The sequence below is a fragment of the Heterocephalus glaber genome, unplaced genomic scaffold (assembly GCF_053883595.1).
Source record: "Heterocephalus glaber isolate CG9 unplaced genomic scaffold, H.glaber_assembly_v1.0 deba00001805, whole genome shotgun sequence".
Lineage (NCBI taxonomy): Eukaryota > Metazoa > Chordata > Mammalia > Rodentia > Bathyergidae > Heterocephalus > Heterocephalus glaber.
This window is the reverse complement of record NW_028258480.1, coordinates 945,708-1,017,796: the sequence shown is the minus strand read 5'-3', so window position 1 is coordinate 1,017,796 and position 72,089 is coordinate 945,708. Positions and strand designations below refer to the sequence as shown.

Here is a 72,089-nt window from a genome sequence, read left to right as displayed (position 1 = left end):
TGTGGTTGAATTTTATTTAATAGAACTTCATATTTGAAAATAAAGATACCCAGTCTTTTCATGAATACTGTGTTATCATTTAGCAATGATGGCCAGAATGCATGTGAATCAAACACCAGCCTGTGCTAAATTAAAGAGTTTTTTCAGGGCTTCTTTCACATCCTTATTCCTCAGACTGTAGATCATGGGGTTCAACATGGGGAACAGTACTGTATAAAAGGTGGAAACCATTTTGTCCCTCTCAAGGGAGTAGCTGGAACTGGGGCGAGAGTAGACATAGAGGATGGAGCCATAGTACAGGGCGACGGAGATGAGGTGGGAGGAGCACGTGGAGAAGGCCTTGCGGCGGCTCTGGGTGGAGCGGATCCTCAAGATGGCGGCAATGATGAAGAGGTAGGAGGCCAGGATGAGCAGGGTGGGAGTGATGATGTTGGAGGCCAATAGGAAGTATAAAACTGATTGGTAGTGGTCTGTCACATCACATGCCAACTTCACCAGGGGTGGGACATCACAGAAAAAGTCATCAATGATGTTGTCTCCACAGAAATCCAGTGTGAATGTGTTGCTGGTTAATATTATTGCATTGATGAACCCCCCAGTATAGGAGTACACAACCAGACAGATGCACAGTCTCCTTGACATGGCCTGAGCATAAAGCAGGGGGCAGGAGATGGCCACGTAGCGGTCATAGGCCATGGTGGCCAGCAAGTAGCACTCAGTGTAGGCCAATCCAGCAGAGAAGAAGAACTGGGCCACACAGCCCTCAAAGGAGATGCTTTTGTCTTCAGAGATGCAGGTCACTAGGATCTTTGGGGTGTAGACAGAAGAATACCAAAGATCCAGGAAAGACAGATTTCCAATGAAGAAGTACATGGGTGTGTGCAGCCGGGCATCATTGCAGATCAGCATGATGAGGATGTTGTTTCCTAGCAAGGTTGCCGAGTACACTCCAAGGAAGAAGATGAACAGCACCTGCTGCATCACTGGGTCTGTTGTGAAGCCCAACAGGATGAACTCTGTCACCGTGTGATTGCCCCTCTCCATGGCTCACAGAGTCCTCCTTGGGATAGAATGGAGAAGAGTTTAATTGCTTCATCCAGAATCAGTCAGGGCATGCTCTGCGTGAGGCCCTGAGATGTGGGTGAGGCTAAAAGGGAATCCTGCATGCCGTGGGCAGGGTGTGGAACTTTCCTGTGCTTCAATGTGTTCATTACAATGCCACCCACCTACTATCAGGCCAGTTTGAATGCCTCTGGGAGTTTTGTCTCTTATTTCAAGGTGTTTATCTGCCCCGAGTGCTGTTTTAGACTCTTGATTTTGTGTGTGTGTGTATGTGTGTTTGTAGAATACATTGATTTTATACTCAATTTTAAAGATCTCTTTCAGAGCCCAAATATCTTTCAAGACTTCTACCTAGAAGGATATTTTCTTTTCCCTGCATTCAACTGTCCTGTGGATACACAGTACTTCCACCCTCCCCTCCTGTAATCATGCAGCCAGTGGGGTCCTGACTTTTATGACAATTCAATATCCAAACACAGTGGAATGATGTTCTACAAGGCTGTTCACATGGGATAAGGGTCTCTGCTCTGAAGCTTTACATTCACTTCATGGATACAGACAAATTCTTCCAGAAATGATGTGAAAAAATAGAAAATGATTTTAGAATACCATGAAGTGGTCAAATTACCTGTAGTGATATTACTTCTATTTACATTTTCCACTGAGGAGAGAAGAGCTTACTAGGATGCAAACTCCATGGTTAGCTATTTTTTTTCATTTTTGCATGTTACATTACCAATTTATAGAACAGTGCATAGCATAGAACAGATAACCATTAATAATTACTGATGAGGGAATGAGTGATTCAGAAGGGAAATGAACTGGTAGGACTGATGTTCTGAGTGGCTTCAAATGGCATCATTTTACCCCCAAACCGTCAAGAATTTTGTTCAATAGCCTACATACATTTCCTGGCCTTACAAGGTTGCTTTTGTTCTTTACATAGTCCTATAGGAAAAACAAAAACAAGAAACTAGTCCACAAAATAATCAGCTCCACCAAATATTTGTTTTCCCAAATGAAATATGTCCCCAAAGAAAGTGTTTACAGTTTGTAAAAGACTGTCATTGTGTAGTGATGGATCGGGACAGAGAGCAGTATGCCTTACAAATCAGAGCTGCCTGTGTAGTCCAGATAAAGCTAAAAAGCTTTTGTCTTTTAGACAATTAATGTGTCAAAAATGTAAAACCTCCATTGCTCCCAGTGTAACATAAGAATGACATATCTCCCTAGTGTTGTTGTGAAAGAGTCAACTCTACTAAAGATTAAGCACAGTGACTGGCTGGTTATTAACACTGGAGTAACAAATGGCTCTCAGGTTTTGTTTTCTACATAAAATCAGCTGAGCAGAGTTTCTAGTTTAGCAGGTTGTAGGTGATCCCTAGAACTTGTTTTCATAAAAGCAACACGTGTTTGCAATTCAGCCTTGCCTGAAGATCACAATGAGAAAGACTCTCATGAATATCCATTCTATTACTATTAATATTACTTCTTACAGGGTTAAAATGTTGTAAAGACTCAGGAGTTAGCACATGTAAAAGACCTCCATAACATAAATTTCAAAAGATGAGCTGCAAATGGATCTATGTTTCAGTCCTGATGTTGACAATTTCTATAGTTGTGACCCTGGGGCACTTATTTAAATCCCTCTGATCTTGTTTTTCTTATCTATTTAATGAGATAGCAGTAACTTCCTTTTGTATTTGTAGGGAAACTTAAAGGAGATGTTACACTTAACATACTTCCTACAGTGCCATATAAAAATCTGTCCTGTGCAAATACTCATGTTACTCAGTAATAAAGCAATGGGGTTGCTTTCATGGAATTTCTGCTTAATGCCAGCCCATTGAGCCCTTGACTTTCTTTCATTACTTTATCAACATCATCTTTCCTTCCCAGCCGTCACCATCTTTGTGTGACACCTGTCCTGGAGCCCGTGGTGCCTCTCTGTCCCTTTTATTCTGTCCTGGTCCCGTTCAAGAGTTTTGCTCTTAGGTCTATCATTTTAGCCAGTTGATTAACTTTATTGGGTTGCAGTCCTTTCGAGATTCTTATAAAAGCGATGAAAGTTTTCATCCTTAAAAATGCTTTTTTCTCAGCCTGGATCACACACACATGAAGAGACAGGGTGTGCCTTTCTTTGGTGTTTGCCTTGATATTCACTATGTCCATTGGGAACAACACCAAGACTTCTATTTGTTAACCAGAATGAGAAAATCAAGACATCTGGCGGTATATGTTAACCAGTTAACATCCTCACCTTCCTAACATGTATAAGCTAAAAAGGAATTTTCCACAGAAAGTATGAAGATGACTTTTTCTCTTTAGAAATAAGATTCATTGTCAGAGGTCTTCTAAGAAACTACCTATGCCCCACACTTTCTTAAAGAATGGCAAACTGAAGGAATTTCACACTTTTCTTGATATCTATTGTCCCTTATACTAATAATATCTGCTTTTCATTTTCCTCCCAGAAGTATACTTGAGATATTACCAAAGGGTTTTTCTCCAGTTAATGGGTCCTGGTTGTTGTTTGTTTGTTTTGAAATGTAGATTATTTTCTCCTTGTGTTTTTTTCTGTGCTAATTCTTTCTTTTTGTCACGAATAGTGTGAAATTGTCCTGTATGTGAACACTCAGTATTTTCAGAAATTAAAATAAGAAGATGATAAAGATATTTCAAAAAAGGCTCCCCTTTTTAAAGCATTTATCACATGTTAGTATGTAAAAGGCTATAGGACTGATTGTGAGGAACAAATCGATTTTCTGTCTTCAGCATCTGAATGAAGCAACTTACCTAATATTTCCAGCAAGAACATCTTCTCCTCAGAATTCAAATCTGCTTGGCTGAGACTCTTTTGTATCAGTTTCTGGATTCCCAGGGTTATAGACTGCTAAAACCTCTTGGGATTTCATAGTTTGGGGAGGCACTAACAGGACAATTAAATAAAATTGTGTGTTCACAAATCAAGTGCTGTTAAATAAGACGGAGAAAAGAATTTGGAGACTATTTCCCTGTTGAAAAAAATAATCCATCATAAATTACATTTTCATTCTCTCGTGTAGAAGCTAAATTAAAGGATGTATACAGAAATATATATATGTGTACACACACGCACATATATATATATACATATGCTAACAGTCTTCACATGTATATATCTGGGTATTGGAGCACATGTCTGTCCATACTGATATTTCTACAACATGTTGGTATCATTTGTGTCTCTGAATGCATTCTATAGCCTTCAGACCTCCTCTTTGTTCTTCAGCCATCTTGACTGCATCAGTGGGCTCCTTTGCTCTCTGTCCACTTCCTGAGTGTGTCCAGTGTTTGGAGGAGAGTGAGGACAGCTTCCTTGCAGTGATGGCCAGTGTGGTTGCATCTCTGCACTTAGTCCAGACTCCTACCAGGTCAACCTCTTTCCAATTCTCCCCCAGTGCCCATGGCTGCTCCCACTTTTTGTGCCTTCAGAGAAGAGGTGATAACAGAAGTTATTAGTCCTGGGATTATTATACAATTCTTGTGAATTCACTACACCACACACATTACTTTGTAATAGTCTGTTTACTTAGTCCTACTTGTTGAGGGAGGTAGGCAGTCATATGGTACCTTCCAAGTTCATGACTGCTGATGAAGGTCCTGGAGGGGGTTTAAGGAGATAAGCCAGACTAACACAACCACTTTTCATGAGCTAGGCCAGTATCATTTACCTACCATTAAAGCCCAGAATCTAATTCAGTAGTTTTGTAGCAAGACCTACGAGTCTTCCTTTTGAACATGATGTTTATGAATCTTGCTTTTGATCCAAAATATGAGTAGCATGGTTTTTGATCATAATTTAGAGTTTTCATTTTATTCTGATTATAATAGAACCCAGGCATATTTTCATTCTTGCTGTAGACTCAAATACAGTAATACTTTGGTTCACTAGTGGTTCTGTTTGCAAACAATTAGGTTTGGAAACAAAAGAATTTGGCAAAATTTTGCTTCCATTTGCAAACTCAGCATCTGGTGACCAATACAACCATGGACATCTGCCCTATAGGAACACAAACACAGCCACCTTTCCCAAAATTATAAACAAATTCAGTTTGTAAACCGAGGTGCCAATGTATTAAGGCCCTGCCAGGTAATTAAAGAAGCAAGAGGAATATCTGAACCCTATGTGGGTGCACCTGTGTTGATCTCTTTGGTTTCATCCTTACTTTTTATTCCCCTTACCATCTTTATAGTTAACCACCCTTAAAGCCAAATCCCTATGTCTGGCAGACTCCCGCAAATACATTTTAGAGATAGCCTATAACTCTTTCAAGTTTATTTCTCAAAAGGAAATCCTGGATTCTTGGATTTCTTCATGTGAGGGAGTGATATTTAGTATTCTTTTTTTTTGAACTATATTTTAATTTTTTTCCATTAGGTTTATTGGTACATTTTAGGTATAAAATACAGTTACATTCATCATTGGGATCTTGTACCTTTACATCATATATCTTGGTTCTTATTTTTCCCCCATTCCCCTGCCCTCCCTTCACCCCCTCCACCCTTCCCTATTTCCAAAGACTTTGTTTCCATTTTTTTCCTTTTCTCATATTTTTTCTTTTCCCTTCTTTCCTTTCCCCTACCCTGCCTACTTCCCCTACTCTTTTAGACCTTTTCTTCCTATTACACAATATCAATTATGCATTTTGATACTTATTTACACTTTTAGTTTTTCACACCAGAGAAACTATTCGGTATTTACACATGTCCTATTAATTTCATTTAAGAGTATGGCCTCAGTGTGCATCCACTTAGCTGTAAATGTCTCTAGTTTCTCATTCTTTATGGCTGAGTAGTACTCCATTTTATTAAAAAAACACATCTTTATCCAGTCTCCAGACCCGAGGATTAGTGGAATAGATTAGAAGATGCAGAAACAACTCCAGACATACTCAGCTACCTCATCTTTGACAAAGGAGCCAACCATCCTCATTGGAGGAAAGATAGCCTCTAATAAATGATGTTGGAAAAACTGGACTTCAACTTGCCAAAGATTAAAACTAGACCTCTATCTTTCACCATTCACTAAACTAAAATCCAAGTGGATTAAAGATCTAAATATTAAAACAGAAACACTAAACTTGCTGGAAGATAAGTTAGATAGAACTCTTGAAGACATTGGCATAGGCAAGGACTTTATGAACAAATCTGCAGTAGCACAGGAACCAGCACAAAGAATCAACAACTGGGATCTCATCTTTTTTTTTTTTTTTTTTTAGGCAGGATCTTGGTACGTAGTTCAGGCTGGCCTTGAACTCACTATGTAGGCCAGGCTGATGGCCTTGAACTCATGGTGATCCTTCTGCCTGGGCCTCTGAGTGCTGGGATTACAGGCGTGCCCCACTAGGCCTGGCTATCACGAACTCTGGAGGCACGTGGAGTGAGGGCTTGAGTGCTGAGAAGATGGACATTAGCGTGAGGCGACCCCTAGTGCAGTCCTTAGAAGACTTTTGTCCAGGGAAAAGCTGGTTCCCTGGAATCCAGGGCTGGTGGGAATGAGGGACTGGCTCTGCAGATAGGGATGTTGTGGTTCTTCCTGATCTGGATGCTCGGTGTTCCTGCCCTGTGTATTACAGCCCTAGTTCTGCCCCACATTAATTCCTTTAGCTAAGCATGAAGCCTTGGTCAACATTCAGCATTGAATTGGATGTTTCCTCTTTGCAGTCCTTAGGAACAGGCCTTGGTTAGGTCCTCAGCCATGTCATTCCTCAAGGACTAGAGATGAGAAATCCCCTCTAAGTCACCATTAGGTTTATCCAAATGCTTTTTCCTGTAGGATAGTCATTGTTTTCAAAGCAAAGACCCTCTGGTTTCTATGACCATGATCATCATGGCTATAATCAATGCTGTGACCAACTGGTCTTTCAATGCCTTGCCTTCTGCCTGCACCGTGTCCCATGACACCACTCATGGTGATTAGATTTGATGCCAGCACATGCCACTACTTAGGTCCCATTCCCTGGGGTCACTTGTATCTACATATTCATATCTACATATTCTTACAATATGCAACCCCACTAATGAATCACATCAGTTTGGGGATGAGATTCTAAGGCTACTCCTGGTATAAATCACTCTATCAGTGAGTGTTGGGTCTGGGAAAGGGTGTCCCAGTCAATTTGGAAAATTTATAAAGGGACTATTTACCATGACATAAACAGAGTATGGGAATACTGCAAAGGCAGTCTTTTCCCACAGAATTTGGCTACATTTTAGGTCTAAAGGAAAGTAGAAAATGAACAGTTTAACAGCAGAGGCAAGGGAGACTACTGGGAACCCCTGAAACCTCTGTAGTGGGCCCTAGTCTCCTGCTCAGTGTATGACTCAGGCCTGAGGGGGAAAATAACCCCAAACTAAAAGAACTAAAAGAGACAGAAAGCAGGGACCAGGACCACCAATGCTGGTACAAGCGGCAAAGGCACTGGCCAGTCCCAGGCACTGATTTTTACTGGTAATCAATTGAGGTAAAGGAGAGCTACGTGCAAGGGCAGCATGAGGATATGCAATTGTGTGGTTTCTATGGAAACTAATATAGACAAAGAATTTTCAAATTAGGGACAGAATAGACAAAATATATGGTTGTAATTAGAACATTGTTTTTCTAGTTAAGAAAGTTTTAACTTTCTTAAAGTTGTGGGAATGGAATTTGGGTGCGAATTACTCTGACCTCAGCATGTAGGCTTCGGCCAGACTCATTTCTCAAAACAAGCCAATTGTGGGGTTAGCTCTTCACAGCCTGCTTTAAGGCATAATCAATATTTCAGTCTCCCAGAGGAAATTGATTCTCTGATGAGGACCATTGGATAGAAGCATCAACATTGACATTGATCCAAGGATGAATGTGGCCTTCATTGACCTCGGAGAAGAGCCTGGGTATTCGAATCCCAACCTTGGTCTCTTCTCTCCTTTCAATCTTCACCCATATTGGCGAAATTCCTTGGTACATTTCTTACAGGGTTATCTCCTGGGGCAGAGAGTAAGATGGGAAAGATGGTCATAGCCCTAGAGGAAATGAGAGTTATCAGTCCCTTCAGAAATACCTGTGCCCATGTGCTTATCGATATTCTCATGTCTACCTGTACATAAATATACATGTCTCTCTCTATACTATATGTATATTTATACAAAGATATTTATTTGGATTCAGTAAAACATTATAGAATGTGGAGAAATAGTGAGTGAATACGTCCATTGCTGGTGTGCAAATCTCTAAACCAAGCCTTTCTGTGTCTTCCTAACTGAATTTTTCCTGGCCTCAACAATGCATGATTCTGTGAATTGCCTTGTTTACCATCCCCCAAGGTGTAAAACCATGAGGAATTCTGGAAGTGAAAACCCTTGAGATCAAGTATCTGTTATAAAAGATTATGAAACTACCTGATTTGCATCTTAGGATATCAGAATAAGGTGTTCACTGTGAATTTGGTAAGTTGTCCGATTCAGATATTATCATAGAAATTTTATTTCCATAATGACTCAACAGCTGTTTACTTTTGGGTACATATAGGAGCCATAAAGCCTTGCTTTCGTAGTGCTGCTCTATCATTCAGTGCAGGTTTAGGAACTCCTGGAAATGAAAAGGAGGTTTAACTTCACCTTCTCCTGGTGGAGAACAATTTATTTTAAGGCAATGGCCAGAAAATCAACCTCTAATTGAAACAAAATGGAAAAGAGCAGCCATGAAGAACCATTTGTTTAGGAAATAAGCTTTTGTAAATATCTCCAGAGCCCTAGAGGGTGACTAGAGTGATTCTATTCTCATATTCAAAATAAATCATGAAAAGGTTAAATGCTTTTATTTATTTTTCCTTAGAAGATGGGAAGATACAGAGCATAAAAAAACCCCAAAAACCAGAATGCAACTTTCCCTTAAATAACAAGTTGCCATAGCTCTGGTCAAATTCAAACCAGAAGAGAACTCTTTCCTTGAGCAAAACTTCAGCCAGTGACGTAAAGTCACCGATGAAGCTTGAAGAGAAACACTGTGAAAATATTTGAACTGTTTTCCTTATGTGTTTGTGCTGTGGATTAAAAAATTTTCTCTTATAGAAGTCTAGAAAGTTATGGTTCTCGAGACATTGGTGATGCACCCCACAAAAATTTCATAATTATTTTGAGAGCAATAGGGTATTAGTCAGAAATACAGAAGTTAGGAGCTGAGCAGAATTATGGGCAATTTAGTCAGTACAAAGCTTGATTGGGACAAAGAATTGTAGGATTGGATAGCAGATGAAAACAGTAAAGGTAAAAAGGTGTAATTTTGGGTTTTAGTCTTTCGAATAATAGAAATAATCCCATTCCTTTGTAATTATATGTTAATAACTAATGTGATATAAAATGTTGAACACAGTATCTATTATTGGATGTCAGACATTTCTCTAATACCCTTAAATACAATGTCTGTATGAAATCTCTCCATGATCTAATAAGAAATATACTGTTAGAAATGAGAGCTACATTACATTACAGTGGAGGGAATGAATTCTGAGGAAGATTAGTAGGTTTTCAGCTGTGATCACACAGTAGAGGGTTAGAGTCAGAATCTTGCTCAGGTCTGCTGAACCCAGACCTCATACTGACCAGTCAGTGGTGCCTCAAAAATGATTGCAAAGCCCTCCAAGTAGCTTTGTGCATTCACGTACTAGTTCATCCAATCATCAGATGCCTGTGAAGGAAGACTCTGCTGTTATCCTATGAATAATGGGCAACGGTGACATGTGTCTCACTACATGGAGCCAACTTGCATTGGAGAACTTGGGCTACTTGACGGGGAGGAGCTTCGCTGGACACTGCATGCTAAGTCCCAACGTTCTGGGGATGAAGCCTGGAGCTGCAGTTTAGCAATATGTCAGATGCTGCTTGCTTTCTCTGAATTAAAGGTTGCTAATTTACTGAGTGAATTTCTTGTATTGAGCTGCCACTAAGAAGTTTAGATTACTTTTTGATACTCACAGCAGCTCTGTCTTGCAGTTACAGTTATTACTCTTGTTAAGGCCTGTGGGAAATGAACAGTGCGACTTAAGTCTTCTGAGAGTGGGTGAGCAGGAAGACAGGACTAGAATCCATGTCATCAGGGTCATCAGTTGGACGTTCCATTGGAAGAACTGTATCTGCACCACAGTCTCATTGTGGCTGCTCTGTCCCGGAAAACTTGGTTCCTGACAAATGTGCGGCATGAAAGGCAGTCTGATGTTCACATTTGCTCCCTCACAAGTATACTCTGTATTTTAATTCATATTTCTACAAGTGCCTGTTTGCAGTAGGTGGTGGTTACACCCATCGTCAGGAGTTGGTACATGCACATAACACATATGAATTATTTTTATGTCCCCTTCCCTTTCCCCCCACTTCTTGTTTCTTTCTCTTTTGCAAAAGATCAATCTTGCTATTTCCTATTTTCAGAAATACAATTTTTGTATATATTTCAGTGGCTAGACTACAGATTGTGCCTATTCCTCTTTTTTTTTTTTTTTTTTGGTTGTTGTTTGTTTAATCATTTTTGTACCTGCCCATATAAAGTGCAGGATACTGTGATTTCTAGTTATGGCAAGAAATGCAAGATAAAAAGCAATTCCTGCAGGGTTAAATGCCATCCTTAGCACAACTAATGTGTGAAATCAGTGTACATGCTGGTCTGTCCATTCATACACTCAGCAAAACTGTGCAGCCTTTGTGGCAGATATGGATTGGAGAGCTAGCACCCAGTATGACAAAGCAATCAACAAACATCCCTTCTTAAACTGGCATCCTTCTGGGTAGGACTGGAAAGGAAACTGGGCGATCAAGTTATTCCATGGTGAGGAATTTGGGTTCCGCTCCAGAGGAGAATAAAGCTGGGAGTAGGGAAGCACTTGGGGTGAGGAGAGAGGCACAACTTTGAAGAGAGTATTCAGAGTGAACCTCAGTGAGCAGAGGACTTGTGTTTGAGGAACTAACAGAATAAAATAAATTTCTAAGCAGAATGAACAGCCAGTGAAAATATTTGAATTCAGTGCTCCCAGGGCTACAGACGAAGCGAATACTGAGGTGAGTGTGCCAAATGCCGGCGGGGTCATGCAGATTTTCTGCAAAGCTCCCGGAGTGCTAGATGTGCAGAGCTGCCTCATTCTATCCTGCTGAAAACTACTTAGTTGTCTCATTTCTCCCTGGATGGTTGGTGGATCATCAACCTTTGGTACTAGAGGAGGGTGGGCTAGGGAGTCGGGCCAGGACACTTGATTATTTGTCTCTTCTCGTCAAGATGTGAGTAACTGCAAATACTACTTAAAAGTAGGAGGGTTTGGGTTGTGGGAACAGAGGCTTAGGAAGCTTTTACCTGCAGAAAGTGCAGAGGGTCACGCCACAGAGGACTCTCACAGGGAAACATCAGGTTTGGGCTGAGGCAGGAGAGGAATGGCTTAGAGACTTACTGTGCTCTGCAGGAAAGCAATGGGCAGGGTAGAGAGGACTGAACAGGTTCCGACTGGATGGCTGGGATTCTTCTTACAGCTTCCGGGCCATAGGTGTGATTTCCGGTTGTCAGATACCCAGCCTTCGGTGATGAGGGCTGGGGAAATCTGTGCTTGGTACAAGTGAGAGTTGGAGGAGGTGTTTGGGATGTGGGCTTTGGGCTGAAAGGATGCATACAAAAGGTGTTCTCTTGTTTGCAGGTGAGCTGACTTTTATATCCTGGAATGGGATAACCCTGGGAAGGGTAATTGAGGAAGAGTAAGGCCTTCGAGATGTTTAACTGGTCTAGGTTACAGGAAATTTATCAAAATGTCACAATTTAGTACAATTTTCAGGAATGTTCTGAATATGGTATAAAAATATCTTGTGCTCTTATGTAGTATCATGTCTCTCAAATACATGCTATGTCCCAGGAAAGGTTGGCAGATTTCTGATGGTCTTCAATCTGTTTCCTAATTTGTGCCTTGATAGTTTGTTTTCCTGGGTCAGAGATACCTTCCACACACAGAAGCTATCTACTCATTCTTCAAGCACAGAGGCTTTTTTTTGCCTGTGCAAATCCTCTCATCACACACACACACACACACACACACACTCACAATTGTCCTTTGTGCAGTCACCAGTTTGGCTCATGTCCAGCAAGCAGATATGACATGTAAACCCACCATAACCTCCTGCACTTACTTGTTTACAAAGATTCGGTTTTCCCTCGTACGTTACTCCTTCCTCTACATCAGAGCCCACGCCTTACTTCCTCAGTTGTCCTAGTGCCCCATAGAGCTTCCGGAAAACTGTACTGATAAACAGATATGCAGGTTGGAGGACAGATGGAGAGCACTGGTTGCAGGGCTTCTGGATCATGACTCTTTCGATGTAACTGTGTGACCTTGGACAGGGGTGCACAATCCTTTCTGTGTCTCCGAAATTACATTTGCAAAGCGGTGATAATCACATTTGCTTCCCAAGACTATTGGGAAGGTTTGATAAGAAGTCCCTTTTAGAGCACTAAATAGTATTATGCTGAGGACATAATAAATGCTCATTTTAAATTGTAAATCATTGAGAAGCTGCATTTAAACAGCATGGTACCTGGTAAATGTTCTCATTAGATAAAATCATCATGTTAATTAATATCATACCTTTCCTAGGACTTGAAAATTGGATAGTGAATTGATTCAGAGTAAAAGTACACTTTCTTGTGGCAAAATATATAGAAATAAGGATAAGTGAGATCTATCTTGCAAGGGAAGAAGCCACACCTGAATAGATAATTGAAGACTTCTGGGTGGAGGTGCCCTTGGTATAGAGGAAAACAATAAATCTTAGTATCTGTTTGTCTTGTGTTCAACTCCTACCTATACTCCTGCTTACTTTGGGCCTATAAATAGCTCTGGATCTATTCCATAGATCCAATGGGAACCACAATACATCACACAGTTGTTAGATAATTCAAAAGAAGTTATTTTATAAAGCATATGTTTTCTTTCTGTATATTAAAGAAATCATGGATATAATCATATGTGATATACCATGTAATAAATACTAATTACATATATAATGGTATCATTGATATCTTTTGATAATTCCCCTCTTTTTGAATTGAGCTAAATGAACAAAAGCTAATTACTATTTCTGTGACTTATATATTTTCTATTTCTTTAGCAAAATGATTCAAGTAGGATTCTCATTTTCTCTCCTCCAGAGTGTGATACCCAGAGCCATGGAGAGGGGCAATCACACGGTGACTGAGTTCATCCCGCTGGGCTTCACAGCAGACCCTGGGATGCAGCGGGTGCTGTTCGTGGTGTTCCTTGCTGTGTATGTTCTGACTCTCCTGAGAAACGCCACCCTCATGGTGCTGATCTGCAGTGACGTCCGGCTGCACATGCCCATGTACTTCATTGGAAATCTGTCTTTCCTGGATCTCTGCCTGTCCTCGGTCTACACCCCGAAGATCCTAGTGACCTGCGTCTCCGAAGACAAAAGCATCTCCTTTGCAGGCTGTGTGGCCCAGTTCTTCTTCTCCGCTGGGTTAGACTATACTGAGTGCTACCTGTTGGCCACCATGGCCTATGACCGTTACGTGGCCATCTCAAAGCCCCTGCTGTATGCCCAGGCCGTGCCCAGGAAGCTGTGCGTGTTCTTTGTGGCAGGTTCCTATGTCGCGGCTTTATTAACTCCTGCATCATCACCAAGGACACCTTTGCCTTGACTTTCTGTGGCGACAGTACCCTAGATGACTTTTTCTGTGATAGTCCACCGCTGGTGAAGATAGCCTGTGGCAAGAAGAGGAGCTCCCAGGCCGTGCTGTTCTTCCTCCTGGCCTCCAACGTCATCGCCCCCATCGGACTCATCCTGGCCTCCTACCTCTTCATCATCGCCACCATCCTGAGGACCCGCTCCACCCAGCGCCGCCGCAAGGCCTTCTCCACGTGCTCCTCCCACCTCATCTCCGTCACTCTGTACTATGGCTCCAGCCTCTACATCTATGCTCGCCCTCGATCCAGCTATTCTTTGGACAGGGACAAAATCGTTTCTCCATTTTACACTGTGGTGTTCCCCATGTTGAATCCTCTGATCTACAGTCTGAGGAATAAGGATGTGAAAGAAGCTTTGAACAAACTATTTAAGTAGGTCAAAACCATCTAATTCCAAGACATAGCAAAGGCAAATTGCTGCCCTTAGCCTACATCATGATCAAGGATACTTATAACATAAATTTTGGTGTTTCTGCCTTGGCAAATGAGAGTTCAAGGAACCTATGGTAGGAAAATTACAGTAGTCCAGAAGATAAAATTTGAATGTAAAATATATGCATCTGGATTGATTTCCATGTTATTCTAGATTTAAAACAAAGAAATACTTATCTGTACTCATTCCTTTGGAAAAATGTCTAGTCAATTCATTGATTGAATATTTATTTATTGATTGAATTATTTGGGATATTTTTGAGTTCTGCATATATTTCAGATATATTTCTCTGTCTGGAGGAGCTGGCAAATATTTCTCCCAATTCATAGACTCTTTTGTCTCTGTGCTTTCCTTTGCAGTGCAAACCATTTTAATTGGATGAAGTCTCATTGTTTCTTGTTTTTATTTCCTGAGGTTTTTGATTCCTGTTCAGGAAGTCTTTGCCTGTAATTATACTTTTGCATGTTTCCTCTGATTTCTTCTAGTACTTTCAAAGTTTCAAGCAGCAGCAACCACAATCATAAAGCCCCAAATACTTTTCTTTTTTTCATGGTGTGACTAATATGTCCACTTGCATTGATAAAAGGTTTGATTGACTGATTTATTATTTCCTAAAATTAAGAGAAAGTAACCAAATTAGAAATATTTTCCAATGATTCATAACTAGGTGACATTCATCATTTTCTGTTTTTCAACAGAACCTCTTGATCATGTTCATATGTATGTCCCTTACCAGAAACATGAGCACAGGTACAGCCAATCAAGTTCCAGTGCTCTGCAGAGTAGGGAGACTCTAACTCTGATGCCCAGTCTCTCACTGCATTCTCTTTAACCTTAACTATCTCCTTTCAATATAATCTCATCAGGGTTGGTCTTCAAGAAATTAATGGGGGGAATGATTTAGCAACTTAGTTCACAGCAAATTTCTACCTCAAAATCTTTATGATGAGTGACAATAACTTATCCCCTAAAATCCATATAGTGCCTGGCTTAGGATGCGTATGTTTTTTCTTCCTTTTTCTCCATTACAATTCATTACTAGTAATTTTATTCTTAGGAAATAAGTCTCAGCCTGATCATTACATTTTGGACCTGCTTGAGTTTCCCCAAAATGACCTAGACCTTGAAGCGTTCCTGTGGAAGTGTAACATAGAGGGGGAGTTTGACAATGGTGGTCTGCAGTCCAGGGCTCCATCCTAGAACTGAAATGTTGGAGGTGAGGTTGATGAGCCAAGGCCAGGTGCAGAGGTCAACATGAGAGCTCCATAGAGTGACCACAAGGAGCAGTGCATACTGTGCTGTCCTCCTGACCCATAGAACCTTTTGCCACACACCTCAAGTCTCAAGCATATGAATACTGGTCAAGGACTGGCTCTGATTTGATATGCACCCAGGACACATTTTAGTGTAGTGAACAGAGCTTCTCCCAGCTCCAACAGCCCGAGCTCTACAAGCACACACACGGTCCTTTCTGTGCCCAAGGTAAACAGCGTGTGGGAGGGGAATAGTGAGGGCATCACAGGGTCATTGTGAGGATTCACTGAGATGACACTTGTCAAACTCTTCGTGGAGTTTGTGTCTCATGTAAAACACTCAGAAAAAGTTATTTGGATAAATAAAGGAAAAAGTTGCAAGTTCATTTTTGGCAGCAGGTCAGTCACCTTGGTTAAAATGTTCACATTGTCCAAACTTACGACATTAGCTAATGTGGCACCTTCTCCTGAGTTCCAACAAGTAAGCGAGCTATATCATGAATGTGCACAAACTCTGTATGATGAATGTTATCATTATGTATATATAAAATGTACTAATAAATGTTTTGCTAAAAAACAAAACAAAGCAAAAATAACTTGAGTAGAAAGGTAAGAGGTGAGAGCAGGTATGTTTGCTGCATAATCTGTCTCATAGACATTCATGATGTGCAAAGTTTACCTATAAAACCATTTTCAGGCTGTGTTAACTTGAGGAGTTTTTTCAGAGCTTCCTTCTCATCTCTGTTCCTCAGATTGTAGATCATTGGATTCAATATGGGGAACAGAGGAAGGTCTGCAGACTCCATACCAAGGTCGCGAGTTGCGCGGAACACACCGAATCAGCCCGCGCACCGGCAGCAATCCACTGGACTCCCCCCACCGGGTCCTCTGGCCTCTTCTCTGTACAGCCACCTGGTACCACACTACAAAGACACAGAGGACACCAGACCACCAGACCACTGTACTGGGTAAGTTGGAGTCATCTTCACCTCCCATCAGGACCGGGACTATCTTTAGGGGAAGGGCAGCTGGAACCTGCAATACAGTCCTGCAGAGTTCAACCCTACAGGAGGACAGGGAGCTCAACTTCGGACTTGCAGCCAGAAATCTGCCTGAATCTCATGAGTCTGCAACTAGCTTGCTGAGACTCATTGACTTATATCTGCACACTGCTACCCACCTTGTCTATTGTGACAGCAGAGACATACCCGGAAAGACACCTTTCATCTTCATTGATATTTTTTATTCCCAAAATTAGTATTATTAGTTTTCTCTTTTCATTTCTTTTACTCCTCTTATCTTTAATTTTTTCTTACCCTTTGCAAATATTTGTTTTTCTCTTCTTTTTTTCTTTTCTTCTGTTCTTTCTTTTCTCTTTCCTTTCTCTCTCTCTTACACTCACTCTCTTGCTCTCCCACATTGTTCATCTTCCCTTTTTGTCCCTGTTTTGGTCCTCATTTGGAATTCTTCTTTATTTTCCTAGTATTCTCTTTTTCCTTCTCACCTGTGTTCTCTGACCACACTGCTAACCTTCCCCTCTCCTTCTTCCCATCTGTCCCTCCCTCCCCAACCCCTTCTAACTCCCCATCCCAAAGGGTAAAGTTGTTATATTGAGGAGTTTATTCACTATATGTTGGGTTGGTCCTCAATCTTGATTTAATTCACACAGCCAAAGGTGATAGATTAATAACTACCACAAAATGTCATTTTCAAAGATGAACTTGATGCAATGGTGTTGCTGATTGTATCACTTGGGGTAAGGGGTTGTTATTGATCTAGTCAATGAACCTTCCTAGTATAAGGAAAATGAGATAGCCTTAGAGTCATTAGAGACTCAAAATTTAAAGACCACCTATATCTGGAAGACATCTCTGAGAAACAATCATTCCATAAGCATTCTAATTACAAGCAACAAAGATACCTACAATAAGTAATTTCAAACTAACAACCCAGGAGTTAAACCAAGGACAGTACCAAAAACAAAAATGAGAAGACATTTAAGCAAGGTACAAACTCAGATTTCCACCCCACCAAGGGTAAATCCTGGGGGAAATGAGACGGAAAAGTCCAATAACCAAGCATGTGGATACCCTGAACTGATAGCACAGGAAGTAACAAAACAGATGAGTAAGGCTCTAGAAAAATTCAAAGCAGAAATAATCTCCCAGATATCTACAGAGATGGTGAGCAGAGGATTAGAGGATCTAGAACAGAAACAGATAAAAAAATAGATGAGCTCAGAAACATGCTGGAAGCCATGAATACCCAGCATAAGAAAGAAATGGAAACCATGATCACCCAACATAAGAAAGAAATGGAGGGCCAGGGATTTAGCTCAGTGGTTCTGCCACCTGCCTTGCAAGTGAAAAGTCCTGAGTTCAATCCCCAGGACCAAAAAAAAAAAAAAAAAAAAAGAGAGAAAGAAATGGAATCCATGAAACAGATTCAAACAGATATTCAGGAGATCAAAAACTCCCCTGAAAGTATCCACAGCAGATTAAGGGAATCTGAAGATAGAATATCAGATATAGAAGACAGGATCATGGTTAGAGACCATGAAAATAGAGATTTCTTAAAAATAGTAAGGGATTATGAGAAATCAATCCAACAACTGCTAGATGATGCAAAGAAGAATAACATAAGACTGATAGGAGTCCATGAAAAAATAGGAGAAAGCACAGTTGACATAAAAAACTGTTCACAGAAGTAATAGTGGAAAACTTCCCAGACACAGGTAGAGAATTGGACATACAAATAAGTGAGGCATATAGAACTCCAACTAGCCATGATCAAAAAAAAAATCTACATCTAGACATATAATAGGCAAGATCCCAGAAACCCAACAGAAAAACAAATTCCTACAAGCAGTTAGAGAAAAGAAACAAATCACCTACAAAGGAAAGCCCATCAGAATCATGGCAGACTTCTCAACACAAACCCTCCAATCAAGGAGAGCCTGGAGTGAAGTATTTCAAGCCCTAAAGGAAAATAACTTCCAACCTAGACTGTTATATCCTGCAAAACCATCTTTCAAAATTGATGGGGAGATTACATACTTCCACGACAACGAACACCTGAGAGATTTCATGAACACCAAACCAGCACTACAAGCAATTCTAAACAATATCCTAGAAAAAAGCAATGAAGGTTACAACTCCATAAGGCTCAACAGAGGGAAGCCAACAGGCAAGGTAAGACACTAAAGGGAAAGGGGGAAAAAAAAGAAATAAAAGAGCCAACAAAAGTAAAGCATCATGACAAGGATAAATCAGCATCTATCAATTATAACTCTCAATGTTAATGGCCTCAATTCACCAATCAAAAGAAATAGACTGGCAGAACAGATTAAAAAGGAAAATGCAACAACATGCTGTATACAAGAAACACACCTAACTCAAAAGGAAATTCATAGACTAAAAGTAAAAGGAGGGAAAATGGCTCTCCACGCCACAGGAACCCAGAAGAAAGCAGGGGTAGCAATCTTATTTGCCAACAAAGTAGTTTTCAAACCAAAACTAATTAAGAGAGACAAAGATGGTCAGTACAACCTTGTGAAGGGAACAATCCAAGAGGAATAGATGACAATCCTAAATATATACACACCAAACATGAATGCCCCCAACTATACAAAATAGACATGAAAAACCAAATAAACACTAACACAATCAGAGTGGGGGACCTCAATACCCCACTATCACAAATAGACAGATCATCTAGAGAAAACATTAACAAGGAAATTCTAGACCTGAACCAAGCTATGGAACAAATGGACTTAATAGATATTTACAGAGTATTCCACCCCACAAAATCGGAATACACATTCTTTTCAGCTGCACACGGGTCACTCTCCAGAATAGACCACATACTAGCTCATAGGACATGTCTAAGTAAATGTAAAAGAATTGAAGTTGGGCCGGGGATTTAGCTCAGTAGTTTTGCTGCCTGCTGCTCAAGTGCAAGGACCCAAGTTCGATCCCCGGTATCAAAAAAAAAAAAAAAAGAAAAAAAGAATTGAAGATACCCCCTGTATATTATCAGACCATAGTGCAATAAAATTGGAGATCAAAAACATAAGAAACCGCAAAACCCCAACAAACACATGGAAACTGAATAACACCCTCTTGAACAACCAATGGGTCACAGAAGTAATTAAAGAAGAAATTAAACAGTTTTTACAAGTAAATGATAATGCCAGTACAACATACAGGAATCTATGGGACACAATGAAAGCAGTTCTACATGGGAAATTCATAGCAGTGAATGCCCATATTAGGAAAACAGAGATAACTCAGATAAATAACCTAATGCAGAACCTCAAGCTCCTATAAAAAGAAGAGCATAATGAATCCAAAGCTCATACAAGAGAGGAAATTATAAAGATTAGGGCAGAAATCAATGCAATGGAGACTAAGAGAATAATACAAAAAATCAATGAATCAAGGAGTTGGTTTTTTGAAAGAATCTCAGTGATTGGGGCTGGGGATTTAGTTCAGTGGTTCCGCCGCCTGCCTTGCAAGCAGAAGCATCCAAGTTCAATCCCCGGTACCAAAAAAAAAAGGATGTTGTTCCCTCAGCCAGGGACGGGAGGAGCTGGAGCTGGAGCAGGTCAGCACCGCCTCCTCCTCCTGCATGCCCGCTCCCCAACCCGCTCTCCGTCTGCACTGCAGCCAGGAGAAATGGCCCGAAGCTTTCGGGGCTCCTCCATGTGGCCACGAGATAATGATGCTTGAACTGAGTTATTAAGGGTTCTGAAGTCAAAGCTCCTAAAATTAATAATGGCAGGAAAATCATCACTTTTAAAAGTAATTCTCCTTGGAGATGGTGGAGTTGGGAAGAGTTCTCTTATGAACAGATATGTAACTAATAAGTTTGTTGCCCAGCTCTTCCATACAATAGGTGTGGAATTTTTAAATAAAGATCTGGAGGTGGATGGACATTTTGTCACCATGCAGTTTTGGGACATGGCTGGTCAAGAGCGATTCCGAAGCCTGAGGACGCCTTTTTAGAGTTTCTGACTGTTGCCTGCTTACTTTTAGTGTCGATGATTCACAGAGTTTCCAAAACTTGAGAAACTGGAAGAAAGAATTCATATATTATGCAGATATGAAAGAGCCCAAAAGTTTTCCTTTTGTGATTTTGGGCAACAAGGTCAACATAAGCGAAAGGCAGGTGTCTACAGAAGAAGCCCAAGCTTGGTTCAGGGACAACGGCGACCATCCTTACTTTGAGACAAGTGCAAAAGATGCCACCAATGTTGCAGCAGCCTTTGAGGAAGCAGTTCGAAGAGTTCTCGCTACCGAGGATAGGTCTGATCACTTGATTCAGACAGACACCGTCAATCTTCACCGAAAGCCCAAGCCTAACTTATCCTGCTTTTGATTGTTAGATGGTTGGTGCATTCTAACCAACTCACACATACATACATGGTAAACACGAGGGTGGAGAAGAGAATTAGGGTTTGCAGCAGTGTATCATATCTAATAATATTAATGTATGTCGCTGCTTCATTTGTTGGTGGGAGAAGGGACACATTGATTTACTTTGTAATGACACCTTGCCTTTCTAAATTGTAATGGTTGTCTAATGTTTTTTTAAATATGTAAGTTAGAGCTAATAAATGGCCAAGACTTTAATTATAATTAAAATAAAAACGACTTCTAAAAAAAATCAATAAACCTTTAGCCAACCTTATCAAAAAAAGGAAAGAAAAGGCACAAATACATGCAATTAAGAATGAAAAAGGTGAAGTCACAACAGATCCAAGAGAAATCCAGAGGATCATCAATACCTACTTTGAGAACCTCTACTCCAATAAAATGGAAAACACAGAAGAAATGGGCAGATTCCTAGATACATACAAATTGCTGAAGTTAAATGAAGAAGATATAGAAATTCTAAACAAGCCAATTACAATGGGTGAATTTACCAACAAGAAAAGCCCAGGTCCAGATGGCTTCACTGCTGAATTCTGTAAGACATTTAAAGAAGAACTAACACCATTACTCTTTAAACTCATCAAGGAATTTGAAAGGGAAGCAATACTTCCAAATTCATTCCTGGAAGCAAGTGTTACTTTGATTCCAAAACCAGGGAAAGTCCCAACCCCAAAAGAGAACTGCAGGCCAATCTCCTTAATGAACATAGATGCAAAAATCCTCAACAAGATACTGGCAAACAGAATACAGAAGGTCATCAAGAAGATCATACACCCTGACCAAGTCGGATTTATCCCAGGGATGCAAGGATGGTTCAACATTTGTAAATCAATAAATGTAATACACCATATTAACAGAGTCAAGGACGAAAACCATATGATCATCTCAATAGATGCAGAAAAAGCATTAGACAAAATCCAGCACCCATTCATGATAAAAACCCTACAGAAAATTGGAATAGAAGGTCTTTATCTTTACCTAATTAAGGCTATCTATGAAAAACCAACAGTCAACATCATACTAAATAGTCAAAAACTGAAAATTTTCGTGCTAAAATCAGGAATAAGACAAGGATGCAAACTATCACCACTCCTGTTCAATATAGTTCTGGAAACATTAGCCACAGCAATTAGAAAAGAGAAAGAAATAAAAGGAATAAAGATAGGAAAAAAAAGTTAAACTCTCATTATTTGCTGACGATATGATACTTTACACAGAAGGCCCAAAAAACTTCTCCAGAAGATTTCTAGACTTAATTGACAGATTCAGTAGAGTAGCTGGATACAAGGCCAAACACACAAAAAACAGTAGCCTTGTAAACAAATAACAGACTCACTGAGAGAGAAATTAGGGAAACAATTCCTTTTACAATAGCATCCAAAACAATGAAATATCTAGAAATCAATCTAACAAAGGAAGCAAAAGAACTCTACACTGAAAACTACTGCACTCTGAAAAAAGAGATTGAAAAGGATACAAGAAAATGGAAAGACATCCCTTGCTCCTGGGTGGGAAGAACCAATATAGTGAAAATGGCCATACTTCCAAAACTACTATATAGATTCAATGCAATGCCAAGTGAAATTCCAACAATATACTTCACAGAACTAGAGAAAACAATCCAAAAATTCATTTGGAACCATAAAAGACCTAGACTAGCTAAAGCAATTCTAAGCCACAGAGACATGGCTGGGAATATCACAATCCCCAACTTGAAACTATACTACAAAGCTACTGTGATAAAATCAGCATGGTCCTGGCAAAGGAACAGACCTGAGGATCAGTGGAATAGATTAGAAAATGCAGAAACAACTCCACACATGATCAGCCACCTCATCTTTGACAAAGGAGCCAACCACCATCATTGGAGGAAAGATAGCCTATTTAATAAATGGTGTTGGAAAAACTGGATTTCAACCTGCCAAAGATTAAAACTAGACCCATGCCTATCACCATGCACTAAACTAAGATCAAAGTGGATTAAAGATCTAAATATTAAGACAGAAACACTAAACTTGCTGGAAGATAAGTTAGGTAGAACTCTTGAAGACATTGGCATAGGAAAAGACTTCATGAACAAAACCTCAGCAGCACGGGAACTAGCAGAAAGAATCAACAACTGGGATCTCATCTTATTAAAAAGCTTCTGCACTGCAAAAGAAACCACCAGCAGAGCTAACAGACAACCTACAATATGGGAAAAATATTTTAGCAGCTGTATCTCAGACAAAGGACTACTATCTAGAATACATAAAGATTTGAAAAAAATCAGACCCCCCAAATTCAAAGACCCAAATCAAAAATGGGCATCTGAAATGAACAGACATTTCTCAGACAAAGAAGTAAAAGCAGCAAACAAATGTATGAAAAAATGTTCAGCATCACTAGTTATTCGAGAGATGCAGATGAAAACAACACTGAGCTTCCACCTCACCCCAGAAAGAATGGCTGCTATCAAGAAATCAACAAATAACAAATGCTGGTGGGGTTGTGGGGAGAAAGGAACTCTTCTCCATTGTTGGTGGGAGTGCAGACTGGTGCAACCACTGTGGAAGTCAGTATGGAGATACCTCAAAGAACTAGGACTAGAGGTCCCATTTGACCCAGCTATTCCCTTGCTGGGTATCTTCCCAAAAGATTTAAAAGAATCATACCACAGCGATATATGTGCACCCATGTTCATAGCGGAACAGTTTGTAATAGCTAAAGCTTGGAAGAAGCCCAAGTGCCCATCAACTGGAAACTGGATAAAGAAAATGTGTTTTTTTTAATAAAATGGAGTACTACTCAGCCATAAAGAAAGAAAAACTAGAGTCATTTATAGCTAAATGGATGCATATTGAGGCCATACTCTTAAGTGAAATAAAGAGGACACACGTGTAAACACTGAAGTTTCTCTAGTGTGAGAAACTGATAGTGTAAACAAGGGTTAAAATGATTAAAACGAATAGTTGATAATTTGAAATAAGAAAAAAGGTCCAAAGACAAAGGAATGAAGGGAGGGAAAGGGGAAAGGAAAAGAGGGAAAGGAAAAACTATGAGAAAAGAAAAAAAATGGAAATGAAATCTATGTAAATAGGGAAGTGTGGAGGGGGCGAAGGGCGCACAGGTAATGGGGAAAAAAATAAGAACTAAGATACATCATGTACAGGCATAAGCACCCGATGATAAATGTAAATGAATTGTAAACCGAAGATGTACCAATAAAAGAACTAAAAAAAAAATATGGGGAGCAGCACAGTGCATGAGGTAGAAACCACCTTGTCCCACTCAAGGGAGTATATTGCGACAAAAGTGAATCTGACGTGAAGTTAATTGATCGGAGGCACTGAGGACAACACCCCTCTGCATGCACAGTGTAGTTGATTCCTCAGGCGCCTCCAAGGTTTATAGTCTTGAAAGACTCTGAAATGGCAGTGAATGGGAAAGAATATTGATTTTTGTTTTACTTTTTCAATGTGAAAGAAGAAAATGATTATAATGACCTAGAACTGAATACTTTCTCTTTGAATTCCCATCTGAGAAGCTCTAAGCTCCTAGGCAGTAAATAAATGAATATTGTCAAACAAGTCTTTCAAATATCTGTTTTAAATCACACTGTAGTCAAGCAAAATACATACATAACATGAGATAATCATGTTCAGATTGTGTCCAAGGCAAACTCATTACAAAATTCACAGTCGTTTCCAAGACTAAAGGCATTTTAGAGAGGGAATATCCTCGAGTATTTATTCATCAGCAAAGAAATCACTTTAAAGTAAAGTACTCTATAATTTTCTCTATTTTTGACTAATAGTGAGGAATTCTCCTTCTCTTTGTGATCTCCCAGCAGTCTCTTGGGTGCAGTAGAAAGATGGGAAGCTCTGTCCTCAGGGTTTTTGTCTTCAGCACTTGGCAGCTCTTGTTTGTGAGTGGCTGCTGGAGTGACCATGTGGAGTAAGTAACATTTTCCCCTGACTTATGATTCTTGAATTTGGCGACCCCACTAAATTGTCAGTAGCACCATCATCTCAATAGAATTCGGATTCCCTTTCCCATAACCATATATGTCAGTTTCTAAATCCCCAGAGTTTAGATTCCAGGAAACACTGAGGGCCTCATGACGTGGGAAATAACTAGCACACAATGAAATAAAACATTGTGGTCACAAATTAACAATTGATTTATAAGGTAGAAAATCTTTTTTATACGATTCCCTGGTGAATATATATGCCATCATAATTCACTTTCTCATGCTCTGTTTATTTGTGTAGGAGCTAACTTAAACTGAGGCATACGCATAGTTTACATATACTCTACGCATATATTCAGCTGTGTCTGTCTGCATATGGCAGAATATATTTCATCAATCATGATATTCTGTTGCACAGTGTATGCCTTTCATGTGTTGGAATCTTTTCTGCAGCTTTCTAACCACCACATTTCTCCAGTTTCCAAACTGAAAAAAAAAGCAGCCATAAAGCACAAATTGCAATCTTGTAAATGTCATCTCCTGTGATCTTTGAGAAAATGTCATCAAAAACCAGTCTCTTGGCCCTGATTGGAAGCACTGCAGAATTAGTATCCAAGCAAATAGTAAACTTCAGTAAATATTAATAGGAGTATTCTCCTATTAAGAATATTCACAGAAGAATGGGAAATAGTCATAAGACATAGATAGGAGAAGGACATTTGGGTAGAAAATAAAGTTGGAGATTTTTGAATCTGAAATCCAACTGAGCCACTTGTCAAAACCAAATAATTCCTCTTTTTTCCCCTTGTACTAAAGAGCAAATCCAGGGATCCACATGTGCTAGGTAAGCACACTAGCTCTGTGCTACATCCTGGCCCAAGTGCCCCCTCCAGACTGAGGAAATAAGCCTAGAATTTTCTACACCTGCTGATCTAGTTGTTCTTAATGCCCAGTTCCACAGCTCCACAGTGCTTCTGGGTTCATGGTGAAATTTCAAAAATCAACAAACCCTAAGGAGGCTGACCTACCTAACATGACCTGGTAATATTTACAGACCTCCTTCTATCTGTTTTTGGTAAGTCTCCGGGGAACGTGTGTAGGAATAGATTCTTACACATGAGTTCAGGAGAATGGAATATTAAGTCTCATATGGCCAAATTCATCCACCATTTTCTAATCACCAAGGAATGGTATTTAATATGATAGAATTCCTGGGAAAATGGCAATGATTTTCTACACTGGTTAATTCAATGTTGAACTCAAAGAGGCTAGTCCGACTCTTTGAGGTCAAAATATCAAGCCAAATTGTCAGATTAGTGAAGAAGGCTGAAGTGACTAGAAGATAGATAATGTAAAAGACTCACTCTGGATGTAATGTGCTCTGCCAGTACCTACACAGCACCCTCCCCAAGTCTCAGCTGGCCTGTCACATTGCTCAGGGACAGTCATTTTCCAAAGACACAGAGAAAAGTATTACGGGGGGGGCCAACAGCATCTTTGTAGAGATCTGCAGAGGCTCCGGCCATTGGCCAGGGCGGGTGGCCAGAAAAGTTGGAGTGCAATTAGATTCCCAGGGAAATGCAAATCACCCAGCAGCACATACCTGTGAGAGACAGGCTGGAAGCCACTATCCACATATAACTCAAAGTAAGCTTGTAAGGATGTATTTTTTTTTTTTTGTACAGAAATAGGTGGCTGCATTTAAAGCATTAGGAGGCTCCTAAGTAAATAAGTAGATGCGAAACCAACCAAGGCATTATTTTTCTTGTAAGGAGACAAGTGATTTGTACACATACAGAAATAAAATATCCTTTATAATTTTTTTCTAATCTAAATTCAATTGCAGCACTAAAAGCGAGGATTGAGGATATGATGCAGTCCCACTATATGCATATTTATTTTTGTTTTTGTTTTCTCTGCTTTTGATATCATAGCCAAAGAAAGGATTGCCAAGAACAATGTTAAAGAACTCTATCCTTCCATTTATAGCCACTTTATAGTTTCAGGTCTTACATTTATATCAATAAATCTACTTGGAGATAATTTTGCATATGGTGTGAAGGAAAGATGCAATTTTCTTCTTGTTTCATATCTACTCTATTTCCCCCTCACCATTTATTGGTTAACATGCTTCACATTGGATCTCGAGAAGATAAACATCCTGTACCACTTACACTTTGTAGGCTTTTGTTAAAATCTCTCCATTTTCCTCAGTCATCCAAGCCCCCAAACAACTATGTATATAGTTACCGATTTCATAATTTTTATTATTAATTCTACCCATGATTGAGACCATGAAGTATTTGTCTTTCTGTACCTGGATTATTTTATAGAGAATAATATCTTCCAGGCCATCCATGTTGTGAAAAACGACAAGATTTGCTTTTCTTGAGACTGAATTGTATATATACAATTATCTTTATTCATTTATCCATCAATGGAAATGGACAATTCCATATCTTAACTGTTGTGACTAATCCTACAATGAACACAGCAGGCAGGAGACTGTCGGCATCTCTGTGAAATACTGATTTCATTGACATTGGATATATAGCCAGAAATCAGACTGCTGGAACATATAGTAGTCCTGCTTTACAATTAAAAAAATTAATATAGAGACTTCGTACTGTTTTGCATAGTGGCTCTACTAATTCACATTCCCAACAGCAGTGTACAAACCTCCCTGTGTCCTGCATTCCTATCAACACTTGGTGTCATTGTTTATAGTAGCTATTTTATCAGGTGTGACATAACATCTCATTGGTTTTGATTTGCTTTTCCCCACTTATTGGTGATGTTAAGCATTGTTCATATACCTTTTGACCATTTACAGATCTTATTTTGAGGAACATCTATTTATGTTCTTTGCTCATTTTTTAATTCAAATTATTTATTGCAATTAAGATTTTTTCTATAAATTGTTTGAATGAGTTGCACATTTGTGTTTATTTTTAGATTTCCAAAACTTTTCTCATAAGGCAACTTTTTATTTTATTTTTTATTTCTATTTATTAGTATATGTTTCCAGTGCATAATGATTGCTTTGCTCTTGGAGAATTAGATATTAACATCTTATCAGATACAAGTTTTCCAAATATTTTCTCCAATTTCTTCGGTTATCTTAGTTTTGGATCATCCTAGAACAGGCTACAACGTTACTGAGATTCTGAGAAAGTTAAATGATGTGCATAGCTTTAATTTTCATTTTGTAACTCTCAAGTTGTCTGTATGTATGATATTTTAACCTATAAATAGGAATCATATACCTGATGATAAAACCATTGACAAAATTTGATGGGTTAAATGACTTGCTTTTCAATATATAGCTTATAGGTGAGAAAACAGAAATGTAAACCTAAAACCTTCAGTTTTAAAGATGTGTATCCTGCTTATTAGGAGAGAAAGAAGAGTCCTTGCAAGAGTTAGGAGTCAGGCTGGCTTTGAACTAACCTAGTTCTCCCTTCCGCCTTGTTTCTAGCTCTTGAGCATAACTCTGTAGAGCGTGTCATGAATGCACACCTTGAGACTGGAGGGACAGCTCGACACAGCCCTGGGCTCTCTAAAGACGCTCAGCATGGGATGCTCACAGGCAGTGGTGTAGGACTGAGGTGTGAATCCTGGGCACGCTGGATTTTAGAGTCTCCCATCTGCTGTTCAAGGTTCATGCAGCACAAGCCCCCCGCTCACCCTGAGCCTGTAGGTCCTGGATGCCTGAACCCTGGGCTCTGTTACCCCGTCTTGATCTTTTTTTTTTTTTTGGTACTGGGGATTGAACTCGGGTCCTTGCGCTTGCACAGCAGGTGGCGAAACCACTGAGCTAAATTTCTGGCCCCTCTTGTTGCCCCTTCTTGACTGTAAGTAATAAATACAGTCCATGGGACTTGGTGGTGTGTGTGTGCGTGTGCGTGTGTGTGTGATGTAACTCACTGAAATCATAAGAACTCTAATAACTTGTATGACAAACATAGTTTGAAAAACAAATATCCTTTTTCTTTTCTGGTTCTCATTTCTTTTCTTGCTGAGATCAAAGATCACATTTCCTTGACCATAGATGCAGGAGAGAATACATATACTGCTCAGGGTCTCTGAAGTTCCAGTAGACAAATATTTCACTTATGTAATTCAACAATCAAGGGCAAAGCATAAAAAAAACTAGAAGAAAAAAATGAAAACAAAGCTTTTGTAAATAAGAAGGAGAAAGGAAGGGAGAAGAATGAGGAAGAAAGAAGAATCAAGATATATCAGGTACAGGTAAAATTTCCCTGTGAGGAATGTGATCATTATGTATAACAGAAGTACCAATAAATTTAATTTAACAGTATCAAAGAAAAATAAACAGTTGTATAGAATAGAAAGAAATAGAGATATAGATGTAGATAAAAAAGAAGAGAAAAAGAAAAGTCAGGAGAAAGGTTTCAAAAATCTCTACATCCTTTGAGATTTACAGCAGTTGTCTTTATAGAGTGAAAGAATTATTTATAAAATCTAAGATGCAAAGACCATATATCCTTCTTCAGTTCTGTGTATGCATGAATTAAATGTAGAGGATATTACATTGAAGTGTGCCCCATTTTCTAACTTTAAGTGCTTTTTTACATATAGAACATGAGGTCTTGTCAACACACAAGTCCCTAATATTGGTAACCATGTGTTTTTGTTTGCTAAACCTGCCATAGAAATGCCACACGCTGCGTGGCTTACTGAACAGGAATTTCAAACAGGGGTTTGAAGTCACAGTCTGAGGTACAGCAGGGCTGATCACTCATGTGGCCTCTCCTGAGCTCATAGATGCCCTTGGCCCTGTTGCTTCCTTACACCATCGTTTGTATTGTATTCCTACTTAATTGGTGGCACTTTGTTTGCCTGAATGCTCTCCTCTTTTGTAAGGAAACTAACATACTTTACTTGAGTCCACCTTAGTCAACTCATTTTAACTTAGTCAGCCTTGAAAGGTTCTGCCTCTAAGCACAGTGTCATTCTGAGGAGATACACAGGAGAGCTCAGGTTGAATCTGGGGGGAATGTAACTCAGCCCATAAAAACAAGGATGGATGGGAATTTCCTAATACATAAAACAAAGCATTGTTGCCTGGAAAGTGAGAGAGAGGAGAAATAGAGGGAGAGAGAAGGGGGGAACATATGACAAATAATATGGATCAAAGGGTTCAGTTTTGAAAATTCAGTTTAGTAGAATTTCTATTATCAGATTCACTTCACTGTTATATTCTGAGTTAGATCCATCAGACCCACTTTTAACCAACCCTTCCTCATTGCATCACATCCTACTTCACACATCAACTTCTAATTCCAGATGGAGTCTAGGGCAGTCTTTGGAGACCTGTGGTGCATGCTCCTGTGCTGCTGTATGGGAGTGGTCCGAATGGGCCCTTGCAAACCTGCGTATATCAGGTCCAACAAAAGCGTGCCTGTCACCAGAGCATAGGAAGAGAGTGTTGCTTCCAGGACCTGGGCTTCCAGACCACAGGTAAGCACCTGGCACCAGGCTCTGCAGTCTAAAGTGAGAGAGGGTCTGGTGTGGCTCTGAATGGATCATTGCTATGGTAAGCACACACAGGCATGCACACAGAAACACATACAAACACGCCCTTCCGAATTAGATCTCAGATTTCATCCTATGGTGCATCTGGCATTGTCTACAATTTAAAATTCACTCAGATAGTTGCGCTAGACCACAGATGTCTGCTGACGCCATGGAAAAATCAAGAGGCCAGCTGTGTCTTGCTTTTGACTCTAATTGCTCTGCTCTGTGCTTCTCACACCTGCAGGGAATGTTTCCACTTTTTGGGACTCATTTTCACCTGCCAGAGGCCTCAGTATTTCCAGAGAACTTTGAGTGCTCCCGTGAAGAGAGCAGGGAAGGGCTGGGGTTCAGCTGCTTCTCCGTACGCCCTTTTCCCCTACAGGAAGCTTTAGTGTGGTGAGCTCTGGCATTTTTAATGCCAATTGTTTCATTTCAAAAATAATTCAGAAATATCACATACCTGTACCAACTGTCCCTGCTATATGTAATTGTCATGCACTACAAATATGTACTAATCAAAAATTCCAGCTGGATTGAGGACTAGAAAATGAATGTTTTTTCCTTCTTAGTAGTGTTATAGTATACTCTACAAGGGAAGTGAATTTTCTGGTAGATTTATGCACTGAAACGTTTGAGCTAGGCTAGTCATAGACAATACTCTTGACAAGCCACTTCAAAAAATAGGGAAAGTACCTATTCATTTATTCTAGAAATACTTATGAAGTGTCACTTAGTTGCTAGGATCTTTTCAATACATTGGGCTACAGCAGAAAACAAAATAGAAAACTCACTCAGCCCTAGCGATGTAGTATTATGGTGAGGATGGATAGAGAATTCAATAAGCAAGATTTGGAAAATGATTATAGATGTGAGGAAAACAGGAGTGTGGATGGAGGACAAAGAACTGGCATGGTCAGGGGAAGTTAACACTGCTTACAAAAATGTTATTAGGATGGCCTTTCATCAAAAAATGACATTTGAAGAAGTTGTAAAGGAGATGAGTGGATGCAACAGGCAAACATTAGGAGAATAATCTTTCAGGAGAAGGAAGAGTCAATGACTTGATACAGGGGCAGAGTTTGGCTCTTCCCAGTTCTATAAGAAAGTCAGTGGAGCTGCAAAACACTGCAAGGGATCTGAGTGTGAGGGTTGAGAACCCAGGCTAAGCCGCGAGTGCCTTCTTGGCCATTGTGCAGCATTCAATTCTTCTTTAGAATAAATTGGAAGTTCTGCAAGGTTTTAAATGTGGGAATGATCCTCTTCCCTCACCCTTCATGGTGGGAGCAGTTCACTCAGGGCTGTACAGAAACAGACTCTTCGTGGAACAAGGAGCGGGACCAGGGAGGTGTCTACTGCAATACTCTGGGCAAGTGAAGACAGTGGTGTAGACCAGACTGGGAGCAGTGCAGGTGGGGAGAAGTGGTCAGACTCAGGACAAGCATGCAAGGTAGGGGCAAAGGAATTTCCTGGATGACTGAAGAGCAGCAAGGACAGGAAGAGCATAGGTCGAGTCCCAAGTTTTGACTTGAAAAAATGAATTGGTGTGATTTTAATAATTGATGTAGCAGATGAAAAGATACATCATTTTTTCCTTTGGAAATGAAGACTGGGAATTCAGTTTTAAGTACTCAAGATTAATTAACACTTCTTGTAGAATGTTAGCACTGGGGAGCATCTTAGGCATCTTTCAGGATTAGAAGTTTTAACCTAAGAATCATACCCAGGAAATTCATGGATAGATTTGGAGACATTGTGAATGCTCTAACATTTTGTGTATTTATACATTTACACATACTTGGAGAATTGCATTGTTTTTGTCATGTCTTCAGAGAAGCATGATTCTCAAAATTTAAGAGCCATTAAGTTTTTGTGCTATAGAAATTATAGAGAACAAGTGTTTAGAGCATTTGTTCCAACTTGCAGAATTTTTTTGAAACAAGAATGAGAATGCAAATCTTGAGATGAATAGACATGTGCAGATATTTTTGGTATTTTTCATCTCTGATTTCAACCAAAGTGACAATAAATTCCCATACACGCAATGATACATGGGTATATAGGGGTTTTTAGTCTGCTGTGCCACACTTTGTACATGTGTGAATTATGTTCCTGGGAGGAGAGAGCTCTGGTAAAATCATACAGATGATGAACACCAGAGCTGTGTCCTAATTTTAACTCCTCAATTCAAGGCCAGTGAGCTGCACTTTTAGGCCTGTAACTCCTTTGTCAGCCATCAAGAAGGTATGGTGTAGTAGCAGATGTTTATTTTTCACTCATTGTCCACTGTTTGTGATTTTAGTGCCATATAAAAAAACACCTCCAAGATGAGTATAGGAAGTTTTCTGTTATGTGTTTCCCCTAGAGGTTTACAGATTGACTTCACAGATATAGATGTAGATACAGACAGAGAAAGATACACATACATACATCTTTAGCCAATTTCATGTTGATTTTTCTGAGTTATTTGAAGTAGGAGTCAAATTTCATTCTTTGCATGAGTATATCCAGTTTTCCCAAAACCATATATAGAACAGACTTTTTGCATGTGTATTCTTGGGGACATGTTGCAAATAAAATTAGTTGTGTGGGTTGATTTCTGGGCTTTCAATTTGTTTCAAAAGTATCTATGTGTAGAACATTGGTATTCATACAAAAGTCAGTACAATGCTTGACACAGAAGTTTTCATTAACTTATACAAGGAGGTTGAAATTTTAAGAGTACAGACAATACATCAAGAATTAGGCTGAATATTTCATGTGTGTCACTTTTACTCAGTCATTGGCCTCTTAGGCCAATTCATTACTAATGAATATTAGTAATCTTTAAGAGCTTTCTTTTTCTCACCTGTTGATAAGGGGCTGGCCCTTATTAAAATGTTAATACGTGAAAGCTCTAGGTTTAAAACCAAATTCTGATTCTAACTCCTATCATCTTCCAAAGTTGCAGATTGAAGTCCTCTAATACCAGATAGTAAGGAGTAAGAGTCCATACACCTGCTCATAATTGTTAGGTTGGTGACACACTATTAAATTTGTGTAATAGAAAGTATCACTGAGTTCTTTTTTCTTTGCCTCATGACAAACAGGATTTCCCCTTTGCAAACATGGACCTGGGAAATCGCACGGTCCTGACAGAGTTCATCTTGTTGGGCATCTCAGCAGACCCACACTGGCAGCTAATCATATTTGCAATATTTCTCATGCTCTATTTGGCAACCTTGTCAGGGAACTTGACTCTGGTTGTCTTAATACGGATTGACCCCCGGCTGCACACACCTATGTATTTTTTCATTGGCAGCCTGTCTTTTTTGGACTTCTGGTATACCTCTGTGTACACCCCCAAAATCCTAGCCAATTGTGTTTCACAAGATAAACGCATCTCCTTGGCAGGGTGTGGGGCTCAGTTCTTCTTCTCCTGCTTTGCTGCATATACTGAGTGCTATCTGTTAGCAGCCATGGCCTACGACCGCTACATCGCAATTGGTAGCCCATTGCTATATTCAGGTATCATGTCCACCTCTCTCTGCACAGGGCTTGTTGCTGGATGCTACATAGGAGGGCTGCTGAATGCCATGGCTCACACTGCCAACACTTTCCGGCTGAGTTTCTGTGGTCAAAACATCATTGACCACTTTGTATGTGATGTGGGGCCATTGGTCAAAATGTCCTGTACAGATACCCACGTCTATGTGAAAATCCTTTCCAGTCTGGTGGGCTTCACTGTCCTCTCCTGTCTTCTTGTCATCCTCATTTCCTATTTCAAAATCCTCCTGGCTATCCTGAGGATCCGCTCAGCTTCAGGCAGGCGCAAGGCTTTCTCCACCTGTGCTTCCCACCTGGTCTCTGTCACCCTATTCTATGGCTCCCTGCTCTTTGTGTACTCAACCCCAAGTTCCAGCTACTCCCTGGAGAGGGACAAAGTGGCTGCTCTCTTCTACACCATCATCAACCCCCTGCTCAACCCTCTCATCTACAGTTTGAGAAACAAAGATGTCAAAGAAGCCTTCAGGAAAGTGATGCAGACCATATTACCACAAGCATGAAGGTCATCTTGTATACTTTATTGTGATTTACCAAGTCCTGACTTATAGATGTTTGTATGCATTTCTGTATTTCAATTAATTTTGACAAGTTGTTTTTGTAACAACAAAATATACACCAAGCCACTCTTTCATCCTCATCATTGTTATTATTTTCTCGTGATATATACTATTTAGACTCGATGATACTGGGGATTTTAAATTCTGCAATATGTTGCTTGCCTCATTGCAGTGCTAGATTGTAACAAAACTCGTCCTCTTGGCTTTTTTGACATCTTGGAACAAGAAAGCATAGATTGAATGGTTTTCCTCATATCTGTGACGCTGATGTTTTGTGAGCAAATTTTGTTGGATAAGTAAACGATATGAAATGGGTTGATGGAGTGCTGGAAATTTCCTGAAGGTTGTGCAAATATTAGTCTTAATTAGCTGCATCCTCTAAATTTCTTTCTAAAGACCTAATTGAATGTACAGAATATATTTATGAAAATCTTGTACTTTCTACATTAACATAATGATTGACAAAGTGTTTAAGAGTTGTTCAGATTTAAAGAAATAAAATCATTTTAAATTCACCACAAATAATCCAGTTTTTAAAACCTTAGCAAAAAGTGTTCTCTCTCACAGAGTGACACATCTAATATTACTTGCTTTGAAGTCAGACCAGAAGGAAAAATAAAGTCAGGAATTCTAAAATAAACTGAAAAAATTCAACAAACAAATACCCCAATGTATTCTAGACCTGATGATTGTTTGACTTTACCAGATGAATTTATGTAGAAACAAAGAGCTCCATATTCATCATATGGAAGGTGTTAGTTGATATTATATTTGATACTCTTCATTGCATTACCGTTTAAAAATATAAATCATATTTTACAGTGGAAGAATTTATATCTCAGAGATTAAAACTTTGTCATTGAGATAAATAAAGCAGGAACGATGCTAGTTACTCATCCTTTGTGTTATTTCTGAAATACCTCATGTTTCTTCCCTCTGCCTTGGTTTTCTAATTTTCACTCTTTTTGATCAAAACCTTCTTTACATTCCTTCTTACCTCAGCAGTTAATGTTTGGCAAGAAGAATTGGGCTGGAACCTACTACTCTCTACAGTCCACATGATGTTACATTTGCTTCCTCATAATATTCATAACAGAAAGAAGAAATTGAATCAATGGTAGGGGAGAGAATCAAACAAAACGAGATCCTTAAGTATTCCCAGAAGTATTTCATATTCTTCCTTTTTGCAAAATAGATCTGGATTCTTTGTTTCAAAAACTTTATTACTACAAAGTAGAAACTGTATCATATAGTTTACATTATAGTCTGATTATTAGAACACAATAAATGAACTAATACAAAGAAACAGTCTTCCTGTTTCTAGTTAATGATAATTAATCTTTTCTTTTAAAACATATTTTTAAGACCCAGCCTGCTAAATTCTTGAATCAGTCTATTGTCCCTAGCATTGCTCAGAGAAATGCAGGCTAATATGGAGTTTAGATGAGTGCAGACCATGAGTCCTCGACCGACACCAGGGGAGGGCATTTCAATATAGAACTCAGGAGATATGGCCAACACTCAGCAGGTGTCTTGCTCACTTTGTGCATGCAAGAAGTGTTTTCTGAGCCTCAGTGTATTCATCATTCAGGAATGCTGAGTGTTGTTTGGGAGAATTTATGCTTTTTTTCCCCTTAGAAATGACTTCTTAATCCCTAGGTCCTGTCCTGGACCCTGGGATAGAGCAGTGAGGATAGAACTCACCTTTATTCAATGAATCCTTTATTCTAGAAGGGAGAGATACATAATAAAAGAAGTTCAGATATTTTCAGTTAATTCTCAAAGTTAGCAGTAAAATAAAACTAGATGATAAGACAAAGATGAGCAAGGAAATGAGTTAGTTGAATTATCTACTGTAACAAGAAAACAAATAGTGCTAGTAAGATGGACAAACCACTTTAGTAGACATTTTACAGAAGAAAGCATATTAATGACCAACAAGTATAAAAAAGTTCAACAACAGTAATCATCACTGAAATATGAATTAAAAGCAGAATGAAATATCATATTATGCACATTAGAATGACTTTGATTTAAAAAATGAAATGATCTTGGGGGAGGTGTAGAGTAAAGGGCACATATGTATACCACTGGAAAGAAAATAAATTAGTGCAGCCACATTGGAAAACAATATGGAGGACAGTTTAAAAATTAAAAATAGAATTATGATTCAGCAATTCTTCTGGTTCCATGTCTCAAGGGACTGAAACCAGCAGAAAATAATACCTGCACTCTGTGCTCCTTGTAGCTTTACACAGAATATTGAAGATACAGACTCAAACTAAGCATGCATGAGAGGGTGAATGGTTGCAGAAATATTATCCATTCATGATAGTGTACTACCAAGTTCTTAAAAACAAAAACAAAAAAATGTCATTTGTGACAAATGAGTGTCTGCTGAGGACATTATGCTGAGTAAAACAAGGAATGCACAGGAAGACAAATCCTGTGTGACCTGATATGTGGAATGTAGAACTAATAGAAGCAGGATGTAGAATAGTAATGAGCAGAGGCTGAGGTGGGTGTGGGTGGGTGGGAAAAGACCACATATCGGTGAAAGGGTGCAGAGACTATGTAGACAGGGAGAGCAAATTCTGATGCTGTAATGCACAGCACATTGCCTGTAGTAAACAATAATATGTAGTTCAAAATGGCTAAAGCACAGATTGTTTTCCATTAAGTTTATTGGTACATTTTAGGTGTACAATACAGTTACATTCATCATTGGGATCTTGTACTTTTTCATGATATATCTTGGTTCTTATTTTTTCCCCATTCCCCTGCCTTCCCTTCACCCCCTGCACCCTTCCCTGTTTATAAAGACTTTGCTTCCATGTTTTTCCTTTTCTCATATTTTTCTTTTTCCTTCTTTCCTTTCCCCTACCCCTCCCACTTCCTCTACTACTTTAGATGTTTTCTTCCTATTTCACAATATCAATTATTCTTTTATTTTTTGGTACTGGGGATCGAACTCGGGTCCTTGAGCTTGCACAGCAGGCAGCCAAACCACTGAGCTAAATCCCCGGCCCTCAATTATTCATTTTGATTCTTATTTACACTTTTTGTTTTCCACACCAGAGAAATTATTCGGTGTTTACACATGTGCGTCCTATTTATTTTTCACTTAAGAGTATGGCCTCAATGTGCATCTGCTTAGTTACAAATATCTCCAGTTTCTCATTCTTTCTGGCAGAGTAGTACTAGTGTAGGGAACAGGGGAAGGGGACGTTACCAGAACCTCTGCAGTAAGTCCTAGTCTCCTGTGAGCCATGGTAGCACATGGCGAATTACAGCAAAGGTAGACGAATGAGACTGAGAAGAAGCTGAGCTTTTGGTCTGATCAGTGCTGCTCTAGGCGGCAAAGACAAAGACCCCTAGCTTGCAGCACCTTTTATTTAGTACATCCAAAGAAACAAATGTAACAAATGAATAATGTAGATTTCAGTATCATACTGGGATGAACAAGGTGTAACAAAAGACTGGGTGGGGGCAGCGGAAATCTAAGAACAATGAGGAACTATGCAGATGAAGATTTAGTTCCTCCCAGGAACTACACAGATGAAGATTTGGTTCCTCCCAGGGCATCTCCCACAGGCGTGGTCTTGTCCTGGAGGATTACAGCATCATGGGATCATTGAGATCTCCCTTGTGACCTGAGGCCAAAATGGAAGTATGTCTTGGAGTGTTATTGCTGGCCTGTAGGCAGGAGAGCTAGGCCTACTCAAATGATTTTTCCCTAGAATTATGTAGCATTGCTCCCAACATACTAGATTTTATAAAAAAAACCCCACATCTTCTTTATCCAATCTCCAGTTGATGGGGTCTTGGGCTGTTTCCAAGCTTTAGCTCTTACAAACTGTGCTGTTATAAACATGGATGCACATATATCACTGCGGTATGATTCTTTTAATTCTTTCGGGAAGATTTTGGGAAGACCCAGTAGAGGGATAGCTGGGTCAAATGGGACTTCCAATGCTGGTTCTTTGAGGTATCTCCATATTGATTTCCACAGTGGTTGCACCAGTCTCCTCTCCCACCAACAATGAAGAAGGGTTCCTTTCTCTCCACAACCCCACCAGCATTCGATGTTGGTTGATTTCTTGATAGCAACCATTCTTTCTGGGTTGAGGTGGAATCTAAGTGCTATTTCTGTCTGCATTTGTCAAATGACCAGTGATATTGAAAATGTTTTACTTCTTTGCCTGAGTAATTTCTATTCATTTCAGATGCCATTATTGCATTGGGTCTTTAATTTTGGGGTTTCTGATAATTTTCAGTTATTTTTTTAATTAAATTATTTTATTGGTACATTTTAGGTACACAACACAATTACATTTCTCATTGGGAAATGTACCATTACATAATGCATCTTGGTTCTTATTTTTTCCCCATTCCTAGCCCTCCCTTCACCCCCTCCACCCTTTCCTATTTACAAAGACTTTATTTCCATTTTTTCCATTTCTCATCATTTTTCCTTTCCCTTCTTTCCTTTCCCCTGCACCTCCCACTATCCCTACCCCTTTGGACTTTTTCTTCCTATTTTGCATTATCGATTATTCATTCTAATCATTGGTACATTTTAGGTATACAATATAATGATATTCATCATTGGAAATTTGCACTTTTACATAATCTCTCTTGGTTCTTATTTTTCACCCTTGCCCAGCCCTCCCTTCAACCCCTCCATTCCTCCCTATTTACAAAGATTTTGTTCCTATTTTTCCATTTTCTCATTTAATCCCATTCCCTTCTATCCTTTCCTCTACCCCTCAAACTTCCTTCCCATTTGCCCCTTGTCTTCCTATTTCACATTACCTATTATACATTTTAGTCCTTATTTACACTTTCAGTTTCTCACACCAGAGAGACTATTCAGTATTTATGCATGTGTGTCCTATTTATATCTCTTAAGAGTATCACCTCAATGTGCATCCACTTAGCTATAAATGTCTCTAATTTCTCATTTTTTATGGCTGAGTAGTACTCCATTCTGTTAAAAAAATACATTTTCTTTATCCAGTCTCCAGTTGATGGGCATTTGGGCTGGTTTCATGTTTTAGCTATCACAAACTGTGCTGCTATGAACATGGGTGCACATATATCACTGTGGTATGATTCTTTTAGTTCTTTGGGGAAGATCCTCAGCAGTGGAATAGTGGGGTCAAATGGGACTTCCAGTCCTAGTTCTCTGAGGTATCTCCATACTGATTTCCACAGTGGTTGCACTGGTCTACACTCCTACCAGCAGTGGAGCAGAGTTCCTCTTTCTCCACAGCCCCACCAGCATGCGTTATTTGTTGATTTTATGATAGCAGCCATTCTTTCTGGAGTGAGGTGGAATCTCAGCACTGTTTTCATTTGCATCTCTCGAATGACCAGTGATGTTGAATATTTTTTCATGTATTTATTTGCTATTTCTACTTCTTTGTCTGAGAAATGTCTGTTCATTTCAGATGCCCATTTTCAGATTGGGTCTTTAAATTTGAGAGGTCTGATCTTTTTAAGTTCTTTATAGATTCAAGATAGTAGACCTTTGTCTGAGGAAGAGCAGGTGAAGGTTTTTTCCCACATTGTGGGTTGTCTGTTCATGCTGCTGGTGGTTTCTCTTGCTGTGAAGAAGCCTTTTAATAAGAAGAGATCCCACTTGTTGATTGTTTATGCTAGTTCACAGGAAACTGAGGTTTTGTTCATAAAATCTTTTCCTACACCAATGTCTTCAAGAGTTCTACCTAACCACTGTTCCAACTGGTTCAGAGTTTCTATTTTAATATTTAGATCTTTAATCCATTTTGATTTTAGTTTAGTGCATGGTGAGAGATATAGGTCTAATTTTAATCTTTGCCAAGTTGAAGCCCAATTTTTCCAGTACCATTTATTAAAGAGGCTATCTTTCCTCCAGTGAGGGTGTTTGGCTCCTTTATTGAAGATGAGATGGCTGAGTGTGTCTGGCTTGGTTTCTGCATCTTCTAATCTGTTCCACTGGTCCTCAAGTCTGTTTCTTTGCCAGTACCATGCTGTTTTTATCACAGTAGCTTTGTAGTAGAGTTGCAGGTTGGGGATTGTGATACCCCCTGCCATGTCTCTGTTACCTAGAATTGCTTTTGCTATTCTGGGTCTCTTCTTGATCCAAATGAGTTTTTGGATTGTTTTCTCAAGGTCCATGAAGTATGCTGCTGGGATCTCAATTGGAATTGCATTGACTCTATATAGCAGTTTTGGAAGTATGGCCATTTTCACTATATTAATCCTTCCTACCCAGGAGCAGGGGATGTCTGTCCATTTTCTGATATCATCTTCAATCTCTCTTTTCAGAGTCCTATAGTTTTCAGAGAAGAGGTCTTTGATTTCTTTTGTTAGGTTGATACCTAGGTATTTCAGTTTTTTGGATGCTATTGTGAAAGGAATTATTTGCCCTATTTCTCTCTCAGTGAGTCTGTCATTTGTGTAGAGGAAAGCTATTGATTTTTGTGTGTTGACCTTGTAACCAGCTACTTGACTGAATTTGGTTATTAAGTCTAGAAGACTTTTGGTGGAGCTCTTGGGGTCTTCTATATAGAGTATCATGTCATCTGCAAATAATGACAATTTGACTTCTTCATTTCCTATCTTTATTCCTTTCATTTCTTTCTCTTGTCTAATTGCCGTGGCTAATGTTTCCATAACTATATTGAACAAGAGTGGTGATAGTGGACATCCTTGTCTTGTTCCTGATTTTAGTGTGAAGGATTTCAGTTTTTGACCATTTAGTATGATATTGGCTGTTGGTTTTTCATAGATGGCTTTTATCAATTTGAGGTAGAGACCATCTCTTCCAATTTTTTTAGGGTTTTTATCATAAATGCATGTTGGATTTTCTCAAATGCTTTTTCTGCATCTATGGAGATAATCATATGTTTTTTGTCCTTGGCTCTATTAATATAGTGTATTACATTGATTGATTTTCATATATTGAACCATCCCTGCATCCCTGGGATCAATCCCACTTGATTTATGATCTTTTTAATGATCTGCATTCTATTTGCCAGTATCTTATTAAGGATTTTTGCATCTATGTTCATTAGTGAGATTGGCCTATAGTTCTCCTTTTCAGTTGGGTCTTTCTCTGCTTTGGGGATCAAGGTGATGCTTGCTTCCAGGAATGAATTTGGGAGTATTTCTTCCCTTTCAATTTCATTGAAGAGTTTAAACAGTAGCGACAGTAGTCCCTCTCTAAATGTCTTTTAGAATTCAGCAGTGAAGCCATCAGGGCCTGGGCTTTTCTTAGTTGATAAGTTTTTAATTACATTTTCCATTTCATTGGTTGATATTGGGTTGTTCAGAAATTTTAGGTCTTCTTTGTTCAACTTTGGTAATTCATATGTATCTAGGAATCTGTCCATTTCTTCTGTTTTGTCCATCTTATTGGCATATAGGTTCTTGAAGTAGGTATTGATGATCCTCTGGATTTCTGCTGGGTCTGTTGTCATTTCACCCTTTTCATTCCTAATTGCATGGATTTGGGCCTTTCTTTCCTTTTTCTGACAAGGTTGGCTAACGGTTTGTCAATTTTGTTGATTCTTTCAAAGAACCAACTCTTGGCTTCATTGATTTTTTTGTATCATTCTCTTAGACTCCATTGTATTGATTTCTCCTCTGATCTTTATAATTTCCTCCCTTGTATGAACTCTGGGGTTGTCCTGTTCTTCTTTTTCTAAAAGCTTGAGGTGCAGCATCAGGTTGTTTAATTGGGCTCGTTCTGTTTTCCTAATATGCGTATTCACTGCTATGAATTTCCCTCGTAAGTCTGCTTTCATTGTGTCCCATAGATTCTGATATGTTTTATTGTCATTGTCATTTAATTGACAGAACTGTGTGATTTCTTCTTTAATTTCCTCTGTGACCCATTGGTTATTCAGAAGTGTGTTGTTCAATTTCCACATGTTTATGAAATTTTTTGAGTTTCTTTTGCTATGGATCTCCAATTTCATTGCACTATGGTCTGATAATATACAGGGGATAACTTCAATTCCTTTGTACTTACTTAAACGTGCTCTGTGTGTAAGTGGTCTATTTTTGAGAATGACCCATGTGCAGCTGAGAAGAATGTGTATTCTGATTTTGTGGGGTGCAAGACTCTGTAAACATCTGTTAAGTTCATTTGTTCAAGAGCTCAATTGAGTTCTAGTATTTCATTACTTATTTTTAGTCTAGTTGATCTATCTATTTGTGACAGTGGGGTGTTGAGGTCCCCCACTACAATTGTATTAGTGCATATATGACTTTTCATGTCTGTTAGTATTTGTTTTATATAGTTGGGTTCACTAGTGTTTGGTGCATAGATATTTATGTTTGTCATCTCTTCCTCTTGGATTCTTCCCTTTACAAGGATGTAGTGTCCTTCTTCATCTCTCTTAATCAGTGTTGGTTTGAAATCTACTTGATCTGCCAAGAGGATAGCTACTCCTGCTTTTTTTGGGGTTCCCATCGCATAGAGTATTGTTTTCCACCCTTTAACTTTCAGTCTTTGAGTTTCCTTTTAAATTAAGTGTGTTTCTTGTATGCAGCATATTGTTGGATTTTGCTTCTTGACCCATTCTGCCAGTCTATTTCTTTTGATTGGTTAATTGAGACCATTAATGTTGATGGTTATAAGTGAAATGTATTGACTTGTCATTGCCATGACTTTTTCTTTTTGTTGGGTTCTCCCCCTTTCCATTTAATTTCTTGTCATGCCAGATGGGTTCATTCTGCTTTGCTTCCTGGGGTTGTGATCCTCAATGTCTGTTCCTAGGATATTGTGTAAAATTCTTTGGAGTGCTGGTTTGGTATTCACGAAGTTCCTAAGGTGCTCTTTGTCATGAAAGTATCTTATTTCTCAATCCATTTTGAAAGATAGTTTTGCAGAGTACATCAATCTGTGTTGGAGGCTGTTTTCTTTTAGGGCTTGGAATATGTCACTCCAAGCTCTTCTTGCCTTGATGGTTTGTGTTGAGAAGTCTGCTGAGATTCTGATGGGCTTTCCTTTGTATGTGATTTGTTTCTTTTCTCTAACTGCTTGGAGAACTTTGTTCTGTTGAGTTTCTGGAATCTTAACAATTATATGCCTATGTGTAGATATTTTTGATCAAGGCTATTTGGAGTCCTATATGCTTCACTTATCTGTATGTCAAACTCTTTTCCCCTCCTTGGGAAGTTTTCTGCCATTATTTCTGTGAAGAGTTTTTTTTAATGTCATCTGCGCTCTCTCCTGTTTCTTCATTGACCCAATCAGTCTTATGTTATTCTTCTTTGCATCATCTAGCAGCTGCTGAATTGACTTCTCATGTTCCCTTATAATTTTGAAGCAATTTTTCTTTTCCTGGTCACTAATTGCAATCTTATCTTCTATATCTGAAATTCTGTCCTCACATTGGCTCATTCTGCTGTGTAGACTTTCAATGGAGTTTTTCATGTCCTAGAAATCTATTTGCATCTGTTTTATGGATTCCATTTGTTTCCTATATTGGGATTCCATCATGTTCCTCAGTTCCTCTCTAGATTTGTTAATCTTGTCTTGCACTAGGAGTACAATTTCTCCTATTATCTGAGAAATTTTTTCTGATTTCATATTTTCCAGATCCCCTTTTGTTGCCAGTTCAGTGGGTCCAGGTGGTTGAGTATCAGAGTGTTCCATCTCATTTCCCTTTGGGATTGCTGTAGGTGATCTGGAAGTCTGGTTTTGAGACTTATTTATGTGTTTTCTCATTTTGACTTCGGGTGGGGCTGTTAGCACCTGCAGGGATTACCTCCTCTGAGCTGGGAGAGGTGGAACAGAGGCGGGGAGCAGAGGTAGGGATGGTGGCCCAAAAGCCCTTTCCTGTGGGCTGGGAGCAGTGGGAGGGATGGTGGCCAGGAAGCCCCTTCCTGTGGACCAGGAGCAGTGGAATGGTGGCTAAGAAGCCCCTACCTCTGGGCCAGGAGCGGAGGGACTCAGTACATTGGTCTGGTGGTCCAGTGTCCTCTGTAGTGTGGAACCAGGTGGCTGTACAGAGGAACATGAGGGGGGGTGTCCAGTGGATTGTTGCTGGGGCGCAGGCTGATTCAGTGTGTTTCAAGTGACTCGCGATCTCCGTAAGGTGTGCGCAGACCTGCCTGTCTGGAGCGGGCTGATTCGGCATGTTCTGCGCAATTCGTGATACTTGTGTTCTTTACATATTCTAAATAGTAGACATTTGCCTGAGGAATAGCTGGCAAAAATTTTCTGCCACATTGGAGGTTGTCTCTTAGCTCTGTTATTGGTTTCACTTGCAGTACAGAAGCTTTTTTTTTTTTGGTACTGGGGATTGAACTCAGGACCCTGAGCTTGCAAGGCAGGCGCCGGTACCACTGAGCTAAATCCCCAGCCCCCAGAAGCTTTTTAATAAGATGAGATCCCAGTTGTTGATTCTTTGTGCTAGTTCCCATGCTACTGGGGATTTGTTCATAAAGTCCTTTCCCATGCTAATGTCTTCGAGAGTTCTACCTAACTTAATTTCCCACAAGTTTAGTGTTTCTGTTTTAATATTTAGATCTTTAATCCACTTGGATTTTAGTTTAGTGAATGGTGAAAGATAGGGCTCTAGTTTTAATCTTTGGCAAGGTGAAATCCAGTTTTTACAACACTATTTATTAATGAGGCTATCTTACCTCCAGTGAGGATGGTTGGCTCCTTTGTCAAAGATGAGGTAGCTGAGTGTGTCTGGAGTTGTTTCTGCATCTTCTAATCTATTCCACTGATCCTCAGGTCTGTTTCTTTGCCAGTACCATGCTATTAATATTATTTTTTTTTTAATCACAGTGGCTTTGTAGTACAGTTTCAAATTGGGAATTGTGATACCCCCTGCCATGACCCTGATGCCTAGAATTGCTTTTGCAGTTCTAGGTTCTTTCTGGTTCCAGATGAAGTTTTGGATTGTTTTCTCTAGTGCTGTGAAATATGCTGTTGGGTTATCAATCATAATTGCCTTGATAAAGCACAGATTTTAAGCATTCATTCTTACTACAAAGAAATGTTAAAACACGAGTTGCTGGATGTATTAATTAGCCCAATTTAATTCATCTGTCATATACAAAATCCCACTGCACCCCATAATTATATATATAAGTATTTGTGGATTAAAATCAAAGAAAAACTAAATGGAGATACATGGGACACTGGGAGAAAAATTCCCTTTCCCTCTTCCCAGCTTGGAGTGGGCCATCGCTCAAGGGCCATGAGAAAGATGTGAGAAGCACCCTGTGCTTTAGAAGGTGATGGGAAGATCTTCTTCCATAAGGGCAGAGGCAGTGGTCACCTCAGATGCTAGGCAGGGCCCTTTGCACATTTATTATAAATCCTAGTGTAGGACTAGGTTGAGAAATAAGGATCAGATTTCAATGAAGAGGGCAAAAAATTATCTGATAAGGTCATATAAAGATTTGATGCTTCTTTCCCTTCCTTCATTGTTTACAGTCTTGAATTTCTAAAATCAAATTTGGAGTTATTTATCAGTACAGCTGGCTCTGGAGTGTCTCCAAAGGCTCATATGTTCCATGCTTGGTCCCCAGGCAGGTGTCATTGGGAGGTGTTGGAAATTCTGAGGGATCGGGTTTAGTGGGAGATATTTGTGTCCCTAGAGGTGTGGAGCCTATGGAGTCTCTCTCTCTTTCACTTCCTGTCCACAAGGTGAGGAGCCACGATTCACCATGGCCATGATGAAGCCCAAAGCAACAGGGCCAGACAAACATGGACTGAAACCTCTACAACTGTGAACCAAAGTAACCTTTCTCTCTTCATAACACAATTATCTCAAGTATTTGTCAGAGTAATAGAAACCTGAAGTGTGAGAGTTCAATGTGGTGTCAATTTGAGTGGATTAAGAAACACCTATGGGATTAGTGGAGCTCAGTTCTGGGTGTGTCCAGATGACTGACTTGGAAACCACAAACTGAAGAGGGAAGACCCGCCCTGGGGCTCCAACCAATGGACCTGTAGCCTGGATGGAACAAGAAGGAAACAAGGAAGGAGTCTGCCATCTTGTTTCTTCCTCACAGCTCTCGAGCTTAGTCTTCACTTTCGGATGTTCATCTCCAATTTCTTCAGGCTTCCAGCTCAGACTCTCCTGCTATCCACCACACACTCTTCAGTCTTCCAGTGCCAACCCTCTGGCTTTCTCACAGGGACTCGCAGCAGATGCTGTAGTGCTCTAGGCCTTTGATTTTGTACTGGTTTTCTGCTTTCACTCTACAGTAAATGCTGCTTTCTGCTTTCAATCTACATAAATTAATTTCCTCAGTCTCTGCCTTGTACATCTTTCTGAGTTGAGAGAAGATCTCACCAGTCTTATGGAAACAATCACTTTCTGGGCAGAAAAGGTGAAAAATGTGTCTAGCAGCATGATTAGATTTAAACACTTTCCACTAATCCAAATTTGCAGGGGTAGTTCTTTTTCTCTCAGGAATAATTATATGTTATTGGGCTTGCTTAGTTTAAATGCTCAGTTTTCCTTCTAGCACCTGTAGGAGCAGACTTGCATAATGCCCATGCATGAATTATTATTCTGGTCACTAATTTCTCCTGTTTATACTTCATCTACCACACATATGTTTTGATAACCTTCAAAGTTTTTATCTTATGTGATTACTGTGGCAATTTTGTAAAGTGATTTTGGTGGCTTATTTTCTGTATGAGTGACACATACAGATTTCTGTAGGTGATTTTAAGCTGAGTATTTATTCTAATCTTCATTATTGCAGGAAATATGAAGAAAGGCACAAGTGAGGGCCCATAACTTTATATTTACACACAGTGCTAAAGAGTCTCCTTAAGGAACGATCAGCCTTGGGGAAATGGGGATCTAATTGAGCAGAATGGATGCCAGGGAAAGATGCAGCCTGTTTAAGTTGCTAAGATGGCTTTTGGTTGGACTCTCCGTGGGTTTGTAATTGAGTTCTGCAAAGAAATGAATGAAATATATTGTGTAAAGCAAAAGAGTATTTCTCTGAGTCTCAGGAAAAGCCCCTGGGCCCCTCTGCACTGGGACTTACACAGAGTGCACCACCACTGAGAAATTTACAGAGCGTGGCCTCCATGCAATTAACTGGTGCTCATGCTCCTAAACAAGCTCTCAGTAAAGGAATGAGTAATGGAAAGCAAGAGATGAAGAGCCTCATAGAGCACATTAGGATTGCCAGGGACAGCACATTCAGTGATAAAACTTAGAGCAGCTCCTGGCAAGAAAGTCAGGGCTCAGGTCAGAAGCCAGTACCATGAGTGTCAGAAATGAAGACCAAGGTCTGTGTCTCCTGACTGTCCTTCAACATACGAAGGACTCTCTTATGAAAGGCGAGAGCTACTAAAACCTGACCCATGGGAGCTGGTCCACTTCTCCTTCTCTAGGTAGAAATTCAATCAGAGAAAGATTATTTTTTGTTGTTTAATCGTGACTTTATGAGAAATCTCTAGCCCCTCCCAACCTCAGACTTATATGGTAACTTCCCTCTCCCACCCTGAAGGTTGACACATTTAATGTATTTCTGATTAGAAGATATCTTGTTTGGTCCCCTAGATAACAAGACCTAAGAAGACTGAGTCTTCTCCTTGGTTTTATTCGCCCAAGTAAAAATATTTCTGCCCTATTACAGCCCTCTGCTTAGTACCTCATAACTAGGAAAGTACCAGTTGGCACCTATTTTTGCATTATGAATTAATTGATATGCAGATATATTATCATCTCCACAAGATTTTATTACAGTAAAGTATAATCCATACAATATCTTCATTTTTATCTATGTGTGCATATCAGAAACATTTTATATATATATATGGAGAGAGAGAAAGAGAGAGAGAGAGAAGTGAAAATGCTGTACATGGAAATGCAGAAAACACTTAGTGATGGAGGCTGGTGGAGAGGGAGGAGGAGATCTTGTCTACATTTCATTCCATTCCTCACTGGAACTCCACAACCAGCCATTGTGTACATGAACAAAATTATTGGATTCCCTCCTAAACAAGCCCCATAGAAATTAACTTGGCAAGGCAAGTATAAAAAAGAAAATTAACGAGTTCAAAGCCTCACAGACAACAGAAGAAAAAAGGCATCCGCACCCCATGTAGGAGGCCAGACTGGTACTTATGGTGGGGTACCCAGGGCTCTGCAGTTCTCCCAGGTCTCCAGCCTGTCAGGTGACATTGCACATCTGGAATTGCCACCTCTGTGAGTTATCTCTCTATCCATCTGGATCTCTGCACTCCGACAATCCACTGCAGCTGTGTCTCTGAAGAACCCAGACAAATATCAACACGAAGAGTTGTGCATTTCTTAGCTAACTTTTGAAGACCATGAGGCTTTTTTTAGTATACTATATATTAACATTTCTAATTTAACATGTTTAATTTCGTCATTCAACACTCCCACCAGCAGTGGAGCAGAGTTCCTCTTTCCCCACAGCCCCGCCAGCATTTGTTATTGGTTGATTTCATGATAGCAGCCATTCTTTCTGGAGTGAGGTGGAATCTCAGCATTGTTTTCATTTACATCTCTCGAATGACCAGTGATGTGGAACATTTTTTCATTTATTTATTTGCTATTTGTACTTCTTTGTCTGAGAAACGTCTGTTCATTTCAGATGCCCATTTTTGGATTGAGTCTTTAAACTTGGGAGGTCTGATCTTTTTAAGTTCTTTATAGATTTGAGATAGTAGACCTTTGTCTGAGGAAGAGCAGGTGAAGATGTTTTCCCGCATTGTGGGTTGTCTCTTCACGCTGCTGGTGGTTTCTCTTGCTGTGCAGAAGCCTTTTAATAAGAAGAGATCCCACTTGTTGATTGTTTGTGCTAGTTCACAGGCAACTGAGGTTTTGTTCATAAAATCTTTTCCTACACTGATGTCTTCAAGGGTTCTACCTAACCTCTGTTCCAACTGGTTCAGAGTTTCTATTTTAATATTTAGATCTTTAATCCATTTTGATTTTAGTTTAGTGCATGGTGAGAGATATAGGTCTAGTTTTAATCTTTGCCAAGTTGAAGCCCAATTTTTCCAGTACCATTTATTAAAGAGGCTATCTTTCCTCCAGTGAGGGTGTTTGGCTCCTTTATTGAACATGAGATGGCTGAGTGTGTCTGGTGTTGTTCCTGCATCTTCTAATCTGTTCCACTGGTCCTTAAGTCTGTTTCTTTGCCACTACCATGCTGTTTTTATCACAGTAGCTTTGTAATATAGTTGCAGGTTGGGGATTGTGATACCCCCTGCCATGTCACTGTGGAAATCAGTATGGAGATAACTCAACGAACTAGGACTGGAAGTCCCATTTGACCCTGCTATTCCACTGCTGGGGATCTTCCCCAAAGAATTAAAAGAATCATACCACAGTGATATATGTGTGCCCATGTTCATAGCAGCACAGTTTGTCGTAGCTAAAACTTGAAAATAGCCCAAATGCTAATCAACTGGAGACTGGATAAAGAAAATGTGGTTTTATTTTATAAAATGGAGTACTACTCAGCCATAAAAAATGAGAAATTAGAGACATTTATAGCTAAGTGGATGCACATTGAGGCGATACTCTTAAGTGAAATAAATAGGACCCACATGAATAAATTCCAAATAGTTTCTCTGGTGTGAGAAACTAAAAGTGTAAATAAGGACTAAAATGTATAATAGGTAATGTGAAATAGGAAGACAAGGGGCAAATGGGAAGGAAGTTTGAGGGGTAGAGGAAAGGATAGAAGGGAATGGGATTAATATGAGAAAATGGAAAAATAGGAACAAAATCTTTGTAAATAGGGAGGAATGGAGGGGTTGAAGGGAGGGCTGGGCAAGGGTGAAAAATAAGAACCAAGAGAGATTATGTAAAAGTGCAAATTTCCAATGATGAATATCATTATATTGTATACCTAAAATGTACCAATGATTAGAATGAATAATCGATAATGCAAAATAGGAAGAAAAGGCCCAAAGGGGTAGGGGTAGTGGGAGGTGCAGGGGAAAGGAAAGAAGGGAAAGGAAAAATGATGAGAAATGGATAAAATGGAAATAAAGTCTTTGTAAATAGGGAAGGGTGGAGGGGGTGAAGAGAGGGCTAGGAATGGGGAAAAAATAAGAACCAAGATGCATTATGTAAAGGTACAATTCCCAATGAGAAATGTAATTGTGTTGTGTACCTAAAATGTACCAATAAAAGAATTTAATAAAAAAAGTTTAATTTCATTACACATATTATACATGTACTAAATTATCATAACATAGCCCATAGAGACATACAAATACTGTGTCAATAATTTTAGTATATGTGCTGTTAAAACAAGCACTTATGCCTCAAGTAACAATTCAATTAAAAATAGGAATTTTTGATAGCAGCCATTCTTTCTGGGGTGAAGTGCAATCTCAGCATTGTTTTCATTTGCATCTCTTGAACAACCAGTGATGTTGAACCTTTTTTCATACTTTTATTTGCTGTTTCAACTTCTTTGTCTGAGAAGTGTCTGTTTATTTCAGATGCCCATTTTTGCATTGGGTCTTTAAATTTGGGAAGTCTGATTTTTTAAGTTTTTTATAGAAATATGGCTAGTTTTCTTCAAGTAAAAAGCTCCTGGGAGAGGTACATAGACAAAGAGGTTCATATCGGTTAGGAATAAATTGTAGCAACATATTTCTGGATGTCTCTGGGTCTTTAATGTCTCTGAGTAAAACAATACACTTGAAATGTTGAAGACACTCTGCTCTGCAGAAAGGAAAGTTATGAAAATCATAAGTTACCAGTTATGGGAAAATATTAAAAATTAATTCAAAATATTTGTAGGCAATAATTATATACATACTATTGTGTTACCAAACTGAATATTCTCCTAACAGGTTGGGTTCCTCTGTCACTTTTTGAAGTTACAGAATTTTGAGGGCTTAATCTCTGTTTCTAACATACAGTAACATAAGAATTCCATCCACATTCTTAAATTTTATATTCAATTTTTGTCTCCTGAATTACCTTGATTTTCTCATCTTAGGGCTTTGAACTGTGATGCATCAAGGTCGGAAATCCATTCTCTTGAATTATATCAATATGTAGTACAATAGAAGCTGTAGTTGAAATAGTTAACCTGATCAGAAATTGTCTTTGTTGCTTTTTAGAAGAGCATCTTGATTTATTTGAAAAGTTTATTTAGAGCTTCTTTCACATCCTTATTCCTCAGACTGTAGATCAAAGGATTCAACATGGGGAACAGCACGGTATAAAAGGTGGAAACTATTTTGTCCCTCTCAAGGGAGTAGCTGGAACTGGGGCGAGAGTAGATGTAGAGGATGGAGCCATAGTACAGGGTGACAGAGATGAGGTGGGAGGAGCATGTGGAGAAGGCCTTGCGGCGGCCCTGGGTGGAGCGGATCCTCAGGATGGCAGCGATGATGAAGAGGTAGGAGGCCAGGATGAGGGCAAGGGGGGTGATGACATTGGAGGTCAGGAGGAAGAACATCAGAGCCTGGGTGCCCTCGTTCCTGCCACAGGCCAACTTCACTAGGGGAAGCAAGTCACAAAAAAAGTCATCAATGACATTGTCATTGCAGAAGTCAAAGGAAAAGGTCTTCTTGGTGATGATGGAAGAGTTAGTAAAGCCTCCGAGATAACAGGCTGCTATCAAAAACACACATAGCTTCATGGGCATGGCCTGGGCATACAGCAGGGGCTTTGAGATGGCCATGTAGCGGTCGTAGGCCATGGTGGCCAGAAGGTAGCACTCACTGTAGTCTAACCCAGCGGAGAAGAAGAACTGGGCCACACAGCCTGCAAAGGAGATGCTTTTGTCTTCAGAGATGCAGGTCACTAGGATCTTCGGGGTGTAGACTGAGGACAGCCATAGGTCCAGGAAAGACAGATTTCCAATAAAGAAGTACATGGGTGTGTGCAGCCGGACATCATTGCAGATCAGCATGATGAGGATGTTGTTTCCTAGCAAGGTTGCAGAGTATACTCCAAGGAAGAGGACGAACAGCACCTGCTGCATCACTGGGTCTGCTGTGAAGCCTAGCAGGATGAACTCGGTCACCGTGTGATTGCCCCTCTCCATGGCTCTGGGTATCTCACTGTACAGAAGAGAAAATGTGAGATCTTTGAATCACTGTGCTGATAAAAATAGTAAAACATGCTCATGTGTTTCAGAATATTCCTGGTAATCATAAGAAGTCTTGGATCCAACAGTCTTTGTGCTCATTTAGAAAGAATTTTTATTTTGCAGCCAAATAAAGAAAAATTGCAGGGAATATTGTAATTATTTGTACTGTAGCCTCACTCAGGATGTAGGAAAGTAGTTCATATTCAACTCAATATAAGTGTTCATCAACAAAAGAGTTAATAAAAAGAGTCACTTATGGGTAAAATACAGACAATATAAGATTGTTCTACTGTCACTTTATTCTAATTCTCCTCCACTAAAAGTTCAATGTCTTCCAATGGATAAATTAAAAATAAGTGTAAGTCATTTTCTGGTTTGATCCATCTGCAACATCTGTCATAGTTCATCACTCTCTCCTGCTGGAAATACTCTTTTTGCTTGGGTTTCCGTTCACCACTCTTGCCTATTATTTCTTCTATTTCTCTGGTTACCTATTCTCTCTTATGCTAGCTTTTGAATTTTGGGATGCCTCTGGAATCCACTAGTGGACCTCTTGCCATTTCTGTCTATAATCGTTCCCGGAGATTTTAAACATCCTCTCTAGGTGAATCACTGCCAGTGTGGCTTCTCTTTTCCTGTCTACTCCATGGACTCTGGATACATAGGTCCCATGTCTATTGGATAATTCTTACACAGTATCCACTGGGCGTATCAGGAGAAAATGTATTCCCAGTTAACCTTCCTACATCTCCTTTACTTTTGGTCTTCCTTACTGCAAGAAATGGAATTTTTCCAGCTTAGAAGTGATTTAGTGTCATGCTCAGCTGTTTTCTAGCTCTCACATAGTCTCTGATTATTTAGCAACATCATGTAGACATTACCTTCAAAATCTTTCCAACCCCTGGCCATTTCTTTCCCAACTGCAATGTTTCCACCTTACACAAAGCCACGAGTTCTCCCTTTGCATCATTGCCGGAGCTTCCTAGCTGTCTCCTTGCCTTCATGCTCACCTCATTTGAGTGTCTCAACTTGGCATTCAGTCTTCCTCTTAAAATGTTCTGACCACTCCAGTGACTTCGCAACTCATTCAGGAGAAGCCAGCATCCTCATAAAGATGTCCAAGCACTCTGTGATATGCATTTAGTGTCTCCTGCTTCCAGCTCGCCCTGTCTCCCTCCACTGTCCTTTCCAGTCCAACCTTCCACCCTCCTTTCTGCTCCTCGAGTAATGAGGGCATCTTCAGTTCCTTCCCAGCTACTCCTCACTGTGTGTGGAAAGCTCCTCCCATGTATTTTCATAATTAGAAGTTTTATTGTCTCAGTCTGAACTCTTTGGAATATTACCTTTAAAGGTGTTTCTGTAACACTTCATTGTAACCTCCCTCCCTGACCCTCTTTTTCCCCTTTCCTGCATTAGTATCATGTCCTGCACTGATCCTCATGTTACATATATAAGTTAACGTCTTAATTCTTTACTAGAAAGTATTTTGGATCATCTGCTTTTGAGGAAACACATAGGTCAGTTTAATGTTTATCTCATTTTGTTTTGTCATACTGTTTTGTCATAATATCATAAAGTCATATTGGTTTTTAAATTTTAAATCAATTAATTCTAAATATGAAAAATTGCATGGCAACACTAAAATCCCTGAAAACATGAATTCATGAAAACTGAGAGGCTTTGCTGGGAAAACTTGAAATTTCTGGATTGTCTCTGAAACTGAATATCATCTGATTCTATTATGGTTTGCGTCTCATTATGATCTTCAAATTTTATCACTTACAGAAATAATAGCTAAAATTTTTGAGCAGTTCACTCTGAACCAAATACTGTGTTTAGTATTTCACTTGCAGCATTTTGTTTATCCCTCACAACACCCATCGTATATATGTTCAAATATTAATGGCAATAATTTTACCCATGACCAAACTGAGATGTAGTAAGTTTTTAAAAATTGCCCAAATACAGACTGGTGCAATCACTGTGGAAATCAGTATGGAGATACCTCAAAGAACTAGGGCTAGAGGTCCCATTTGATCCAGGTATTCCCCTGCTGGGTATCTTCCCGGGAGAATTAAAAGAATCATATCACAGCAATATATGTGCACCCATGTTTATAGTGGCACAGTTTGTAATAGCTAAAGCTTGGAAACAGCCCAAGTGTCCATAAACTGGAAACTGGATAAAGAAGATGTGGTTCTTTTATAAAATGGAGTACTAGTCAGCCATAAAGAAGGAGAAACTAGAGACATTTATAGCTAAATGTATGCATATTAAGGCCATCCTCTTAAGTGAAATAAATAGGACACACATGTGTAAATACTGAATAGTTTCTCTAGTGTGAGAAACTGAAAGTGTAAATAAGGATTAAAATGATTAAAATGAATAATTGATAATTTGAAATAGGAAGAAAAGGTCCAGAGGGGTAGGGGTGGTGGGAGGGGAAGGGGAAAGGAAAGAAGGGAAAGGAAAAATTATGAGAAAAGAAAAAAAATGGAAACAAAATCTGTGTAAATAGGGAAGGATGGAGGTGGTGAAGGACACACAGGTAATGGGGAAAAAAAATAAGAGCCAAGATACATCATGTACAGGTGCAAACACCCAATGATAAATGTAAACACATTGTATACCTAAAATGTACCAATAAAAGAATTTAAGCAAAATAATTGCACAAATAATAGGATTGCTTTCTCTGAAGATCTGACACTTAACCTTGAGTAAGCCCCTCCTTTCTTTTTGATATCATATTAGCAGTGCTAGTGGGCTCCATGGGATTCTGTCATTTAAGTTTTGATACTATAACCTTCAGGATAACCTTGAGAGATTCACAAGTCATCACAAGTGAGTGTACCTTACATAGACAGAGTCAATAAAAGGCACCACCATTGTCCAAATCAAATCCTGGCACCTCCTTGTGTCACTTGGTCTTTGGGTCAAACCTGATTATGAATCCAAAAACATTCCATGTCCCACCCAGGCCCAGAACACTTACCTGCAAGTATCACTGTCTCAAACAACAGAGGATTTCACCATGGATCCAGGTGACTTATTCCTGCTCTGAATCCCCAGTGGTTGATTCCTCAAGCACCCCCAGGGCTTATAATTTTAAAAGTCTCTGCGAAGGCAATTAATGAAAAAGTATATTGATTGTCTTTTGCTTTTTCAATGGAAAATGAGAAAATGATGATTATAATAACTCTGAACTGGGTACCTTCTCTTTAAATTCCTATCAGAGAAGCTCTAAGTTCTTAAACAATAAATAAATGGACATTGTTAAACAAGTCTTTCAATTAGGTGCTTCATATCACACTGTAATCAAATAAAATAGATACAGAATGTGAGAAAATCATGTTCAGATTGAGTCCAAGGGAAACTCATTACAAAATTCTCAGTTGTTTCCCTACACTAAGGGCACATTAGAGAGAAAATTGAGAGGGAATATTCTTGAGTATCTATTCATCAGCAAAGAAATCACTTTAGAGATAAACTTTGCATATCAAAAACGTCTATAAGATAGATTGCACAGCAAACATATCTGCTCTCACCTCTCACCCCATTACTCAATTTATTTTTCTTTTTTCAGCAAAACATTTATTAGCATATTTTATATATACATAATGATAACATTCATCATACAGAGTTTGTGCACATTCATGATATATCTCGCTTACTCATTGGAACTCACGAGAAGGTGCCACATTAGCTAATGTCATAAGTTTGGACAATGTGAACATTTTAACCAAGATGACTGACCTGCTGTCAAAAATGAACTTGCAACTTTTTCCTTTATTTATCCAAATAACTGTTACTGAGTGTTTTACATGGGACACACACTCCACGAAGAGTTTGACAAGTGTCATCTCAGTGAATCCTCACAATGACCCTGTGATGCCCTCACTATTCCCCTCCCACACACTGCTTACCTTGGGCACAGAAAGGACCATGTGTGTGCTTGTAGAGCTGGTGGAGTTGGAGCTGGGAGAAGCTAAGTTCACATCAGGTCTCTGAAGCTTATCAGAGCCTGGATATGGGTCAAGAATGTCAGTCTCCCAGGTCTCCGGAAACCACTGAGTAGGTGCAGGGGAGCTGAGCTGAGATTCCCGCCCTCAGTGTCACCCTGAGGAACTCTGCTACAGTACCTTACTTGGCCATGTGAGGCCAGTCAGGGCACAGGCCCTGCTGGGAGCCCAGTGAGCAGTGCCACATGTGCAGTAGAGCAGCGTCTGTCCTGGAGGACACTGAGGACCATCGCCACCTGGAGGACAGCATTTCTGGTCAAGGGGAAGCTCTGTGGAGGCTCAGAAGCAAAAAAGGGAACGGGGCTTATAGGGAACGTTGGAAGCTGGGGGTCCTGCATGGGGAACAGTGTTTGTGCACCCTGTGGGAAAGAGCTTGGATGAGCTCTCTGAGGAGGTTCAGGGCCAGGAGGAGAGCACTGTTGGAGTTTGTGCTAATTGTGTCATGTAAATTTTCCATGTATTGTGCTACTTTACATGCCCAGGTATTCCAAGGCTGGAGTCTGTCCTTCTCAGGGCTACTGATTTGTACACGTAGATCCCCTTGCACCTAGCCAGATACCACTTTTCACAGTCAGTCTAACAAGTCCAAAGCCAGAATCTCCAGTGTCTTACTTCAGCTAAGCCTCACCCTCACCACACCAATGTGTCCCCTGCCTGTATCACCCAGGGCCAGGGACCTGACAGGGAGAGTCACCCCTATGGCCTAGCGCCTTTGGAGAGGAATCAGCCTGCCCAACTCAACACCTGCTCCTGTTTACCTACCCTGCCAAGCCCATTCCCTCACACAGAAACCACAGAAAGACTGGGGATTTGGGCCCCTTCTCTTACTAGTCTTGCATAGTGTATTTTCTCTGGGGAACTGCGGGTAATGAAGTTCTTTTCAGGACCATTGTTTCCCTAGCTGTCACTACATTAAAATGTGTCCTGGGTGCATATCAAATCAGAGCCAATCCTTGACCAGTATTCATATGCTTGAGACTTGAGGTGTGTGGCAAAAGGTTCTGTAGGTCAGGAGGACAGCACAGCATGCACTGCTCCTTGTGGTCACTCTATGGAGCTCTCATACTGACTTCTGCACCTGGCCTTGGCTCATGGATCTCACCTCCAACACTTCAGTTCTAGGATGGAGCTCTGGACTGCAGACCACCATTGTCAAGCTCCCCCTCTATGTTACACTTCCACAGGAGCACTTCGAGGTCTAGGTCATTTTGGGGAAACTCAAGCAGGTCCAAAATGCAATGATCAGGCTGAGACTTATTTCCTAAGAATAAAATTACTAGTAATGAGTTGGAATGGAGAAAAAGGAAGAAAACATTTGCATCATAAGTAAGGCACTATATGGATTTTAGGGGATAAGTTATTGTCACTCATCATAAAGATTTTGAGGTAGACACTTGCTATGAACTAAATTGCTAAATCATGCCCGCGATTAGTTTGTTGAAGACCAACCCTGATGAGATTATATTGAAAGGAGATAGTTAAGGTTAAAGAGAATGCAGTAAGAGACTGGGCATCTGAGTCAAGAGTCTCCCTACTCTGCAGAGCACTGGAACTTGCTTGGCTGTACCTGTGCTCATGTTTCTGGTGAGGGCCATACATGTAAACATGATCAAGATGTTCTGTTGAAAAACAGAAAATGATGAATGTCACCTAGTTATGAATCATAGGGAAATATTTCTAATTTTGCTTACTTGTTCCTAATTTTAGGAAATAACAAATCAGTCAAATCTTTTATCAATGTGAGTTGACACATTTATGTATAGATCCTTTTGCAAAGAGAGATTACTCACAGAGGTGGCAATTCCAGATCTGCAATGTCATCTGACAGGCTGGAGACCTGGGAGAACCCCACAGCCCTGGGTACCCCACCATGGGTACAAAGTTTGGCCTCCTCCATGGGGTGCGGGTGCCTTTTATCTTCTGATATCTTTGAGGCTTTGAACTCATTAATTTTCTTTTTTATACTTACCTTGCCAAGTTAATTTCTATGGGGCTTGTTTAGGAGGAAATCCAACAATTTTGTTCATGTACACAATGGCAGGTTATTGAGTTCCAGTGAAGAATGGGATGAAATGTAGACCAGATCTCCTCCTCCCTCTCCACCAGCCTCCATCCCTAAGAGTTTTCTGCATTTTCATGTAGAGCACTTTCATCTCTCTCTCTTTCTCTGTCTCTCTATACATATATATGTATGAATATATGTATATATATAATATTTCTAATATGCACACATAGAAATAAAGAAGATATTGTAAGGACTATACTTTACTGTAAGAAAATCTTGTGGAGATGATAATATATTTGCATATCAATTAATTCCATAATGCAAAAATAGTTGCCAACTGGCGCTTTACTAGGCAAGAGATACTAAGCTGAGTGCTGTGATAGGGCAGAAATATTTTTACTTGGGCCAATAAAGCCAAGAAAAAGCCTCCATCTTTTTAGGTCTTGTTATCTAGGGGACCAAACAAGATATCTTCTAATCAGAAATACATTAAATGTGTCAACCTTCGGGGTGGGAGAGGGAAGTTACCATGTGAGTCTGAGGTTGGGAGAGGCTAGAGATTTCTCATAGAGTCACGATTAAACAACAAAAAGTAATCTTTCTCTGATTGAATTTCTACCTAGAGAAGAAGTGGACCAGCTCCCATGGGTCAGGTTTTAGTAGCTCTCGCCTTTCATAAGAGAGTCCTTCGTATGTTGAAGAACAATCAGGAGACACAGACCTTGGTCTTCATTTCTGACACTCATGGTAATGGCTTCTGACCTGAGCCCTGACTTTCTTGCCAGGAGCTGCTCTAAGCTTTATCATTGAATGTGCTGTCTCTGGCAATCCTAATGTGCTCCATGAGTTTCTCTGTCTCTGGCTTTCCATTACTCATTCCTTTACTGAGAGCTTGTTTAGGAGCATGAGCACCAGCTAATTGGATGGAGGCCATGCTCTGTAAATGTCTCAGTGGTGGTACACTCTGTGTAAGTCCCAGTGCAGAGGGGCCCAGGGGCTTTTCCTGAGACTCAGAGAAGTACTCTTTTGCCTTTCACAATATATTTCCTTCATTTCTTTGCAGAACTCAGGTATGAACCTGCATAAAGTCCAAGCAAAGTCCATCTTAACAACTTAAGCAGGCTGCATCTTTCCCTCACATCTGTTCTGCTCAATTAGATTCCCTTTTCTCCAAGGCTGATCATTCCCTAAGGAGACTCTTTGGCACTGTATGTAAATATGAATTTATGGACCCACACTTTGTCTTTCTTCGTATTCCTTGCAATAATGAATATTAAAATCACCTATGGAGATCTGCATGTGTCACTCATACAGAAAATAAACCACCAAGATCACTTTACAATATAGCCAGCATAATGATATTAGATAAAAACTTTGAGAGTTAGCAAAACAGCTGTGTGGTAGATGAATCATAAACAGGAGAAAGGACCCCCTGGGAATGCCAACCAGCTGCCCATGGAGCCGGATGGGCAGAGCCGTGTGGGCAGAGCTCCCAGGACTGACTGAGCCTAGCTCTGTCCTGCTGACTACCTCTACTTGAGACCAGGAGCTGGTAAGGACCCCCCAGGCAAGCCCATCAGCCACACATGGAGCCACGCAGGCACCTGCAACAACAGAGCACCCCTGCCCCCGCCCCATCTCTGGCCTCTTGGCTGTGCAGCTACCTGGTTCCACACTACAGTGGCACAGGAGGACATAAAGGCCATTGTCCTGAGCTGCAGAAGTGGACAAGAGAGAGAGGGCCTGCTTCTCTCAGGCTCCCTGATGATAACTGAAGCCCTTGGGTAAAGTGAAGAGAATCTCTGCACTAAAGGTACACCAGAGCCCTGTACTTGGTAAGTTGGAGGGATCATCACCTGCCATCAGAACCTGGACTGTCTTCAGGGGAAAGGCATCTGGAACCTGCAATAGAACCTTGCACAGTTTATCCCTGCTGGAGTACAGGGAGCTCAACTTGAGACTTACAGCCAGAAATCTCCCTGAATCTCACGGGTCTGTGACTGGCTTACTGAGACTCATTGACTTATAACTGTATACTGCTGCCCATGTTGTCTATTTTGACAGCAGAGACATACCCTGAAGGAGTCTCTTCATTTTTATCTTTTATTTGTTATTTTCAAAATTATCATTATGTTTTTTTGCTCTTATTTTAAATTTTTTTCCTTCTTTTTCTACTCTTAAAATTTTTATTTTTCTTTTTTCTTTCTTTTCTCTTTTCTTTCTCTCTCTCACTCCCTTGTTATCCTACATTGTTCTTCATTTCCCTTTGTGTCCCTTTTCTGGCCCTAATTCATATTTCTTCTTTATTTTTGTTTTATTCTTTTTTTTCCTTCTCTCACCTGTGTCCTCTGGCCTCACTGCTAACCTTCCCCTATCCTTCTACCTATCTATCCCTCCCTCCTCAACTCCTTCTAACTCCCCATCCCAAAGGGTAAAGCTGCTATATTGAAGAGTTTATTCACTATAAACATATGTGGGGTTGGTCCTTGATTTTGATTTAATTCACACAGTAAAAGGTGATAGATTAATAACTACAACAAATTGTCATTGTCTAAGAGGTACTTGATGTTATTGTGTTGCTGATTGTACCACTTGGGCTAAGGTGTTGTGATTGATGTAATCAGTTGACCTTCCTGGTATAATGAAAATGAGACAGCCTCAGAGCCATTAGAGACTCAAAGCATAAAGACCAGCCATATCTGGAGAATATATATATATACTCAGAGGGAATATATATATATCAGAGAATACATATATATTCTCTGATATATATATGATATATGATATATATCATATATTATATATATTCAGGGAATATATATATATTCCCTCTGAGAAGCAATCATTCTGTGTTTCTAAATACATCAACAAAGATACTTACAATAAGCAACTTCAAAGTATCAACCCAGGAACTAAACCAAGGACAGTACCAAAAACAAAAATGAGAAGACACTTAAGTAAGGCACAAACTGAGACTTCCACCCCACAAAAGGCAAATTCTGGGGGAAACGAGGTGGAAAAATCCCATAATCAACCACCTGCAAACTCTGAACTGAGAGCACAGGAAGTAACAAAACAGATGGATGAGGCTCTAGAAAAATTCAAAGCAGAAATAATCTCCCAGATAACTACAGAAATGGTGATCAGAATGAAAGACATGATTAGAGCCTCTAGAACAGAAACAGATAAAAAAATACATGAGATCAGAAATATGCTGGAAGTCATGAATGCCCAGCATAAGAAAGAAATGGAAACCATGATCAGCCAACCTAAGAAAGAAGTGGAATCCTTGAAACAGCTTCAAACAGATATTCAGGAGATTAAAAACTCCATTGAAAGCATGCAGAGCATATTAAGGGAATCTGAAGATAGAATATCAGATGTAGAAGACAGGATTGCAGTGAAGGACCACGAAAACAGAGATTTCTTAAAAATAGTAAGGGTCCATGAGAAATCAACCCAGCAGCTACTAGATGATGCAAAGAAGAAAAACATAAGACTGACAGTAGTCTATGAAAAAACAGGAGAAAGTAAAATTGACATAAAAAAACTGTTCATAGAAGTAATAATAGAAAACTTCCCAGACAGAGGTGGAGAATTGTACATATAGATAAATGAGGCTTATAGAACTCCAACTATCCATGATCAAAAAAAATCTACACCTAGATGTATAATAGTCAAGATCCCAGAAAACCAACAGAAGAAAAAAATCCTGCAAGCCGTTAGAGAAAAGAAAAAACATCACCTATAAAGGAAAGCCCATCAGAATAATGGCAAACTTCTCAACACAAACCCTCAAATCAAGGAGAGCCTGGAGTGAAGTATTTCAAGCCCTAAAGGAAAATAACTTCCAACCTAGACTGTTGTATCCTGCAAAATTATCTTTCAAAATCAATGAGGAAATTAGACACTTCCACGACAAAAACATCTGAGAAATTTCATGAGCACAAAACCAGCACTCCAAATATTCTAAGCAATATCCTAGAAAAAGACATTGAAGGTTACAGCTCCATAAGGCCCAACAGAGGGAAGCCAACAGGCAAGGCAATACACTAAAGGGAAAGGGGGAAAAATAAGAAATAAAAGAGCCAACAATGGTAAAACATCATGACAAGGATGAGTCAATATCTATCAATTATAACTATCAATGTCAATCGCCTCAATTCACCAATTAAAAGAAATAGACTGACAGAATAGATTAAGAAGCAAAATCCAGCAATATGCTGTATTCAAGAAACACACCTAACTCAAAAGGAAATTCATAGACTGAAAGTAAAAGGATGGAAAACAGTTCTCCACATGACAGGAACCCATAAAAAAGCAGGCATAGCTACCTTATCTGCAGACAAAATATATTTCAAACCAAAACTAATTAAGAGAGACAAAGATGGTCACTACATCCTTGTGAAGGGAACAATCCAAGAGGAAGAGATGACAATCCTAAATATATATGCATCAAATACGAATGCCCCCAACTATACAAAACAAATATTAATGGACATGAAAAACCAAATAAGCACTAATACAATTGTAGTGGGGGACCTCAATACCCCACTGCACAAATAGACAGATCATCTAGACAAAAAATAAGTAATGAAATACTAGAACTCAATTGAACTCTTGAACAAATGAACTTAACAGATGTTTATAAAGTGTTCCACCCCACAAAATCAGAATACACATTCTTTTCAGTTGCTCACAGGTCATTCTCCAAAATAGATCACATGCTAGCTCATAGGATATGTCTAAGAAATTGTAAAAGAATTGAAGTTATCCCCTGTATATTATCAGACCATAGTGCAATAAAATTGGAGGTCAATAACATAAGAAACCACAAAACTCCCACAAACACATGGAAATTGAATAATACCCTCCTGAACAACCAATGGGTCACAGAGGAAATTAAAGAATAAATTAGACAGTTTCTACAAGTAAATGATAATGCCCGTGCAGCATACAGGCATCTATGTGACATAATGAAAGCAGTTCTACATGGGAAATTCATAGCAGTGAATGCCCATATTAGGAAAACAGAGAGAACTCAGTTAAATAACTTAATGCAGAACCTCAAGCTCCTAGAAAAAGAAGAGCAGGACAAACCCAAAGCTCATACAAGAAAGAAAATTATAAAGATAAGAGCAGAAATCAATGCAATGGAGACTAAGAGAATGATACAAGAAATTAATTAATCAAAGAGTTGGTTTTTTAAAAAAATAAATAAAATTGATAAACCTTTAGCCAACCTTATCAATAAAAGGAAAGAAAAGGCTCAAATACATGCAATTAAGAATGAAAAAGGTGAAGTCACAACAGACTCAGCAGAAATCCAGAGGATCATCAATACCTACTTTGAGAACCTGTACTCTAATAAAATGGGAAACACAGAAGAAATGGACAGATTCCTCGATACATATGAATTTCCAAAGTTAAATGAAGAAGATATAGAAATTCTAAACACCCCAATTACAATGAGTGAAATTGAAAATGTAATAAAAAATTTACCAACAAAGCAAAGCCCAGGTCCTGATGGCTTCAATCCTGAATTCTACAAGACATTTAAAGAAGAACTATTGCCATTATTCTTAAAACTCATCAAGGAAATTGAAATGGAAGCAAGTGTCCCAAATTCATTCCTGAAAGCAAGTGTTACTTTGTTTCCAAGACGAGGGGAAGACCCAACCCAAAAAGAGAACTACAGACCATTCTCTGTAATGAACATAGATGGAAAAATCCTCAACAAGATCCTGGCAAGTAGAATACAGAGGGTCACCCGGAAGATCATACACCCTGACCAAGTTGAATTTATCCCAGGAATGCAAGGATGGTTCAACATTCGTAAATTAATAAATGTAATACACTATAATAACAGAGTCAAGGACAAAAACTATATGATTATCTCAATAGATGCAGAAAAGGCATTTGACAAAATCCAACACCCATTCATGATAAAAATGCTCCAGAAAATTGGAACAGAAGGCCTTTATCTCAACCTGATTAAGGCTATTTATGAAAAACAAACAGCGAAGATCATACTAAATGGTCAAAAACTGAAAACTTTCATGCTAAAATCAGGAACAAGACAAGGATGCCCACTATCACCATTCCTGTTCAATATAGTTCTGGAAACATTAGCCACAGCAATTAGAAAAGAGAAAGAAACAAAAGGAATAAAGCTAGGAAAGGAAGAAGTGAAACTGTCATTATTTGCTGATGATATGATACTTTACATAGAAGACTCAAAAAACTCAATCAAAAGTCTTTTAGACCTAATTGACAAATTCAGAGGAGTAACTGGATAGAAGGTCAACATTCAAAAAACAATAGCCTTCTTATACACATATAGCAGACTCATTGAGAGAGAAATTCAGGGAACAATTCCTTCTACAACAGCATCCAAAAAATGAAATATCTAGGAATCAATCTAACAAAGGAAGCAAAAGACCTCTACACTGAAAACTACAGCACTCTGAAAAAAGAGATCGAGGAGGGTATAAGAAAATGGAAAGACACCCCTTGTTCTTGTGTAGGAAGAACCAATATGGTGACAATGGCCATACTTCCAAAATTACTATATAGATTTAATGTAATGCTGATTGAAATTCCAACAATATACTTCACAGAACTAGAGAAAACTATACAAAAATTGATTTGGAACCAGAAGAGACCTATAATAGCTAAAGCAATTCTAAGCAACAGAGACATGGCTGGGAATATCACAATCCCCAACTTGAAACTATACTACAAAGCTACTGTGATAAAAACAGCATGGTACTGTCAAAGAAACAGACCTGAGGATCAGTGGATTAGATTAGAAGATGCAGAAACAACTTCAGACATACTCAGCCACCTCATCTTTGACAAAGGAGCCAACAACCCTCCCTGGAGGTAAGATAGCCTATTTAATAAATGGTGTTGTAAAAACTGGATTTCAACCTGCCAAAGATTAAAACTAGACCCATACCTATCACCATGCACTAAACTAAGATCAAAGTGGATTAAAGATCTAAATATTAAGACAGAAACACTAAACTTGCTGGAAGATAAGTTAGGTAGAACTCTTGAAGACAGTGGGATAGGAAAAGACTTTATGAACAAAACCTTAGTAGCATGGGAACTAGCACAAAGAATCAACAACTGGGATCTCATCTTATTAAAAAGCTTCTGCACTGCAAAAGAAACCACCAACAGAGCTAACAGACAACCTACAATGTGGAAAAATATTTTTAGCAGCTGTACCTCAGACAAAGGTCTCCTATTGAGAATATATAAAGATTTGAAAGAAATCAGACCCCCCAAATATAAAGACCCAATTCACAAATGGACATCTGAAATGAACAGACATTTCTGAGACAAAGAAGTAAAAGCAGCAAATAAATATATGAGATAATGTTCAACATCACTCGTCATTCATTTGAGAGATGCAGATGCAAACAACGCTGAGATTCCACCTCACCCCAGAAAGAGTGGCTGCTACCAAGAAATCAACGAATAACAAATGCTGGCAGGGGTGTAGGGAGAAAGGAACCCTTCTCCATTGTTGGTGGGAATGCAGACTGGTGCAACCATGTGGAAATCAGTATGGAGATACCTCAAAGAACTAGGGCTGGAAGTCCCATTTGACCCAGCTATTCGCCTGCTGGGTATCTTCCCCAGAGAATTAAAAGAATCATAACACAGTGATATATGTGTGCCCATGCTCATAGCAGTGCAGTTTGTGATAGCTAAAACTTGGAAGCAGCCCAAGCGCCCATCAACTGGAGACTGGATAAGGAAGATGTGGTTTTTTCTTTTCTTTTTTTTGTACTGGGTATGGAACTCAGGTCCTTGCACTTGCACAGCAGACAGCAAAACCACTGAGCTAAATCTCCAACCCTGAAGATGTGTTTTTTCAATAAAATGGAGTACTACTCAGCCATAAAGGATGAGAAACTAGAGACATTTATAGCTAAATGGATGCATATTGAAGCCATACTATTTTTTTTTTTTTTTTGCAGAGAAACAGTTTTATTTGGAAAGTTAGAGGAAAGATAGGAAAGGACTCCATCTTAGGTAGTTGGTGAGGGTGCCTTCTGATACAGGGGTTCAGATGCCATACTCTTAAGTGAAATAAATAGGATACACATGTGTTAATACCAAATAGTTTCTCTAGTGTGAGAAACTGAAAAGGTAAATAAGGATTAACAATGATTAAAACAAATAATTGATAATTTGAAATAGGAAGAAAAGGTCCAAAGGGGTAGGGGTGGTGGGAGGGGAAGGGGAAGGGAAAGAAGGGAAAGGAAAAATTATGAGAAAAGATGAAAAATGGAAACAAAATATATGTAAACATGGAAGGGTGGAGGGGGTGAAGGGTGCACAGGTAATGGGGGAAAAATAAGAACCAAGATATATCATGTACAGGTACAAGCACCCAGTGATAAATGTAAGTGTTGTATACCTATAATGTACCAATAAAAGAATTTAAAAAATATAAACAGGGGAATTTAGGTACCAGAATAATAATTTATGCATGGGCATTATGTAAGTCTGCTCCTACAGGTGCTAGAAGGAAAACTGTGCATTTAAACTAAGCCAGCCCAATAACATATAATTATTCCTGAGAGAAAAAGAATTACTACTGCAAATTTGGATTAGTGGAAAGTGTTTAAATCTAATCATGCTGTTAGGCACATAGTTCACCATTTCCGCCCAAAAAGTGATTGTTGCTGAAGGACCCTACTTAGCAAGACAGACTCCATATTGCTGCTGCTTGACCCCCCTGCCTGTCCTTTAGATGAACTCAGAAGGAGGATGCTTAGAAACCTCCTCCCCTTGAAAGGTCCCTTTAGAAATAACAATCAACTATTGTTTTACAATTGTCTAACAGCAGGACATTCCGCTTCTGTACCTTTTGCTTGCTTTACTAGTTCTATCCTATAGGGGGCCTAGAAACTGTTGGCCTCAAAGGTGTAAAAAACATGTTTGTCTCCCCCCAGTCGGGGCTCAAGTCTGACCCTCGGCTCAGGTCCCGGCCGGTAATAAACTCCTGTGTAGATGTAATATCGGTCTCTGGTTGGTTCTTTCCAACTGAGTCTAACAGTTGCCCTAAGGCTGGTGGGATCTTCTCTCAACTTGGAAAGATATGAAAAGGCAGAGACTGAGCAAAATAATTTATGTAGATTGAAAGCAGAAAGCAGCATTTATTGTAGAGTGAAAGCAGAAAACCAGTACAAAATCAAAGGCCTAGAGCACTATAATATCTGCTGCGAGTCCCTGTGAGAAAGCCAGAGGGTTGGCACTGGAAGACTGAAGAGTGTGTGGTGGATAGCAGGAGAGTCTGAGCTGGAAACCTGAAGAAATTGGAGATGAACATCCGAAAGTGAAGACTAAGCCCAAGAGCTGTGAGGAAGAAACAAGATGGTAGACTCCCTCCTCATTTCCTTCTTGTTCCATCCAGGCTACAGGTCCATTGGTTGGAGCCCCAGGGCGGGTCTTCCCTCTTCAGTTTGTGGTTTCCAAGTCAGTCATCTGGACACACCCAGAACTGAGCTCCACTAATCCCATAGGTGTTTCTTAATCCACTCAAGTTGACACCACAGTGAACTCTCACAATTCACGTTTCTATTACTCTGACAAATACTTGAGATAATTGTGTTATGAAGAGAGAAAGGTTACTTTGGTTCACAGTTGTAGAGGTTTCAGTCCATGTTTGTCTGGCCCTGTTGCTTTGGGCTTCAGCATGGCAGCGGTGGATCGTGGCTCCTCACCTCGTGGACAGGAAGTGAAAGAGAGAGAGAGACTCCATAGGCTCCACATCTCTAGGGACACAAATATCTCCCACTAAACGCGATCCCTCAGAATTTCCAACACCTCCCAATGACACCTGCCTGGGCACCAAGCATGGAACATGGAACACTCCAGAGCCAGCTGCAGGGATAAATAACTCCAAATTCGATTTTAGAAATTCAAGACTGTAAACAATAAGGTAGGGGAAAGAAGCATCAAATCTTTATATGACCTTATCATGTAATTTTCAGCCTCCTTCATTGAAATCTGATCCTGATTTCTCAACCTAGACCTACACTAGGATTTATAATAAGTGTGCAACGGACCCTGCCTAGCATCTGAGGCGACCACTTCCTCTGTGGAGATGGGAGAAGATCTTCCTATCACCTTCTAAAGCACAGGGTGCTTCTCACTTCTTTCTCATGGGCCTTGAGTGCTTGCCCACTTGAAGCTGGGAAGAGGGAAAGGGAATTTTTCTCCCATTGTCCAATGTATTTCCATTTAGTTTTTCTTTGATTTTAATCCACAAATACTTACATATAATTATGGGATGCAGTGGGATTTTGTATATGACAGATGAATTAAATTAGGCTAATTATTATATCCAGCACCTCCTGTTTTATCATTTCTTTGTAGTAAGAATGAACACTTCAAATCTGTGCTTTAGCCATTTTGAAATGCATATTATTGTTTACTACAGGCAATGTGCTGTGCATTACAGCATCAGAATTTGCTCTCCCTGTCTACATAGTCTCTGCACCCTTTCACCGATATGTGGTCTTTTCCCACCACCCACCCCAACCTCAGCCTGTGCTCATTCCCATTCTACATTCTGCTTTGATTAGTTCTACATTCCACATATCAGTGAGGTCACACAGGATTTGACTTCCTGTGCATTCCTTTTTTACTTATCATAATATCTTCCACAGATACCCGTTTGTCACCAATGATATAACTTTTTTGTTTTTAAGAGCTTTGGAGTACACTATCATGTATACATAGCATTTCTTCATCCATTCACCCTCTCATGGATGCTTTGTTTGTGGAGATATCTTGGATATTGTGTGTAAAGCTGCAATGAGCACAGATTGAAGTTTTCTTTTTCTGCATAATGATTTCAGTCCTTTTGGATATATAACCAGAAGTAGAATTGCTGAATCATAGTTCTATTTTTGATCTTTAAACTAATCCTCCATACTGTTTTCCAACATGGCTCCACTAATTTACTTTCCTTCCAGTGGTGTACACATGTTCCCTTTACACCTTCCCCAAGATTAACTTTCATTTTCTAAATCAGAGTCATTGTAAAGTGCATAATGGGATATTTCATTGTGCTTTTAATTCATATTTCACTGGTGATTGGTGTTGTCAAACTGTTTTTTATACTTACTGGTCATTAACGTGCTTTTCTCTGAAAATGTCTCTTAAAGGTGTTTGTCCATCTTACTAGCACTATTCGTTTTCTTGTTACAGTAGATAATTGAGCCAACTCATTTCCTAGTTTACCTTTGTCTTATCAACTAGTTTTATTCTACTACTAACTTTGAGCATTAAGTGAAAATATCCGAACTCTTTTTCCTATGTATCTCTGCCCTCTAGAATAAAGGCTTCATTAAGTGAAAGTGAGGTCTATCATCCTCACTGCTCTATCCCAGGTTCCAGGACAGCATGCAGTTGTGAAGAAGTAGTTGGTGAGAAAAAATATGCATAAATTCTCCCAAAAACATTCAGCATTCCTGAGTGATGCATACCTGAGGCTCAGAAAACACTTCTTGCATGCATAAAGTGGGCAAGACACCTGGTGAGTGTTGGCCATATCTCCTGGTTCAGTACTGACATGCCCTCCCTTGATATCAGTTGAGGAATCAAGCTCTGCACTCATCTAAACTCCACATTAGCCTGAATTTCTCTGAGCAGTGCTAGGGACATTAGACTGATTCAAGAATTTAGCAGGCTGGGTTTAAAAAATATGCTTTAAAAGAAAAGATTAATTTTCATCAATTAGAAACAGGAAGATTATTTCTTTTATTAGTTCATTTATTATGTTCTAATAATCAAACTATAATGTAAAATATAGAGTACAGTTTCTATTTTGCAGTAACAGAGTTATTTTTTTGCTTAAATTCTTTTATTGGTATATTTTAGGTATACAATACTTTTTCATCATTGAGTGCTTGGACATGTACATAAAGTATATTGGTGCTTATTTTTTCCCCTTTCCCTGTGCAACCTTCCCTATTTACAAAGTCTCTTTTTCCATTTTTCCCTCTTCTCGTAATTTTTCCTTTCCCCTCTTTCCTTCCTCCCTCCCATGGATGCATACAGTAATACCGTTTTTGAGAAACAGAATCCAGATTTATTTTGGAAAAAGGAAGAATATGAAATAGTTTTCGAAATCCTTAAGGATCTCATTTTGTTTGATTCTCACCCCTAAAATTGATTCAATTTCTTCTTTCTGTTATGAATATTATGAGGAAGCGAATGTAACATCATGTGGATTGTAGACAGTAGTAGGTGTCACCCCAATTCTTCTTGTCAAATACTCACTGCTGAGGTAAGAAGCAATGAAAATAGATTTTGATCAAAAAGAGTGAAAATTAGAAAACCAAGGCAAGGGGAAGAAACATGAGGAATTTCAGATATAACACAAAGGAATAGTGACTACCATCATTCCTACTTTATTTATTTCAATGACAGAGTTTTAATCTCTGAGCTGTAAACTCCTCCACTGTAAAATGTGATTTATGTTTGTAAATTGAAATGCATTGAAGAGTATCAAATACAATATCAACTAACTCCTGCCATATGATAAATATGGAGCTCTTTGTTTCTACATAAATTCATCTGGTAGAGTCAAACAAACATCAGGTCTAGAATACATTGGGTTATTTGCTTTTTGGTTTATTTCAATTTATTTTGCAATTTATGCCATGATTTTTCCCTTGTGGTGTCCCTTCAAGGCAAGTAATATTAGGTGTGTCACTCTGTGGCAGAGAACACTATTTACTAAGAATTTGAAAATAGATCTTTCATGGTGAATTTAAAATGATTTTATTTCTTTAAATCTGAACAACTCTTAAACACTTTGCCAATCATTATGTTAATGTAGAAAGTACAAGGTTTCCATAAATATATTGTATTCGTTCAATTCAAACTTTAGGGAGAAATTTGGAGGATACATTTCATTGAAACTAATATTTGCACAACCTTAAGCAAATTTTCAGTACTCTATCTACCTATTTCACATCGTTTACTTATTCAACATAATTTTCTCACAAACCATCAAAGTCAAATATATGAAGGAGAACCATTCAATCCATACTTTCTTGTTCCAAGACCTCAGAAAAGCCAAGAGGATGAATTTTGCTAAAATCTAGTACTGCAATGAGGCAAGCACCATATTGCAGAATTTAAAATACCTCAGTATCACCAAGTCTAAATAGCATATATCACAAGAGAATAATAACAATGATGAGGATGAAAGAGTGGTTTGGTGTATATTTTGTTGTTACAAGAACAACTTGTCAAAATTAATTGAAATACAGAAATGTATACAAACATCTATAAATCAGGACTTGGCAAATCACAATAAAGTATACAAGATGACCTTCATGCTTGTGGTTGTATGGTCTGCATCACTTTCCTGAAGGCTCCTTTGACATCTTTGTTTCTCAAACTGTAGATGAGAGGGTTGAGC

The 72,089-nt window shown here is 39.3% G+C and overlaps 4 protein-coding genes and 2 pseudogenes across 4 annotated transcripts in view; 3 read left to right on the top strand and 3 right to left on the bottom strand.

Moving 5' to 3' along the window:
* Positions 1-108: 108 nt before the first annotated feature.
* Positions 109-1,044, bottom strand: LOC101714051 (olfactory receptor 9G19). The gene has a single exon (XM_004869874.1). The coding sequence runs from the start codon at positions 1,042-1,044 to the stop codon at positions 109-111; it is 936 nt and encodes a 311-aa protein (XP_004869931.1).
* Positions 1,045-13,273: 12,229 nt separating this feature from the next.
* On the top strand, positions 13,274-14,187 carry LOC101700173 (olfactory receptor 9G19-like; annotated as a pseudogene).
* A 5,967-nt stretch (positions 14,188-20,154) lies between these two features.
* On the top strand, positions 20,155-20,876 carry LOC106009236 (ras-related protein Rab-9A-like; annotated as a pseudogene).
* Positions 20,877-33,529: 12,653 nt separating this feature from the next.
* On the top strand, positions 33,530-34,468 carry LOC101715097 (olfactory receptor 9G4-like). The gene has a single exon (XM_004869877.2). It carries the CDS (start codon positions 33,530-33,532, stop codon positions 34,466-34,468), a length of 939 nt encoding a protein of 312 aa, XP_004869934.2.
* A 17,172-nt stretch (positions 34,469-51,640) lies between these two features.
* LOC101715456 (olfactory receptor 9G19-like) lies at positions 51,641-52,558 on the bottom strand. Its single transcript, XM_013067475.1, has one exon. It carries the CDS (start codon positions 52,556-52,558, stop codon positions 51,641-51,643), a length of 918 nt encoding a protein of 305 aa, XP_012922929.1.
* A 19,411-nt stretch (positions 52,559-71,969) lies between these two features.
* LOC101715810 (olfactory receptor 9G4) overlaps positions 71,970-72,089 on the bottom strand; it is a 998-nt gene continuing 878 nt past the window's right edge. The window contains exon 1 of the mRNA XM_004869879.3: positions 71,970-72,089. This exon is cut by the window's right edge and continues 878 nt beyond it. Coding sequence (XP_004869936.1) covers positions 72,002-72,089 — 88 coding nt within the window. The 3' untranslated portion in view covers positions 71,970-72,001.

Coding starts and splice junctions, on each gene's coding strand:
- LOC101714051 (XM_004869874.1), bottom strand. CDS start 1,044: ATGGAGAGGGGCAATCACACGGTGACAGAGTTCATCCTGTTGGGCTTC.
- LOC101715097 (XM_004869877.2), top strand. CDS start 33,530: ATGGACCTGGGAAATCGCACGGTCCTGACAGAGTTCATCTTGTTGGGC.
- LOC101715456 (XM_013067475.1), bottom strand. CDS start 52,558: ATGGAGAGGGGCAATCACACGGTGACCGAGTTCATCCTGCTAGGCTTC.